The sequence below is a fragment of the Curcuma longa genome, chromosome 5 (genome assembly GCF_044706935.1).
Source record: "Curcuma longa cultivar G26 ecotype Majalengka, Jawa Barat chromosome 5, ITB_CL_G26_1.1, whole genome shotgun sequence".
Lineage (NCBI taxonomy): Eukaryota > Viridiplantae > Streptophyta > Magnoliopsida > Zingiberales > Zingiberaceae > Curcuma > Curcuma longa.
In genome coordinates this window covers 8,380,799-8,446,521 of record NC_133865.1, presented here as the reverse complement: position 1 = coordinate 8,446,521, position 65,723 = coordinate 8,380,799, and the positions used below count along the sequence as shown (strand labels likewise).

At 37.2% G+C, this 65,723-nt stretch overlaps 8 protein-coding genes across 8 annotated transcripts in view; 4 read left to right on the top strand and 4 right to left on the bottom strand.

Annotated features, from left to right (window-relative positions):
• Positions 1-5,216: 5,216 nt before the first annotated feature.
• Positions 5,217-19,828, bottom strand: LOC141830128 (myosin-1-like). Its single transcript, XM_074717616.1, has 24 exons — positions 19,349-19,828; positions 19,016-19,117; positions 18,791-18,934; positions 18,543-18,693; positions 18,409-18,436; positions 18,121-18,286; positions 17,923-17,986; positions 17,807-17,820; positions 17,640-17,724; positions 17,417-17,520; positions 17,168-17,306; positions 14,997-15,115; positions 14,758-14,910; positions 14,586-14,675; positions 12,636-12,713; positions 10,519-10,677; positions 10,027-10,224; positions 8,933-9,138; positions 8,711-8,846; positions 7,806-7,935; positions 7,321-7,467; positions 7,122-7,240; positions 6,039-6,251; positions 5,217-5,675 (listed from the first exon to the last, which is right to left on the bottom strand). Exons 1-24 carry the CDS (start codon positions 19,826-19,828, stop codon positions 5,217-5,219), a joined length of 3,684 nt encoding a protein of 1,227 aa, XP_074573717.1.
• A 2,427-nt stretch (positions 19,829-22,255) lies between these two features.
• LOC141828985 (B3 domain-containing protein Os07g0563300-like) lies at positions 22,256-33,905 on the top strand. Its single transcript, XM_074716380.1, is given in 15 exon segments — positions 22,256-22,569; positions 23,040-23,121; positions 23,211-23,309; positions 23,891-24,209; positions 24,283-24,691; positions 24,786-24,882; positions 25,581-25,755; positions 26,179-26,255; positions 26,943-26,991; positions 27,065-27,300; positions 28,251-28,300; positions 30,935-31,048; positions 32,650-32,717; positions 32,895-33,442; positions 33,445-33,905. Coding segments are annotated over 15 exon segments (2,520 nt in total). The 5' UTR covers positions 22,256-22,414; the 3' UTR covers positions 33,487-33,905.
• Positions 33,906-36,105: 2,200 nt separating this feature from the next.
• On the bottom strand, positions 36,106-38,935 carry LOC141829983 (mediator of RNA polymerase II transcription subunit 10b-like). Its single transcript, XM_074717444.1, has 5 exons — positions 38,677-38,935; positions 38,506-38,586; positions 38,293-38,395; positions 37,111-37,206; positions 36,106-36,355 (listed from the first exon to the last, which is right to left on the bottom strand). The coding sequence occupies exons 1-5, from the start codon at positions 38,910-38,912 to the stop codon at positions 36,317-36,319; spliced, it is 555 nt and encodes a 184-aa protein (XP_074573545.1). The 5' UTR covers positions 38,913-38,935; the 3' UTR covers positions 36,106-36,316.
• Positions 38,936-39,231: 296 nt separating this feature from the next.
• LOC141828986 (heat shock 70 kDa protein, mitochondrial-like) lies at positions 39,232-43,307 on the top strand. The gene is given in 7 exon segments (XM_074716381.1): positions 39,232-39,370; positions 40,768-40,832; positions 40,965-41,043; positions 41,135-41,216; positions 41,219-41,688; positions 41,768-42,388; positions 42,496-43,307. Coding segments are annotated over 7 exon segments (2,016 nt in total). The 5' UTR covers positions 39,232-39,292; the 3' UTR covers positions 43,117-43,307.
• A 1,326-nt stretch (positions 43,308-44,633) lies between these two features.
• LOC141829168 (BAG family molecular chaperone regulator 2-like) lies at positions 44,634-46,511 on the top strand. The gene is made up of 4 exons (XM_074716587.1): positions 44,634-45,278; positions 45,377-45,633; positions 45,720-45,866; positions 45,938-46,511. The coding sequence occupies exons 1-4, from the start codon at positions 45,041-45,043 to the stop codon at positions 46,268-46,270; spliced, it is 975 nt and encodes a 324-aa protein (XP_074572688.1). The 5' UTR covers positions 44,634-45,040; the 3' UTR covers positions 46,271-46,511.
• Positions 46,512-50,191: 3,680 nt separating this feature from the next.
• LOC141830063 (uncharacterized) lies at positions 50,192-53,389 on the bottom strand. The gene is made up of 7 exons (XM_074717542.1): positions 53,271-53,389; positions 53,091-53,165; positions 51,897-51,954; positions 51,679-51,734; positions 51,345-51,407; positions 50,660-50,728; positions 50,192-50,576 (listed from the first exon to the last, which is right to left on the bottom strand). The coding sequence occupies exons 1-7, from the start codon at positions 53,328-53,330 to the stop codon at positions 50,346-50,348; spliced, it is 612 nt and encodes a 203-aa protein (XP_074573643.1). The 5' UTR covers positions 53,331-53,389; the 3' UTR covers positions 50,192-50,345.
• A 517-nt stretch (positions 53,390-53,906) lies between these two features.
• LOC141828911 (LRR receptor-like serine/threonine-protein kinase SIK1) lies at positions 53,907-60,093 on the bottom strand. Its single transcript, XM_074716299.1, has 26 exons — positions 60,003-60,093; positions 59,840-59,911; positions 59,659-59,730; positions 59,497-59,568; positions 59,363-59,434; positions 59,200-59,271; positions 59,044-59,115; positions 58,881-58,952; positions 58,738-58,806; positions 58,145-58,216; positions 57,811-57,882; positions 57,654-57,725; positions 57,163-57,234; positions 57,000-57,071; positions 56,855-56,926; positions 56,467-56,538; positions 56,310-56,381; positions 56,143-56,214; positions 55,994-56,065; positions 55,846-55,917; positions 55,697-55,768; positions 55,553-55,623; positions 55,338-55,469; positions 54,906-55,244; positions 54,457-54,827; positions 53,907-54,369 (listed from the first exon to the last, which is right to left on the bottom strand). Exons 5-26 carry the CDS (start codon positions 59,371-59,373, stop codon positions 54,022-54,024), a joined length of 2,421 nt encoding a protein of 806 aa, XP_074572400.1. The 5' UTR covers positions 59,374-59,434; positions 59,497-59,568; positions 59,659-59,730; positions 59,840-59,911; positions 60,003-60,093; the 3' UTR covers positions 53,907-54,021.
• A 2,027-nt stretch (positions 60,094-62,120) lies between these two features.
• The window catches only part of LOC141829230 (DEAD-box ATP-dependent RNA helicase 7-like), a 3,914-nt gene continuing 311 nt past the window's right edge, over positions 62,121-65,723 (top strand). The window contains exons 1-11 of the mRNA XM_074716650.1: positions 62,121-62,505; positions 63,486-63,620; positions 63,716-63,856; positions 63,939-64,050; positions 64,200-64,270; positions 64,536-64,690; positions 64,791-64,902; positions 65,001-65,102; positions 65,255-65,315; positions 65,396-65,564; positions 65,630-65,723. The exon at positions 65,630-65,723 is cut by the window's right edge and continues 311 nt beyond it. Coding sequence (XP_074572751.1) covers positions 62,191-62,505; positions 63,486-63,620; positions 63,716-63,856; positions 63,939-64,050; positions 64,200-64,270; positions 64,536-64,690; positions 64,791-64,902; positions 65,001-65,102; positions 65,255-65,315; positions 65,396-65,564; positions 65,630-65,723 — 1,467 coding nt within the window. The 5' untranslated portion in view covers positions 62,121-62,190. The remainder of the gene's footprint in view (positions 62,506-63,485; positions 63,621-63,715; positions 63,857-63,938; positions 64,051-64,199; positions 64,271-64,535; positions 64,691-64,790; positions 64,903-65,000; positions 65,103-65,254; positions 65,316-65,395; positions 65,565-65,629) is intronic.

The window sequence follows — 65,723 nt, the reverse complement described above, 5'->3', positions numbered from 1 at the left end:
TACCCAATTAATCCTCAAGGTGAGCAGCATTCCTCCCTAATTCGATAAATCTGAAAGTGCAAGAGGCTCCTTACCCCAACAATCAATGTCTTAAATTTTTCATCCCACTAAAAGAAAATATCCTACGTAATTGAGATTCAAATAGTACGTACCCCACCCCCTCCCCATATACGTTATTAGGTGTTACTAGGCACATAAAAGCAACCATCTTCTAGGTAAAGCATTCTCGATGGAAACAAGTTAATGCATGGGGTGATGAATCAAATGAACACAATACATAAGGTCTGTCATATTGCACGACACATAACATGCTTACCTAATACAAAAAAAAAACACAATGTTAGAAGGTTGCATATACATAATGAACTAAAGATTAGAAGTAGCAAGGAAACTAAGATGGCTGTCATGGATTATGATGATTCAAAGAAGTTGATAATTCTCTTCCTAATTGGAGCATCTATTAATCAGCAACACTACAAACCAAAATGTATTCAAGTGTACACAGCAATTTTAAGATGAGGTCCATGATGTGATTATAAAATGTATTCCAAGTGTACATACCAAAATGAAATCTGATATTGATGGAAGGTCACAAGATGAAGCAACACTACATGGCCAAAGGTTCAATGAACTGGTCAAGTGGTAGGGATGAATGTCTACTTCACATCTCACTGCCAACTCTTTTCTTCTCATCCACCTCTCTAAACAACTCTCCATCAAACTTTTTTTTGTCCAATTATGGTCTAATGGCCCCCTTGCTACAAAGGCAGTAGTAACTTTTGCTCACAGTCCCCTACCAACTTTTTAATTATTGGGTAAGCTACAAATTGGAATCACTTTTTGCGGTACCTGAAAGGGATGCGGCACATCTTTCGTTTTCCATCATCGCCCCCTATAGAAAGTGAAGTACGGACCAACATGCAAATTGTGGGATGATTTTTTTTCTTCTTTTAAGTCTGCCCTATATTGCTTCTCATGCGGATTAAATTTGAAGCAAAGTAATAAAATATATATGACAATTAATAAAACATATATTATAAATTAAATTTCATATAGAGTGAATGCAACATCGTAAAAAGGATAAGACAAGGGTTAAAAATTTTATTTCATCTCCAACCTGCATGATAAGCGTGTAACATACAAATTTATTGTCCATCCTGTGGCTGAACAATCTTTAGCTCAATACTCAGCAGGAGGAGATGGAATTGATGACAAAGCTACCTTTCAGAAAAAGAAACACCTTTGTTTTATAGCATTTGAGTATTTTGCAAATGAACAAAAGATACGATATCAAAACAATAACAAAAAAAAAAAAAACTTGCATGGTCCAACAATAATTTCTTGGCCTAAAACTGCTTGAACGAAAATCGTAACTGCTAATATACCTGAAAGTTGCAACTCTTAATGGCTGATCAAAGAAATACAGTTGAGTAGTAGTCGATGCCCCTTTTTTATGAAGATGCATCACGCACACATTAAGAGAATGAAAGGACACCACTTATCAGAAAAGAGACAAACGAACTCCCTTTTCCACATTGAAGCCAGACATAGTGCTGCTTTATGGAGTAAGAATGCAAGAAATAGTGATGTGAACAGTTCATAAATATTCATAGAAAATACTCAAAAATAGACATTGCTGAGAAAATATTGACAATTCTGACATGAAATAGAAAGTAATATAATCTTAAAAAATTATTCTATGTTAGAAAATGATATTGTTGATATTTAGAATTTACAGGATAATCATCTGGTCTCAATTTACCAAAATCTTAGCCCCTTAACATTCGGATAAAAGCCACCAATAATCTTCCTTTCCATTTACAAAGACAGTCTAAATGGAGGCAAGAGAATGATCAATAGTCAGAAGTGAAAAAGGACCTTCTAGGTCGATAAATAAATTTTATTCAACTTGAATTCTTGCTTAAAAGTTCATTTCACAAAATGAAAAGGTAATATACCAAGTGGATAAAAACATATTTCCAACATTTAGCAGCTTAGAAGGCATCTAACAAAGACAAATATAGCACACTTCATGATCATTTTAAAGAAAAATTGGCATCCACTAGGAAACAAATAAACATTGAATATACAAATAGTCAACATGAAATCCACCAGAATATAGGAACACATGTGACCAGACAATAGTTACATGCCCTGTATTCACTATGATGTTCAGTTACTACACTTGTGGAATCAGTCATCAGATTTCATCTTCTGGTTGAAGATACACTTATTAGGGTGAGTTGCTTCTCTAATAGTGCCATTTCATAAAACGGCAAGTGTCCTAATATGTCATTGAAATATAGATGGAAACAATTGATTCCATCAGGAACAACAAAATCACACTTAAATAAAGGATGAGCTTCAGATTCAATTTCAGAAGCACAAATGCCAAAAAGGTCGATCATAACAATTTGACGCTTAGAACTCCTTATGTATGTGTTGAATATTGATCCAACCTTGGAGTTCACCTTCTAATTGGGCATAAACTTCTCATAGCAAGAAAGACCTGATGATGAATTGAAACACCAGAAAGGATGTAACCGCAAGACATCTCCTAGCTTCTCATAGCTTCTATTTTCCATCAGGGGCAGGCAGCACATCTGAAGCTGTTATATCCTCCATTATCCTTTCAATGTTTCTAGCAACCACTATTCTGGGTATAGGATATGAAAAGAATTGAACCAGCATTCTGATGATGGTACTTCAAAGTGCAATGATTTAAAAGAAAATTAAAATTAAGCAGACTGACTACCTGGCTAGTTACACAACAGATGTAGTACAGTGCTGTCTTTCTTCTATGGCAGTGAAATCATTCCTTGCAAAGATAGTCATTATTAGACAATCATTTAGAGAAACTGAGTCATCTGGATCAATGATTTTAAGAGCGTCCAGATGAGACAAATAGGTGATGTAGAATAGAATGCCTCTAGTGTCCTGCACCTCTGGCCAATATCATGTAGTAATTCTAAGCTTACAAGAGCTACTGTTGCATAAATAAGATCCTGCACATGAAAGTTTACCAAGGTTAGATTAAGTGGCAGAAAATGCAACAATAATCTAAAAACATTGAGAAGGCAAACCAAGTGCTAACAGAATGCCAAACAAACCAAATGAATCTCTTGTCCAAAACGAACCTACCACTTGAGATTGTCGACAAAATGCTAATTCAACATATATCCAAGCACAATAGTTTTCTTTGATAAAACATCTAGCATGTCGTTGTTCATATTACTGAGCTGCTATAAATGACAGTTGATAGAAATATCAGACCAATGAAACAACATTTGATACAAAATGCAGATGATACCATTTTAAATATATACAGGTGATACAAACTATCCCAAGAAAATTAGTTCTGTGGCTCTTTCATACCAACAACAGCCACTGAATCAAAGTCAATTTCTTGGCCTTTGGGCAACCTATCAAAAACTGCAGTTTGCCCTTGTTTTGACATCAAGTATGCTATCTTCCAGTACCCAAATGCTTGCCAACTTCCAAGCTTTCCTTCTCTGTAATAGTTGCACGAAACCTTCTTGTTCCAACATAATACACTGGTAACTAATACAATTTTTTAAGTTATTGGTTATTGTGATGGTCTAAGCACTTCAAATAGCTGGTGTCATTGCCATCACCATTTACATCAACCATTACATTATGGATATCTTAAGTTTCAATTTGTTTTTGTCATGTTGTTCTTTTCCTTGTTGCTTTGGCTCCTTCACTTACTGTTGGATGCCCTACCTTGAACTAATCTAACATACTTGTGTATTGAGGTGTTCTTGAAGTTCTTGATGCTTTTGTCTTTCCCTAATAGTATTGACAATGTTAAGACAATGACAAACAAATGGATGGAGCATTCATCAATTAAAAGTGATGCACTTATACAACTAACCTGAACACTCTCTAGACTTCTTTTGCTTCAAATATCTTGGCCACCGAATTCCACTGAACTCAACTTGCATTTTTAAAAAGATGACAGCAAGAAGTTGATCTTCAAAGATTTGATTCTATTCTTCATGTGATTTTTTCAATGTCACCCAACTTGCCATACCTTGTGATAGTATAGAATTTAAGTTCCCAGGCAAAATTCATAGAAATTGTATGTGATGCTCTCATTCAGTCTCATGTGATTATGTGAGAAGTTTTGGGCTAATTAAACGGTTGACAAATTTAGATGAACAAACTAACAAGAACATTGACTTAGTCATTTTGGATTAATAATCAGACCTGATAACTTACTGAATAGATCTCTCATTTGAGCAAGTTGTGACATGTTAGTATCAGACTCAACTTAATCCTACACATGATGAGAGTTTGAAAATAACTACTTGTTGATAGAAAAACTAACATCAGCCTGACATGTTGTCGCCTATGTTAGTCAAACTTGGATGTATCCGACACAAGTGTAACTCCTGACACAGGCTATTATGAAAATTGCTGACATGTGATCAATAGAAATATTGTGCCCACTCAAAGTGTCAATATCCGAGTGTTGATAACTGAAATGAACATGACAGGCAATCAAAGAGTCAAAGTAACAGGTTGTCAGCTATGTTTCAGTTAGGTTGTCAGCTATGTTTCAGTTAGAGTCAATATCCACGTTAGTATGGATGCAAGAAAAGATCCGTCCAGTTATTCTCACCCATCAAAGATCAGTTCAAATCATATAGCTCAGCTATATGAAAACTCTACTACTAGAAGTTTCTACATCTAAAGCCCATACCTAGTACACTAGTAACTAGGAACTGCACTTTTAGATGAACATACTAAATCCAAACCATATAATATTAGTAACTAACCAAATTGTAAGTGTCTGGTCAAAAGAACTAAAAACTTCAAATATATATATATATATATATATATATATATATATATATATATATATATATTGAAGTTTTTAGTGAGAGAGAGAAAAAGAGAGCAATGTAAAATTCCTATGATGTTCATAATACTTGATTCATAAAGATTTACATATAGGTCTTCTATTTCATCCGTAAACAACACTGCTAAAGGTGAAATTAGGCAAGTCCCCCCTAATCAGGAAAATAAAAAGGCTACTTAACAGCACAAGGCCTGACTATAACATTGCAACAGCATTAACTTCTTCAGATATTATCAAAACGTGAAATTTGATCGAAAACAGGATTCATGGTCATATAAAGCAAGCTTGGGATAGATATAGCAGAAATAAGCATTGCTGGGAGTAATCAACCTTATCTTGTGCTTATTACGCTCCACCATTTTTTGGATGCCTTCTCTTCTGGATGACCATACTTTTGAAGCAATGCCTTTGTCTCTCGCAGGCGCAATTTGTAAGCCTTTTTCCAGCTAGAAAACCGTGCCTTTAACTTTTGCAGTTCTTCAACAGGATTCACTTTAGAACTTGCTTGCCCTACCTTCAGTTTGGCAATGGACCCAGCATCATCCTCAAATGTCTGATGATGTTTCTCAAACTCCTTTACAAGGTGAATAACTGCTATACTTTTGTAATCAATTTTCCTTGCTATTTCGCCAGCTATAATGTGTTTAGTAGGAGTATCTTCAGGTGTTTGATCACTGAAAGATGTATCTTCTGACTCATAACTGTGGCTAATTGGGTACATATCCAATCGATCAGATTGGCTTGTCATATCATCAGGAACGAGGCTCCTTCGTGCAGTGGCTAAACTTAACTGTAGTGTAAAAAATTCATTAGGTATTTAAAGCAGTATAATTCCTTCAGTTACTAATGTAAGGATTAACTTAATGATGCCACGAATTATTCACATTGCAAAATTGATCACAAAAACTTTGAACAAATTCAAGGGTTCTTTATGTTAATTTTTATATCTATTGGAAAGAAAGAATAAACTAAATGGAAATTCATCCCAAGCTTCAAGCATTCACACACTGGAACATGAAATTACAAATCAGAATTTACCAATAGTAAATTATGCTCTAATATTAACTAAATGCTAAACGAATTCGAGAATGATCTACCAAGCACATCAAAGAAGTGGAACAAAAACCATGTCTGCTCTATCTTATAAATTCACCTGCAAATTACTTAGCTGTTTCTGCCATGTCTGCTCCATTGATTTCATTTTTAGTTCATATTCTGACCATCTTGACTCATATTGTTTAAGTCTTTGCTGCAATATAGCATTTTCCTCTTCCTTTTTACTCAATGCTGCCTCTGCCATCAGGGCCCTCTTGTGAAGTTCATTGGTATTTGTAAGGCGAACCTGATGAAGCTGAATGGTTACATCCTGCTATTTTGGAGCAACGATATCTTTAGCTATTAGTCAGAAAAGTGAAAATAAATTTCTACACAATAAAATATGCTTTGAACAAAGCACATGAAATATTCTTGCTTCTATCAAGCTCAATACTTCAGTGTAGCCATATAATTTCATTTTTAGTTACAGCATTTTTCTAATATTAATTGCAAATGTGATTCATGCAATGCTTTCAGTTCTGAGACAGTTTTTGTACTAAGAATAAAAAAAACAAAGTCGTTGCAAAAAATAAAATGCATGAGGATCTAAAGATGCTAAAATAATACAAGCGCATGAACAGTTGCCAGTAGGCATTCAAAACACTAAAATCTCCTCCATTTTTTATCTATGCCAGTAGCTGTAGCCTGTAACTCCGTGTCACACAGTATTAGGAATTCAGACATACAAGCCTGCAATTTTTATTTGGAAGATGATAATATTATATGATGTAGCAATTGAATCCCAAGAGATATCCATTCTATAAGATACTAGCTAATGCTCAGTTCACAGTTTCAGTATCTATGGTATAAAGCATTAAGCAATACACTCATTTGTACTATCCAGTAATACTGAATAAATATATAAACAAAAATGAAAGTTATACTGAGTTTTTCGAGTAGGCAAACCTATGTCCTGAAACTGACATTTGATCTGAACATAATGACTCCAATCAATTTCTAAAGAACCATACCACAAAGAAGATTATTGTTAAGAAATTTCCAAAATACTGCCTGGCAAGAAGCTCAAAGTAGATGAATTATGTTGAACTACAATAAAAAAACCTTCTAAGGACTGCACATATACTGATGTTTAAAATACAAAGAGGGCTTATCTTCTTAGGCACCAATATTAAGTACATACCTCAATAGGTTGAGGAAGATTCATTTCTGGAGTATCCTTTACTAGCACATGATTTTGTTTTGGCATTTCCTGAATATGCCAGCTAGCAAAATTCTTTCTTGCCAACCAACCACGAATAACTGCAGAGACAATTCAAAAGAGTTAAAGTCCAAAAGGAACTGGAAAATGACTAAATCGATGCAAGATGTAGCTAGGTTACCAGATTGCAAAAGAACAATACTCCTCTGCTGGTAGCCAAATTTCCTCTTAGCAATTCGTCGCCTCACATGCTTTTGGATAAGAATAGCCACACTCCATCTCCTTGCCAAAACATCAAAATTGTGTCTTGCTTTTTGACCACGAATAACTATTTAAGTTAAAATTAGTCAAAATAGTAAGGTATAGGAAGGATCCAAAAAACTGATACTGGTTTCTTAACCGAAGACGACATGTACAAAAAAAATAAAAGAATAATTGTCCAGCTAAATGAAGCATTTCTCCTTTATAAACAGGTCAAAACAATAGAGCTAGTTAAAATCAATGACATTTGATGAAAGATGCCTAGCTTAAGCATGCTAGTAGAAGCATTCTTCCTAGTTCAGACTAGATTTTGCCTCCATTAAATATATATATAGAAAAGGCTAGTAAAGATTAAAAGATGCATGGCATGTGATGGCTAGCCCAAGATGCATATAGAAGCATTACATGATTGTATTGTAGTTGCTCCCCTCGTCATTTCTCCATAACACCTACGAGCTTGAAAACAACGGAAGTTCTTTTGAACCTTAACAACCCCTAGTAAAACTTGATTTCGAGCTTCTTCCAGTATAGCAATCTGAATACAAAGCAAAAAAGTGTTGAAAAACATAAATAACATCTCAAAGTCATATTATATAGGTGTAGGATACATATGATTATTTATATTGCATTATTCCTTTTCATAGTAACTGACAAATGATTTTAACCAAACTTCCATAAAACCAGAACATGATTGCTTGATACCCCATGCACTTTATTGTTTATAACATAATCTTTCTCGCATCTATTACAAGGTTAATGACACTTGCAGAACTAGCAGGCTAAGAAAGAGATTAGTAACTGCAGCAGCATTTATGTATAAGGAATAGCAGTGTTTTAGAAATTTTGACAATTCTAAATATATTGATTATATACCATGCATTACAAGGTCTTCAAGTTTTATTTTTTTTTCTGGGCTCAATCATACTGATTGTAACCTACTCATTGGTAGCCAGATATGGTAGGTGCTGAATTTTTTGGCTAGTTGCTGACCTGATTTACAATCAATTTCTCAAACAATTTAGCACTAGATCAATTTAATTATATATTTAATCTCGTTCTATGCCACATGATTGTACATATCTCACCAACTAATGAATGTAATTGGTGGGCCTTTGAACTTCCCTTTCCTCAGAAGTAGAAATTCAAAATGAATAAATTAAGCTCCAAAAGTGGACCTTCAGGACAAATAAAAGCAGAGAAAAACTTTAATGAAAGAGCACTCATGTGAATGACAAATGTACAAAATAACCAAAGCAGAAACTCCATTGCATTGAAGGAGAAATGTGAAAGAATAAAGAAAAACAAACTACCTGTCCTGTTCGGAAAAATAACTTCGTGTAGCCCACTCTATACATCTCAGGTGCCACATTGAATTGTTGTAGTATGGCAACTGCTAAACTGAGTGAATCATGAGGCTTTGAATTCCCTACGAGAAGAAACCCATACCTACAGAGCAAATATGTATACATCATAAGAAGTTATCATCCAGCCAAACTATTGCTGCTTTACCCCGATTAAATAAAAAATCATACCTTTCAGCAAATAGTTGATGCTTTATACGGGTTGGATAACCTGATCTGGATATCCGGACAACTTCAAGAACACCACACCATCTTAACTGTTGTAAGACAAGATCATGCTGGTACAAGCCTGAAAGTTGCTTGCTATTTGGCTTGATACATCGTATAAAATGTGGGGTAGTACTTTCTAACCTTTGCATCAACTTGAAAAGTTGTCCCTACAAACATGTTGCAACATATGACAGTATCAGTTTGCTATCAAATTTATATCAAAATTTTAAAGTTTAACAATTAGATTTGGCTATGATGAACATATACAATATGAAGATAGAGACTCACTTGTTTTGCAAATCTGTGAAACTGCAATTTTTATTTATTCTTGAAAATGCCAGTGTTGATAAACATAATTTTAATGTTAGGCACTGAAATCACAATGCAACAGTTGTAACTTACAAGTCCTAACAACATTAGAACATTTATTTCTCTTGATGGTTATGATTGAAATTATTAATGAACCATAAACATCGCAGCAATTCAGAGGTTTGCCAATTATTCTTGTTTCTTGCCAATTAATGAACCACCTGGGCACTTGACGTGTGGGCCCCTCCCCCTCAGGAGTGCACGGCAGGCACACACAGCTGCCGTGCAACGTAACAGCAGTGTATGTGTGTGTGTGTATTAAATATTTAAATAAACTTATATATATATATATATATATATAAGTTTATTTAAATATTTAATTTACATTCTTTTTTTATTTTTGAAACACATACTAAACTTTTATATAAAATGTAATAATTGGGAACAAAATAACCTACATAATCTTTTTTTATCAAGTTAATTATGACCAGTGTAGTTTTAAGGCATAATGTAACTGCTTGGAATCCAAATCATTTTATTTTCTTTTAAGATGTATCCAGGCATAATGAAACAAAGATTCACTTGTTGATTTGAGTTTGAGCATGATTCTGAAATGAGATTCTCTCTAGCTAAGCTCAGTAAAAGTTTGCTCGAGCTCCTTAAGAGTTCAGTAAGCTGTCTAGTAAAAAAGTTTGATAGAAAAGTATCAAGCATAAATGTTGATTACTTAATATGGTTGTCGCTACCTTAAATTTTGCCACAACACTTAGCTTCCGTAGATCAACACTACCTAGTTGTCGAAACGGGCTTTGCTCCTCAGACTGCAGTGTGTTGTAGGAAAATGACTTGGGAAGCAGGTGAGCACAGGAAACAAGAAGCTGGACTAAATCTGTGTGCAATGTATCTCTGTTCTTCTCCAAGAAACCATTTGAATCATATGAAACCTGTTACCATTTCAAATGTCAGATGGAGGAATATGGAGAGTAAATGAATAATTTACTGTTTAAGTGAAAGAATGGTGCTATCTAAATAATCAGCAAGAAGTGTGTTAAGGAAATGTGATATCCATAATCAAACTGTGTGCTGATCAAGCAACAATAATAAAATCAAGCTGAAAAGTTCTTTTAATCCACCCATACAATTAAGAGGTCCACAACAAAGAAAAATCGCCTTGTTAGAATCCAGCAACAAACAGAAATTAGATACCAGCAAAGCAATAAAATAGTGAAGTTTCTGACCTCTCCAGCATAATGGGAAATTCTAAAAACACCTCCTCTTTCCCCCTTAAAGCAGTTGTTACCAGTCAAGTGCTGCATGAGCTTGTTAGCAAAAGTTAGATCTGATGCTTTAGGAAAAGTAGACTCTTCATCCAAAAGGGATATTAGCCCTAAAGGTTTCTGCAATGATCAGGAAAACAACAGTAATGTTCTGGCCTGTTATTATGCTGATCATGAAGAGAAAAATTCATATGATAAATTTGAGAAAATAAGAAACCAAAAAAAGAAAAAATCAAATAAGCATGAAATTAGCTTAGAAAGGATGGTAAGTTGCAGAATCTACAGGGAAAAGACATTCTGTTACTCAGAGTACCATCAATAAATCAAGGAAATAGAAACTTTAACATTGTCAATTCTGATAAATGCCAAGTCATGAATGAGCCAACAGTTACTCACTCTAATGGTAAGCAAGCTAGATTCATACTCAAAGGACAATGGTTCAAATTCGTATAATGAAATTGTTGTAAGGGATTTAACCTTGTCACTCTTGCCCCAAAAGGAGTAGTTTCACATCTAATGTAGTGTGGGTACACACCAAGGTTCAAAATCTTGAGTAATGCCAAAGTTTCAGCTTTGACTGGAAATGTATTGTTCCAGTGTCGTGTCGATGTTTTGATGAATGATGCCGGTAATGGATTGGAGTTGAAAAAGGAAAGAGATGAAACATAGAAAGAAGTATGTGCCAAGCATGATTTTAAATCTTATATCATGCTGAGCAAAACGATTGAAACATATCATTCCGATAAATCACTAAAACTTGATACCACTTAGTATAGACAATGTCTCTTTCCTTTCCTTCATCTCCTTCCTCTTTCAACCTCCACTGTCACTGACACCATGCATCAAAACGTCAGAACAGTATCTTTCCAGTCAAAGACCAAAACTGCAGTACAACTCGAATTTTGGTGATTTACTAAAACAATATGTTTCAACCGTTTTGACTGGCACGATATGAGATTTCAAATCATGGTACACACCTCATGGTCAAGACCAAAAAAACTTGTTATTGATAGGAATACTACCATGAGGTTGCTTAGTAAGCATAATATTTCTCTTACTTTTGCTTTGAGCCAAAAAGTATGAAGCTTGAGGATACCATCACTAAGCCATGATATACACACACCCAACCCAATGCCCATTCAAGATCTTGGCATTGCCTATTACAGCAAAGTAACACATATTAAAGCCATGAGTAGTCAGCAACAAAGCAAACTTGCACCAGTTTTCCACCATTTTTTTTTGTGACTTAAACAAACATGCACCAATTAAGTGATATGAACCAATCTACTTGTGGCACATTTAAGATTTAGTCTAAATTCTTTATCAGAAAAAAAAAGAATTTAAGCTAAACAGAGTTCTATTTTGCTATCTTTATGTTCAACTTAGTGTGAAAGAATGCTAAAAGATAGGAGAGCAAATTGTAGTAACCATACCAGGAGATGTCCAGCACTCCAATTCAGAACTCCTAAGCTAACTAATCTAAGAAACTGTGTACTGCACTTCTGGTAAATAGATGGGAGGATGAGCTCCTGTTTTCATTAAGGGATACCAAAGGAAGCCTATGCCGAAAGAATTAGCCAAAATGGCAAATACCCCAAACAAGACGATGAATCCACATTCCACAAACGTAATATCAGGTGAATTTGCTAACACAGAACCTCCCTAAATATGGAAATATACATGGGCTGACTATCCAAGTCACAGAAACAAGATTTTGTAAACATCTTGTGGCTTATAACCAAATCTATTCCTTTCCCTTCAAGACCATCCAAAAAAGGTATGGAACTCATTCACCAAACCAAAAATAGTTTGGAAGCACTAACAAATGTGTAATGTCAATACTTGAACATTAGATACTGGTGCACCCAGGATACTAACATGTGAGTTTTAATTGCTTTATTAAGATTAAATGATAATAATACTCCACCATAAATCCAATTTTCAACACTAATATCCAAAAATTAATATAGAATATTATTTAGGAATGAGAAAGTTTAGATTATATTTATATATTTCAGCACCCAATTAAGTTAACATGATGTTGTTCTAATAAGACTTCTAAAGGTATCAACAGTTACCTTTTCAAAGAGGTTGACACAATCAGTATTGTCCACAAATTCAACTTTGTCCCAGTCAATTCCATCTTGGACATATTCCTATAAAATTAGGTATGCATAATAATAAGATAAACGAGATATAACAGAAATAAAAAAGAAAACAAATAATGTGCACTGCAATAAAGCTCAATAAGAAAAAAAAACCCATAAAACACAAGTCCCTTCACAAGTCGAATTCAACTTTGATTAATGTGAGATGTAAGGATTCAAGAGAGATGAATTCCTTCACATGTTTCCAAGGGTGCAGGGAGCATCACACCTACTAATGGGATGGAACTAGATTGATTTGGACTATATACCTATTGAATGGGTCTGTAAGTTTTAGGATTTTATGTAAGTAAATGTCAACCTGGTCAGGTTTTCTGCCTGCACTATCAGGTATTCTATCAACTCGATTTGATGCTCTTCCAATTTGATTTAGTGTTCGACCAGCATCGTCCTGGTGATATCTTACCCCTTCCACATCCACCCCCCCCCCCCCCCCAACCCCCGTTTGAATGTAATTTGGCATATATGTAATCAATTTTGCATCCACATACTTGAGCAAATTTTTATGCATGTAGTACATTCCTTGGTTTATAAAAGAAAACCTATCAGTGTCTGAGATGTATGTTGTCATCAGTCACATAATATTATCTCTTTGTGCTACTATGGTGTAGGATATCTTATCGAACAACTTATAATTTATTTCTCTTGTTGATTTTACTTGTATCATTCTTCTACTTTCTCTTCAAATTTTTGTGTATCACTTATTGTAGCATTGTAGGTGTCTGATTCCTAACTAACAACAAATTCATAATATCTGGATATAAAAGTAAAATGTTATATACATATACAAAAAATGTCCCATGTCAGAGCATCTCCCACAACTTTTTAAATTCTTTAACATTGGTGATAATTTCAGAATTATCATCATTCTTATCGTTTAAACATATTTATCTCAGCTACTTGAGATTGGATAATATGATGCCCTTCATATTGTATACATGCTCTAATTTAAATGTAACAGATCATATCATTGTAACAAAGCCATCTATGTCAATATTTCATAATGCATCCATGATCTAATCCAAGGTTGTGTTTCCTACTAAGGAAGAAAATGTGAAAAAAAAAAAAGTGGCAGAAAGATTTCCCAAACAATCCTCATCCTCAATTTCCTTCGGAAGGAATGGAGTGAGGGAGGAACGGACTATGGAGATCTTTCCCCAATTGGGGATTTTAACCAAAATTGTTTTGCCAAATTTGTGCAGAAGTATTGTTCACATGCAATGTCCATTAAAAAAAAATATTTTTCAACTTTGTATTTATGTTTTTATGCTTTCAATAAACAATTTCTAAAATTTAAGTTCCACTCCCTCTTTCCTTCCCTCCAAGGAAATGGTCGAAAAAGAAATTTACTTCTTTCTTTCCTCCAAGGAAATGTAAACAAGGAAAATATTTCCCTTCTTTCCTATGATTTTTTTCCCTCCCTACTTTCCTTCCAACACTGTTTTCGCTTCATTGCGATTCCTGCATCATGTCTCTTTTTCCTTCAAACTCCTCAGCTCAGGAGACATAATTTTCAAAATTGGATATTGAGTTTTTGCACAAGAAGTGTGATGTCAAAAAGAATGGAAAACCATCATATATTTTAGACAAAATTATAATTGATTCAAAGAATTGAAACCAACCTTAGAAATCATATCTAGTCAATCCCTTCAAAGAAAAAAGAAGATGCGAATGAAGTCATTGCCACTACTTTATGGCAAACAACTTCTATTGACATAGCAAAACAATTAACAAAAAAAAAACTCAGTGGTAATATTAATGACATTCGAGCAATCAAGGATAATCATGATGATGATGCCTTTTGCATGATGCCTTTATACATCTAAGAGAGAGAGAAAAAAAAAAAAGAAGTTAGGGTCTTGCCTCCTGTTCAAGTTTAAATAGGTGGCGGTTGAAGTGTTGTTGTAGCTTCTCATTACAATAATTTATGCAGAACTGTTCAAAACCATTTTTCTACAAGAGTAAAATGTCAGTCCAGCAAACAAGAAACATTCCATAAAGCAATATTTAATTGCATGCATCAGTAGATCCATACATGAAAAGATTCAAATCCAAAAATATCCAAAATGCTAATGGATTGTCCAGCATAGCATTTTCCTACTTCAAGTGATTTGTTAATTTGTTCGACAAGCCAGTCAAATAAGCTAGAATACATTGATTTTGCCAATGCTTCCCGAGTGTCAATTGCCTGCAACAGGAGAGACATAATTTTGCCAAAAGGGCTGTACAATATCATCTTAGTGGAAGAGCATAGAGCAAATAATTCCAATGTACCTGCTGTAATGTAAGTTTTTGGATAATATTATCATTGCCGGCTTGGATTTTACGAGTTGATAAAGCTAGCATCAAATCAGGTATTTCACAATCCATCAACTTTGCTGCATTAGCTACTCCTGCAAGGAGACAGGAGAGAATGAGCATCTTTTCTTTGCAGCATGGAGAAGAGACAATCTCATCAAAGGAAGAACAGCAGAGCCGGATAGGCTCTAATACTAAGTCAAGAAACTTGATATCATATTCTATACAAATAGGATTACAAATTATTTATTTTTAGATCTAAAGATGACTATTCCCATATAAAATTAGGCATATGATCAGACATGGCTTGAAGTCATTTATATCCGATAATTTTATCTAACACTGCGAATAATGATTCTATGATCCCCAATTGATCCTAAATACTAATGTTGATCTAGGAGAATGCCAAGAAATTGTTCTAAATTTGCACAGAACTACAATCTTGGACCTTCCCTCACTGAGGAAGAAATCCTAGAGCTTATCAAGATAGCACTAGTCATTAGATCAGCAATCAATATCAATTCATTACCAATACAAGTCCCTAATACGACCAGCACACGGACGATTGGAGCCAGATGATGCACTTTAAGTGTGATGCAAACAAATGCATAGTTGAGCTCCCAGGCAACGACCATTAGTTCTCTAGGGTTGCATGGGATTGCAAAGTCATTTCTATATATCAAAGTCATGCATAAAGTTCCAAAAGATAGATAAACAACAAATTGTTGTGTTATTGTGCAACTAAAGTTCTAATAGTTAAGTCCTGCTATGTAGCCCAATGTCTAACTTGCATCCGGCTAGGAATGGCAATTTCCTCCAAACCCGATGGAGGATCCATTACCCGACCCGAATGGAGGAGGGTATGGAGGAATTTTTGGACCCGATTAAATAATCAGGTATGGGGATATTCAAGTTTGGGTATGGAGATGGGCCAGGTAAAATCCTACCCATATCCAACCCAAATACCCGATTAATGGTGCTAGAACCACTTTGATGTTGATTTTCAAAAATCAACACCACTAAATTAGCACCATAGTGGTGCTAGTTGGCACTCAAAATTGGTTATCGAATGAGAAACAAATTGGTAATTAGATAGAATAAAGAAAATTATTAGTATAGAGGATTTCCGATCCTCTAATGGGAATGGGGATGGATACCCGATCCTTCGATAGGTTTGAGGATGGGGATGAAAGTTGAATACACGATGGGGACGGGGATAGATATAATAAATGAGGATGGGGGTGGGGATGGGAACGGAAGATATGGAATCCGACCCAAACCCGACCCATTATCATCCCTACATCTGGCTAAGTTACTAATACTTAGGTTGAATTGTAACTTCTCAAACATAGGTGCAGTACTAGAGTTGTTATCAACATCATCATTAATTCATTTCATCCCAACTATTTAAGGTGGGCTATATAAATATCATTGATCCATTGAGCTCCATTCAGAACTACATCACTAATACTTTCAAATTAATTTAATCACTATTTTATTACCCAACTAAAGTTTCTCTTAGTCTAAAATCTCTTATACCTTCCGCTCTAATGGATAAAATCTTGTAACTAAAGGATCTACTAGTTGCCTTTGAACATGTTCACACCATCTACTTTCCCTAATTTTATCATTTCTCAGAACTATTCAGGTTTTAAGTTAAGTTATGGGCAGGGATTCCAATTCCCAATTAGAACAAAAGTACAAAACTATTAGGTGCCATGCTGGCTTGCAAATAATGGTGATCGTCAGCAACAAAGAAGACAAAGAACCCTCTACACTACTGAACCCTAACAGCATCAAAAAGGAAAGCGGGTGGATGAAGAGAAACCTATTTGAAAGTTCACAGTTGAAATCACCATTGAAAAACAGGTGGAAGCCTCCACCAAAGATCTCAGCCTCCTGGCCTGATGTCTCAGCTGGGTCATCGTCTTGGTGTGAAAGTGGAAATAGATGACACATCGATATGGATTAGATGGTATGAGATTTAAAACCATGCTTTCTGTAGTAGTATGTTTTGTTGTAACTATTCTAGTAACCATGCATATGCATCTTACATTCTATGAGCAAGCATGCATGAGGAAGCACCAAGGAGTTTATAACAAGAAAAAGGGATGGTAAGTTGGAATGGCCATGTATAAATAATGTACCTTCACCAAGGACCACTTCAACATGGTTTTCATTATCTACCACTGAGAAGCAAATATTGCCCAACCATAATACTGCAGCAAGTATAGAGAAGAGATGCTTTTGATTTTCCTTAGATATCTGAATGCCATCTAAGGCTTCCTGGAGAAAATTAATCAGAAACATGATTATCATGCTGAAAATAATTAAAGAATTTCATCAAAAATAATCCAAGGAGCATAACATGCTTTGAATGATCAGTTAAAATTTACCATTAACTTGTGAAATCTCTGAGCATCATCAACATAGTCTATGGTCAAACAGTTACTTTGCTTTAAATATTCATATTCATCAGCAGTTCTTAGATTCAACTCCTCTGCACATTACAATTGAGTTTCAAGAGATGTGTGGCATAGTATAATATTATTTAAAACTAGAAAGCTATCATGTGTCTGGAAAGTAAGGTCATAATATGACAATTGACTAAATGAATACCTTTGAGACTTGGAGCAGCTCCAGCACAAAGTTGATAGAAAACATGATATGATCTTTCACCTGTTGCTCTCTGAACTACCCTTGACTAGAGGAAAAAAGTTATAAGCCATTAAATACTTATTTGCTACAACATATTAGAGAATTTCCTTATATTGCAAAATAAATACCTTTTCAAGTAAAACTTTGATGTGCAAATTGTTTGAGAATAAGAGATGTGAAAATGTCAGTTGCAAGGAAAATGTACTATGAGAAGCAGTAAAAAGGTACTAATAACATTTCTTACAAGTTTGAATTTTAGCACCACAAATTTTTCCAGAAGTACTGAAATTTATTTCAATAAGTTTTCCCTGCAACATAAAACAGTGTATATACAAACAATTGTTAAGATGATAGATACACATTGGCAAGGCTAGAAGTATAGGAGAGAAAACATATTGATCATGCAAATACAATAAACTGCTCTAGCCACTGGCTAACTCACAAATCTGCTCGAGTTATCATTTCTTGAAGTTTTTGCATTTCCAAATGCTTCCAATATCAAGTTACTCTGCAAAACCTCATTCTCTATGCCACAACCACCCCCGAGATCTGCGAGATACCGCATTGCGAATTTCGCAGTCTCAGTTTTACCGGCGCCACTTTCACCACTGCAATTCAAGATGCAGCATAACCACTCAAGAAAAGCTTATAATGAATGGCACAAATTATCAAGCTGGAAATTTGTAGATGGATCAAAGCTTCACATAATTCCAATGGAGAATGAAATCACCTTATTATAATAGATTGATTTACACCATCTGCAGAATTCACAATTAGGATTTATCAAATATTCCAGAAATTCAATATAACACAAACATATTTACCTAATGAAAGATCAAAATTGTCGATAAGATGCAGGCCTACCTCTCCTCATTTCATTAAAAGCAGAATCTGCTATTGCAAAGACATGTGGGCTCTCTGTGAGCTTCTGCTTGTATGCTGTAATATAATCTTTTCCATAAAAGGGTACCTCTTTAAATGGATTAATTGCAACCAAAACAGGTCCTGCTTTAGTCTGAATAGAGGAAAAGTTTTTAGAATAACTAGAGAAGGTGAAAAAAGGTGGGGAAAAAAGTTAAGACTGAGTTTCATATATTGAAAAGCATGCTTACATAAACACTATCACAAGAGTAGCGGGATCTAAGATTGTGGAGAACTGACGGTTCATTCAAATAGCTAAGCTGTATAAGATCATCAACACCATCAAGGATATGAGGGTTGGCTGGTAAGAGATCTTCACCAGTAACCATAAGAACCTGATTATGGACCAGTAGTTAATTAATTACCAGATGTTGCCTGTAATTATATAGAAGAGAACTACTGTTTTAGGTTTTTACATTTCCATCAGATAACAAGATTTTCACATTGTCCCCTAAAACTGTTTGAATATGGCCTAGCTCCCACTTTGCTTCTGGAGTCCAGCACCAAACCTTCATATTCTGAAAGGAGGAAAGGGAAAATCTTATGTAATATGTTTGAAGAGTATTTTAAAAAGAATAAATAATACTGATATTGAACGGAATAGAATAAGAATTAAGAACCATCAAACATTTATCACCTAAAATGAACCAGAAGTGTTATCACTACCATGTTTCTACAACCAACAAGTACTCTTAGAAACAAGTAAACCAGAGTGTCTGGTGAAGATATTTTGAGAAACTTTAAATTACCTTCTTCATGGCACATTCAATGTTGTCACTCTTTCCCAACTTCTTGTTCCGTGGGATGGATGATGGCAGTGTAACAGAACCAGGCCTTGAATCATTCACCTCCACCTTTTTCCCGTTGTTCTCTAGATTCGTCATCTTGACATGGGGAGACTCTTCTGGACGCTCAAGCTTCCGCACTTTCTTACTATCAAATATACCACTCCGAAACACCACCTCTTTATCACCCGCTCGCATTTTCTCTTCATTCTCATGATCCCGTTTGACGTGACCCCTTAAAAATTCCTCGGATGCACTTTGTCCAACTTTAAGATTGACAGCCACGGACCTTTTTGAAGTAGGAAGGCGCCCTCTCGAGGTGGGACGGACAGGCAAAGCAGGTGGAAGATCTTTTGGCTGCTCCTCCTTCATCCTGATGGAATCCAGCATCACCTCAAGGGAACTTCGAACTAACGAACGAGATGTAGCGGCCGCTGACAACATGATTTGAAACGCCTCAAAATGAACAGCTACTACCTAAAATACAGCTTTCTCCGGTTACTTCAGTCTTTCCATGACTTCCTGCAGTACGAACCTGACATCGATCCCGGCCAAAACTCCTGACGCCGGAAACTAGTTTCGACCATACAATGTCCCAGAAAAAAACTGCAACGTTGAAGGATGTTCAAAAGAAAACCCTTGATGCCGAAGCAGGGAAGCGGAGGTCGTTGTCTGATTCCAAATTCCAAAGCGCCTCAGAGGAAGAGACGACGGGGACGAGCAGCGCTCGCTTCGAAAGAGAAGCAACTAGGGTTTGCTTCGCCGGGAACTCGATTCAAATTTTCGCACACGAAATCCGGATCCGTTCGTTTCTCGTCGCCTTTCGCTAATAAAATAGTAGTAGTAAACAACGAGGGCCAACTCGAGTGACAAATAAGTCCTCCAACATTGAAAGAATTACGACTGCGCGTCGTTCGGAGAGAAGTGAAGATGGTGGATGGACCATGGGGCATATTTGTCAGTTCGCATTGAACGGAACGGAATTGTCTTCCGGTTCGGTATGTTACGGTTATACGCGAAGGGTTGAGGATGGAGCTACGGGCTACAGCGACATCAAAACGGACAAACATAACGGACATTTGACCAAATTCAAACAATAAAAATTAATTAATGTCAAAAAGATTCCCATTATATTAAATTCATTTAAATACTCATTTTAAATAATCAATAAATACTCATTTAAAATACTCATTTAATCTGATTAGTAGATAATTGGATCTTAATTCTGATATATTTTGAACGGTCAAACGGATCAATTTATAGTGAGACGGATCAAAAATTTATCATATGGTAGGACAAGATGAACCAACCCACTAATTTATGGTTCTAACTCGAGACGGATTGCAGGTTTGATGACAAACTCATAGATCTGTCAAAAAAATTTAAAAATTTTAAATTTAGATTACAATTTAAATTGATCAAGTTGAAATTAAAATTTTTAATCGTAAGTTATAAGTTTTAACTTTAAATTATGATTTAGACGGATCAAGTTTACTAATTCATTAACATTTTTATTTTAATTTTAAAATTTAAAATAAATAGATAATTTTCTTAACCCACACGCCAATCCAAGTCCGTCGCGCCCAACCCATACGGGTCACAAGCCTAAGTGGATCAATCCATTTTAAAATAAGTTGATAAAATATTAATTTAATCCATCTAAATTATTTGATGGGGTGAATTAATCTAGCGAATCCAATTCAAATTAACGGCAACACTTATATGAATGGTGCTTAACGTCCTTCTATTCCTTTGATTTAGTAATATATTAACAGGATTTAGAGCCTTGAATTATGAATATTATATACCTAAGCTATAAAAAAAACTATTTTATTACAGCTACTTACTACTCCATAATTCTTACCTAATTGAAATAGTTTCAATTAAAAATTAAGTAATTTAGCAAATGTTAAAGTTAAAAATGATAGGTTTCTAAATTATTTATCTGTAGTAGAATTTAAATTTTGATGCTCTTAATTATCTATATTGTTTTAATATTACATCATACTTATAAATTTTTAGTTATTATTATGATTGTTATTATTTAAATAATATTAAATATAATTTTTTAGTAATTTTTAAGTATATTATAATAGCTTTGGTTAATATTAGATTTTTATATAATTAATGAGTAATTTTAAGGATGTTAGAGTCCCCGATATCAATATATTTTTTAGAGCATTTTAATTAAAAAAACATCATAATAAAGTCGAAACAGATATGTTTTTAGAATACCTGGTACTTTTGATATTTGTTAAAAAGAATGAGCTTTAATGATAATGAACAGGTTCAAATTGAAAGTTTTAGATTAGATTAAATTTAAATCAGGTTTGAATCGGATTCGAGTTTACTCTTTAGAGTTTATAATATTTTTTTTAATTAAATTAAATTTTATAAATTATAATATTTTATATAATATTAATATCATAACAATAAAATATTATGATAAAAATATCAACAGAATTTTCTTGCCATTCAAATATGGAAAGCATTGTTTTTTTATCGTCAAATACGAAGTAAATATTCACGTATTCATATTTTTTTTATACGAATACAAATGTAAAAGAAACGACACAATAAAATAAAAATATTTCTCATGCAACGCGTGCCGTTTTACCAAATGTAAATAGATTTTTGCATGAACGATGCCACGTGACAAGCACACTCGTCCTTATGCCGCGGCCTCTAGGGTATCTTTTCGGGTAGCTTTGCGTGCGCCGGACACAGTGAATCACTCTAGCCAACTAGCTTTTCTTAACGGCCTGCGATCGCCGGTTTCCGTAATATTCTACGTAACACCGTTACATTCTTCTACTCTCTCGCTCGCACTCCAATTCATTGGCTTCCTCCCTCGCAGCTCGCGCGACTCTCGTTCGATCGAGATCGCCCAATCCCCTCGCAGCTCTCCTCCCCGCTCCCCGGTAACCGCCCTCATGGCCTCCGACTCAAGCAACTGCTGCTCCGGATTGCGAGCTCAAGCGTAGGGTTTGGGCTTTTAATCCACCCGCTTCCTCCATTTTTCTTGTTTACATGTCTTCGCCTTCTTCGGCGTCTGTAGCGGCTCCAGCAGTCAAGATCTGCTTCAACACACACTGTAAGGAGTCCGTATCGGACCATCAGCCACCTCGCAGGAGGGGCTGGCGCCTTCGTGGTGGAGAGATCGCCGAGCTTTGCGACCGCTGCTCGTACAGCCTCTATATCTCGCCCACTCTATTGCTTCATCTTACCATCCCTTTATTCATAAACCGTTTATTCTGTTTATATTGTTTAAAAATGTGTCGGGTCATTCAGGATTCGAGTTTTTCGGTGCTCAGATTTGGTTTTCCAGTGAGCCACCGCGGCGGTGGCGGTTGTTTCTTTCCCTCTACTTTTCGTATATTTGTTCATTTATTATTTTACGATGACGTGCTTTCTAAATTGGTGTTCTATTTCTCACCCCAAAAATGGAGTTCTATTATTGCGACATGTTTGAGTTTATTTTTCTTAAACAGATTTTTATGTTTAATAATTACGGTAGAAATGTTAACAGATGTCATCTTATGCTTCTGATACGCGAAATGCATATAAATTTTTTTATTATTTTTTCCTGTTCGAATTTTCTCTCCAATCAATTGTGCCATTCATATATTTAAATCCCGATTCTTTTCCACTGTAGATCCGCGTTTGAGCAAGGGACTTTCTGCGAGACGTTTCATGCTGATGATTCTGGTTGGAGGAACTGTGAGACGTGCGCCAAGGTTAGAGATCTCTGTTAACTATTTAGAAGGCAAAATCTTCGTTTGCGGCTATCTGTGTCGTATACCTTATTATGTTGTCCTATTTACAGCGACTGCATTGTGGGTGTATCGTGTCAGCTCAGACTTATGTTTTGCTTGATGCTGGAGGAGTTGAATGCATTGCATGCGCTAGGAAATCTCTTACAATGGTGAGCTGCAAAAGCCTCTTTTATCACTGTCATGCAGTACTTATCTTTGATTCTTCCTTTCTTCTATTGACTCCAGCAAAATTTATTGTTTGAGATGCAACATCACTCAAACATTTTGTCTTTATCTAGAATTTGTCTTTTGGATTCTCTGTGGGTCCAAAATTTTCTATCATTATATGATATAGAAGCACGAAATAAAATGAGAGATAATCTGATTAGCTGGAAACACACTGTACTGGTATAATTGCTGCTGTCTGTTTATTTCAAAACTGAATGCTATCAGGATAAGTTCCTTAATTTACGTAAGATTTTTATCTTTGTATATTACTCCTATACTTTCTAACCAAACATCTATACTTGGAGAAATGGTCTAATTGACTATCGAGTTAGGGGTCTAATTGCTAGCTGTATTCTACTGAATTGATTTTAATCTGTTAACACAGTTATTTGTTGCATTTAAGCTCATGTTAAGCTCATTCCATGCCATGAGTACAAATATAGATATCCAAGATTAACTTTTCAGATATATTAGACTTTTAATACTTTGCTTCTTGACCTCATTCCTATTCATAAATTTCTAGGCACCAAATCAAATATCATCTTCTCTTATGCAACAGCATGTACCTGAAAGGAGAGATTCACCTTCTAAAACCTGGAGATCAATTGCCACTCCATTGTCTGGTCAGTGGCGTCAAGCTCCACATATGTGGAATATGACAATGCAGTCTGATTTGCAACAAAGACTATCATATGAATTTGACAGACCTAGTAGCATTGAGAAGTTGACACCTGGAGGACGCCATTCTATTTCAGCACATGAAAAGAAATTTGAGCCTGAGAGAAAAATTTCTACCAACCTTAACAACATCTCACGAGATAAATACACTCACGGGAATACAGGTTTGGAGTCCTTTCTTTGTTATGGAAAATATTATATGTGGGTAATGCTGGCATTTTGGCAAACTTCTTGTAGGAGAAAATGATCCTATGTCTATAAGGAAATCAGTAAGTGCAGACCCTTGTTCTACCAGTTCCTTAGTTAACTTTGAAGCAAAGCCAAATTCATCTATCAAGTTGCGACAATTACCTATTTCAAAAGAAAACTCGTCTCTACTTATTGGTCTTCCAGCATCCTTTTCATCATCAAATGGAGTTAAAGATCCAATGAATCTTTCGCCAAACCAGCCACCAGCACAAGTAACTACTCCATTATCAAAGCAGTTTTACCCTCAGCGTATCAATGAAGCTGAATTGCAAGTTCAAATGCGCAACGGAAGAACTCGAGTCGATGCCTATCCACGGACACAATTGCTTCCTCGATATTGGCCTAGGATAACAAATCAAGAGCTGCAACAAATATCCGGCGAGTATCCTTCTATTTTGTATGTTTTGGCATTATCACACATACCTTAATGTACTATGATGTTATTCCATATCCCTTCAATGTTACTGAAGTCTTTACTTAACTGTTACAAGTCCACAATCCTCCATCACTCCCTTGTTTGAAAAGATGTTAAGCGCTAGTGATGCCGGGCGGATTGGACGACTTGTGCTTCCAAAGAAATGTGCAGAGGTAACTCCTTTTTTTAGTATTAATATTAGAAAGTTCAGCAACCTTAAGTTCATGAAATAATAATTCTCTTTTTTATACTTCTAAAATTTAATGTCGCTACAAAATGGCTGATTCTTCCAGCAAAGTTTAATGTTCAATGATGCCTGACTACAATAAAATAATATGTTCTGCACCAAGGGAATTAGATCTCCATAGAGTCCACATATTTCCTAATTTATTGTTGTGGGATTGCTAAGCTGAATTCTTGAATTATTTATCCAACATATTTTTTGTTTTATACACTGTACTTCACAGGTCTTAAGGATTTGTGGCTTTATGTACTTTTGAATGCCATTAAACTCATTAACTCATTGTTGGTTTGATTTTGCATGGAATACATTACATAGCTACTGGGAATGAGTTTTATTAGCTTTATACATTAAAAAATCAAATTAATTTACTCCCAACTATTGGAGAAGGTGACATGGATTCTATCTTATCATGGACTCTATGCAAGGTTTTGCTAATAATATCTCTCTACCCTTCACACCATCTTAACCTATATTATCTCATATTTATCAAATTTGCTTCATACATATAGCAATAGGCCTTTAGACAAACATGTTCTTGTTTGTTAACTTTTTGAGCCACTAGAAGTTTTCATCTAGAAAACTACTTTAGTTTCTTGGTTGGTCTTCTTGTTTATATTTTCAACACAGGCATACTTCCCTGCAATTTATCAGCCAGAAGGACTTCCTTTAAAAGTTCAGGATGCAAGTGGAAAGGATTGGGTATTCCAATTTCGATTTTGGCCTAACAACAACAGTAGGATGTATGTGTTGGAGGGGGTTACACCTTGCATTCAGGCAATGCAACTGCAAGCAGGTGACACAGGTATTATTCTAATATATTTAGATGATGATCTCTTAGGCAAAGATATTGCTATTGGATGCCTCCATGGTTTCTCCAGATAATCCTTATTAATCCTCCTCAAGATCAATGGATGCATTGACACGTATTTCTTTAAGTTGGCCATATTTGATCTCAACTCTTTTATATACCATTTCTGCCAATTTTAGTTTAATTATCCTCTTGCATCCTCTTGTCATCATGACATGAGATATCAAAGTTACCGTATATGTTATCTTATGGAAGATGTTTCTCATGATGGTTTTAGTTTTTAGTTTTATATTATTGTTTCATGCTTGATATATTAAAGTTATGAAGGTAATATATATACAATATACAAGTGTAGTTGCACATAGTTGTATGATGTTTATTTTTATTTTTCTGTTGAAACTGAATGTATTTCCGCAGTTACATTTAGTAGGATAGATCCAGAAGGAAAGTTGGTCATGGGATTTAGAAAGGCTTCTAACAGCTCTACTGAACAGGTTGGTTGATCAAGTGTTAGTCATTTCAAAAATGTATATGCTTGGTTAGAATTTTGTTGTTCTGGAGATGGATTAATCCTGTTTTGTCATGTAGCATGTTATTGTGCTGATAGAGAAACTTGTCACCACTTGCTTCTATGGTCCTGTAAACCTTCCAATTGAATGCACTGTCAATGCATCAATTTAAATTTGTTTTTTGTTGGTCAGTGGTCATTTATGTATTAACAAAATTGAAGTTTGACTGCCCTACACTGAGAGTATAGCCCTGCATCTTATATTGCTGAAATAGATTCATGTAGCTAACCCTACGGGATCATAAACATTGTTGATGGCCTTTTTTTGGCAAGCACCAAGTTTCTTTTATTAAAGCCTTTGCATGGTTTCTTTTCCTAATTTGATTGATTCACATTTGCTTCATCAAATATAAAGCATCCAAATAGTCTATGCTAATACAATCATGTTAAGATAAGTTACCTTTTGATAAAGGTGTTGTATTCTTCATATTGTTGTATTAACTAGTAAGTATGAACTACTAATATGTTAAACATCTGTTATATAATTTCTTATAGTGTTACAATTTCATAGCCATTCCCTAATTTTGCATTGCATCATCATGAATTCTAAGCTAAAATTTGTAACTGGGATTGACTTGCACCATGATTCAAAGTTGGATTTTGTAACCTGCAGGATCCTGAAACACATAAATCTAGCGGCGAAATCTCACCACCGCCAGAAGGTAATAAGAGAACAATATGGAACCTTGAATGTTTCTTTTGAAACCTCTAAAGTTATCATAATGGTTGATGCAGCTGATCAGATCACCTCACTTATACAAAAGGATGGATCTACTACCAAGTTATTGCAGGTTCCTAGCAAAAGAAAAGCCAAAACTCTTGGCTCAAAGAGTAACCGCCTACGTATTGAAAATGAGGAATCCATGGAATTGAAACTGACATGGGAAGAGGCTCAAAAGTTGCTCCGCCCGCCTCTAAATTCTTCTCCTAGTATTGTTGTTATTGAAGGCCATGAATTTGAGGAATATGAGGTGAATAAATAGCTTCAATTTTATGTCATACTTGACTATTATAGCAAAAATCTTTAAATCATGTCATTAGGTTTTGTGGGGATTTAATGATAGAGATTCAATTTAAGGATTCTTGTTTTATCTCGTGGTTGAATATCATGTTCATTATTCATCTTCTTCCTGACTATCAATTCACTTTTTACATTTTTTCCCCCATATCTCCACTGTCCATAAAATGATCGTGAGTGAATCTCTCTTTGCTTAAACCAGTCATTTTCTTATCTGTGAAATTTCAATTCTGTAGCACTGCTTTAATTCCTGCAGTGAAGATTTTCAGTTAGAACATGACTACTTTTCCTAATTAAGATTATTCTATTCAGTGAAATTAAGCTAACAAATTATTAAAGATCTGAACTTGTTAGTCTGTTAGATCCTCAACAAGCAAGAATTTATGAAGATACATAAATGATCGAAAAACATAGTTAAGAAATCACTCACATACAATTAAATTAATCTAGTCTTCCTTCTGACAATTCAATGATTCACTCCATGTCAATTATGAGATTGATTTGAATTCTAAATTGCTAGTTCAAAAAAGCTTGATCTTTGCAGCAATTGCTGCAAGTCAGTAAGTTATTGTGCATGGTGGAGTCTCTTCATGCAACAGTAGTGAGTCATGTTAGGGTTGTAGTAGAGTTGGACTTGTAGTGCATTTACTTGTAATAAACTCAATCCAAGCAACTGCACCCAATTTTCCTAATATTATGCCTTCACTAAATTATCAACCCAGGCATTCCATATATGAATTCCCAAGTATAATTATGACAAATGGAGAGTCACTGGATGCCGTGTGAAGCCTTGGTGAACTCAGACATTTCTTTTACCATTGCAGCCTTGATTACTATTGTGCATAAATAGGACAAACGAAGAATCTGTCTTTAACAACTAATTCTTTCTCCTCAACACTACAGGAAGCACCTGTACTAGGGAAGAAGACATACCTTACCTCAGATCAAGCTGGGTATTCTTTCTGGACTATCTTCCTGATATTTCATCATGTTTTTACATATCTTTTGATGCATTTGGTGTGGTTTTTTTCTCCAGTCTAATTGTAAAAAAAAAGATCCAAGTAAAAAATTCTTAGGAATATACATGATATTTTAATCTATATGTAAATAAATCATTGACATTTTTATGTAAAGGTCATGAATGCGGGTTAATCTGTACTGAGCAAATATATCTAAAAAATTCTGAGATTGTTAAAAAAAATTCAATCATCTACTCAAAGCATCAGCAAATAGTTCTTCATATGATTATCACTACTTACGTGGACACCACCAATTTATGTCGAGTGATCTTTAACTCTGCCTTTTATTTTTTGTGATGATTATATCACAACTTAGAAAGACAGTTTTGACTATTGGAAAATAGTAAGTATTAAAATGATGACTAATTTAATATAATTGTGAATCGGTGTCATAAATTTGTAATAATAATAATTTTAATTGCTAGATGAAGACTAAGTATTTATTCAATATATGCCATAAAATAATTTAAATTTAGTTATTCAATTTTTAATGATGCATAACTTTAATTATAAAATTGTGAATCAGTGTCATAAATTTGTAATAATAATAATTTTAATTGCTAGATGAAGACCAAGTATTTGTCAATATATGCCATAAAATAATTTAAATTTAGTTATTCAAATTTTTATGATGCATAACTTTAATTATAAAATATGTATTGGAACATGTAAAATATTAATTATCAATAATTAGGTATTCATGACTTAACAATTTGACATGGCACTTATGCCTTGTGACTGATTATTTCTTTGACTTGATAGTAAGGATTAAAATCTCATTCATGGCATTTCCCATTGTTTGCTAGAATGAGATAGTATCAATGTCAATTGATGTGTCATTTTTGGGTAAGAAGTTGGGCCATCCAACATCAAATAAAGGTGAGAGGGTGGAGGAGCAGCAGAAGAGTCGGATGAAGAAGAGGAGAAGAAGCATAGGAGGAACAAAAGGAAGAAGAGGTGGTGTACCAAGGGTTATGATGTTTATTGGTGAGAATATCAATGGCTTTCTATCTTTGCTTCCTCGATGCTCCTCGTTAATGATCTCCATGGTAGGTCCCCTCTGATGTGGTGCCACTGCATCTGACTAAGGTCACAGTTTTGAGCCAGTTTCAGTCTCAATAACAACAATATGTCTCACCTGTTTCAAGTGATATGGGATTTCAATACTTATATGAGGGAGTTAGATATGGGTGTCAAATTGGAACATAATTGGAAACTTTGGGAGGGTAAAGTGCCATCTTCTAAAGGTTGGAAATTGCACAAGGTTGTGACAGCCAAAACCTTTAAGCATGGATCATATTGCCAACCCCAAATACCTGGGGACATTTGCTGTTGTGGTTCTAAAGTGACATTTGAAGTCGGGATTACTTTATGCAAAAATAGATGAAGGATAGTGGGAAAAAGTTGCACTAAAAACAAAAATTAATAAGTAATAAAAGGCTCCATTAAGCAATCTAGAGTGACAAATATACTGTATTGGCATTTTAAGTTGGATACTTGACTGTTCCACTTAGCTGATGGAGAAAGTGGAGTATTGCCTTATTTTCATCCATAATTTACTGAACTTATACTTTAGATGCACTACTTCGTTGGAGATAAAGCGTGTAATTTGGATTTTGGAATGTCAATGTGAGACTGATCAAGCCATCTCCTAGCTGTTTGTATTATGTGCTACAGCTGTACATGGTACGTAATAACATGGACTGGTGTGACAGGATCAAGATTGTAAACTTTGCTTGTGCGAATCAGATTCCTATTAGTTGCATAATTAGACAAAATTTGTGGTTCTCCTTAGCACTCAGTTTGTACTCATGCATAAATAGATGAAAATTATAGTTCTCCTTAGAAAAAAAGTGAATCCGCCACGTCAGCAGCCCCCTAGAGTTGACTCCAAGGATATGGAGGGAGATAAATTCCGATACATAAGCAGGAGGCGCATGGCGGGTTGAATGGCAGGTCGTGAGTTCCCGTGAGATTCAATCCGTGGTTGTTACATCAGAAATGTCATGCGTCCATCGTTTGCGCTACGCCCTGGGGGCAATTATGGTTCTCCTTAGGTTTTTGTGCTTGGCGCATAAATTGGGATATGCAATAGTGTTAGCTGTGCCTTTAACTTAGCAGAATCACTTTAGCCATCATAAAAGCATACATCCAGATTGTTTGTAAGTGCGATACATAATTTCAAATATTATCTGTTTTTTTTACATAGTTTCAAAATATTATCTGTTTTTTTTACATAGTTTCAAATGTTATCTGTGTTTTTTGTCATTTAGCCGTACGTAAACTGTTAGGCTCTTGCAATAGGAAATATTGGACTCTTGGATGAAATATTGGCCTCAATATTTAACTGAGAATTTAGAGCTACCAAGTGTCTGATATCGTCATGTTCCTGTTTTGAGTTTTGATGCACTTCATTTCCATTGTACCCTGCCATATATAGATTGATCAATTCTGTAGGTAAATTCATGGTGTTTGCTAGTATTATCAAATATGCACCAATATGTATATTGTTACTAGTAATGTCAACTAATAAGTTGCTTTGTATTCATTCTTTGAAACATTGTCCAGTGAAAGTCACCAATGGGTTCGATGCGAAGAATGTTTGAAGTGGCGCAAAGTGCCAGTGGATGCACTACTTCCATTCAAGTGGACCTGCTTGGAAAATGTTTGGGATTCTGAAAGGTGACTTGGAGCTTTATATTTTGGAACTGTTGAAGTCATTTCATTTTTAATTAAATTTTGGCATCCTCAAATGGATCATGAATATTTAAAGTATATGGTTGTCGATGCTCTGTTAGATTCAGAGAATCAGAAAATCTAGAATGAGGATTTTCATACAGGAAATCAGCCAGGACTTGCAAACTTGGACCACTCAGATACTTAACAAGATCTGAAACAGAATAATGCAAGTTCATGTTTTTGTGTGATATAATAAACATGTGTAGGATCATACTGTCTAATATTGGATCAATTGCAATTTTTTTCCAACCTTTACCATTTTTTACATGTCTATCTTTACCTTTTAGTTAAAAAAAATCTATATTTAACGATTTAAATCCTTAACAATTAGATTATGTTGTTAATATCATCAATTTACAATTAAGTGATGAGATGACACTTAAGGATGGTTGGTGCAGTCAATTAATTGAGTTCCTCAAATAGCTAAGTGATATAAACAAGATGGGTCAATTATTTGTAATTCAGTATCGCGTGGCAATATAATAAATTGGATAAAAAATTATCATCTCAGGTGCATGCCAGCTCTTAATGACAAATGTATTACAAAGTGAATAACAGATTGCGATTCATGATTGAAGATTTAATTTTAAGTTGTATTTTTTCAACGGAAAGTTAGGGTTGAAAATATGTAAATGTATAGTTGGGGTTGAGAAAAGGTTGAGAAAATGTAAATGTAAATAGAGTGTTTGGTGAATATGAGGTTGAGTTATATTTTGGATGTCCATTTATTTATTTACCCTTACTAAAAACTTGAAAAAATTCATATATATTTTTCACAAGGGTAGATGTGTAATTTGAACTTTCAGGTTGGCAAAAATGACCTCCATAGATCCTTTTTGCCAACTCTCAATTTCCAGTTACCCCAACCGCATATGTACATTCACCATCTAAACCCAAACACCCATCATCTGTCCATTGCACAAATTTCGAGAACTCAATGGAACATTTACATCTGGGGAACCTTAAACCAAACACCCCCTTAATTGGTTATGATTAACTTTTTAAACTAAAAGGTGAACAGTAATTTGCTAAATAAGGGGTTAACATTGAGATATATTTTGCAATTAACCTATAACATTTTGATGTAAATAGCCATCTTAATGATACAAGCTATAACTTTGACTGATGTTGATGATCTGACCAGATGAATTAAGTTATTAGGTCCAACCAACCAACAACCCAAAATAGTTGCTGTCTTGATCTCTGAAAACTAATTGAAACGCCCTGGATTTGTGCCTTTGAATTGTACATCTTAAGAACACATGAATAGTCCCTGGCAGGATTTTTTTCATGCAACCATCTAGCATAATTCATTCCACCTTTTGTTTATTATTGTAGGAAAGTTGCATTCTTAGGTTCAACATTACACATAAAACCATTGTTTCTAAACTTGTCATCAGAAAAAGAAGTTTGTAACTCTTTCCATCTGAACTCCTGTTAGTTAGTTATGTATATACACGGATTCACCAAAAGTGTGATATGCTTGTCAACAATTTACTCAATCCTATTTAACTGTTTGTTACTGGTTCTTTCAATATGTTCAGGTCATCTTGTTCTTCTGCTCAAGAATTGAGTTTGGAGCAGATAGCAGACATGGTCTCCTGTAAATCAGGTATATGATCTTCAAAGACTGTCAGTATTCAATATTTTCTGCTAATTAGGTATGTTTATTTGTTATCATTTTCAATTACAAAAAATTGTGGCTTAGCTGTTGGATTTTCCAGTTTCTTTACTGAAGTCAAGTACTTCAAATGCAATTATTGATTCCAATTGTTTCTGCGAACAACAGGTGTTTTGAAAAAGGGGAAGGGGAAGGCGAAAGCAGAAAGAGACAGCGTTCAAGTGTCAGACGGACTCGATACACTAGCAAACCTTGCTATTCTTGGTTACAGCAAAAGCCTCCAAAAATCTTCCCATCCGACAACAAGGCATCCCCGGCATAAGCCCGGCTGCACATGCATTGTCTGTATCCAACCTCCGAGTGGTAAGGGCCCCAAGCACAAGCCACACTGCACATGCAACGTCTGCCTCACTGTGAAACGCAGGTTCAGAACGCTCGAATTAAGGCGCGAAAAGCGTCAGTCGGAGAAGGGATCCGAGACACCAGGAAAGCTGAAGTCACCCATCCTGCCATCAGAAGTGTCACCACAACCAGGGAATATGGATGTTCCATCAACTGGTCCGAGCGATGAGGTTGCCACTCAGAAGGTAGATACGTCGAACGTTGATATGGTAGCAGTCAATGAAGCATCTGATCGCAGAACCACATCTGCGTCCCCTCTCAAAACACGCCAGATTGATTTGAACATCCAACCAGAGAGGGAGGAAGAACCATTGGCACAACATCAAAGTGTGACACTGGTACCCTACTGAACCTGTAACTTTCGGAGAATCTGGAAGTTCATCAGAGACCAGCGATCATAGTGAGAGGGAAGCCAAAGATGACAAACATAACTTAGATGAAAAGGGTCTGCATGCCATGGAGAACGTGGGCCGCTGATCAATTGGCAGTTGGGATCGAATCAAGCTCGACCCTCCTGTCCTGACTGTACACTCCAAAAGGGGGCCTTCCAAAAATACTCCGTGTGGAATCCCATAACCTAAGGTAGTAAGGTATATTCTGAAGTAACTACGCCAAAGTGAGACGTGATCGTTCAGAAGCCCATTTGGGCAACATCACCTTTTGTTTGATCACCAATTTTATAACTATCTGTACAGTCATTAATTATGCAAAGGACACTAATGTATCCATGAGGCCTTGTGAGGGTAGGTTTATTATGATCCTAATTAATCAAGTCATTTCTATTTGTTTTACCTGTTATTTTCTCTAAGTTTGATGGTTGTGTTTGGCTAAAAGAGTCAGCATATGTACCCAAGAGTTTCAAGTTCATGCATCTACATTCAATAAGATTGATATTATTATTTGATAGACTGGAATTTATCAATTTTATAATTAATCATAATTTAATATATTTTGAATGATTTGATTTTTTTTAATGCCAATTCGTTAAAAAAAGTATTATTTATGACATGTAATACTCTCGATATTTTATAATTGGAGCCTTCGAGTAAATTTTATTAAAACTGGTATTAGTCTAACTTAATCAATGTTTACAAACAAGTATATTAAACTGCTATTCTAAGTGGCAAACAATGATATGATCTTTCAAACGCATAATCTAGATACAACACAGCAGACGGAAAGCAAAATTAATATTGTCTCGTAGCACCGCTTTGGTTTCTCCAGGTCACCAAATGCGCTAATTAATGATTCTTAATATTAATTCCAACCATTTACGTATCCAAATGCTAATCTCCTCCTAAATCATCATAGCAATCACTTTCTAGTTGCATTTTATCATTTTGAAGATTTTCGATACAAAAAAATGGCGGAAAGCAAAATTTAAATTGACAAAAACGAGTTTCGAAGAGATTTTTGAACGATCGTTCTTCAAACATTTACTGCAGATATTCTTTTTACATCAAAAACAAGTTTAGCATCAAACGAATTTGAGATTTTCCGGACGATTACGATGAGAAAATGGGTGTTTTGGGGAGATTTTTGGATGATCGTTCTAGCATCAACAAATTTGAGATTTTTCGGTATCGTATAGAACAATCACAATGTAGAAAAGATGGCGGAAAAGCAAGATTTAAAATCGACGAAAACGCATTTTGATGAATTTTTGGCCGATCGTTCCAATATATTACATCGATCTTCAAATAACAAAAACAAGTTTAGCGTATATCGTACCGGAAGAAAAATGGCGGAAAAAATAAACAAAATTAAATCGCCAAAAACTTGTTTTGAAGAAATCTATGGGATAATCATTCCAAAATATTACATCGATCTTCAAACATTTATCGCAAATCTTCTTCCATTTTCACAACCGAAAAAAAAAAGAGGTAAAAGGATAGAAAATGCAACGCAGAAAAGTAGGGTTTCTTCGTTACTGACCACAACAGGCACCCTTCGAAGGGGTTAGATCTTTTGGTCCGGGGAAGCGAGTCTAGAAGCGATGGCGGAGTGGTACATCGCGTCGTGGAAGGTCTCCGTCGCCCTCGTCTCCCGACGCAGCACCTTCGCCTTCTCTGCCGTCAGCCTCGGCCTCCGTTCTGAGGCTTCCGTCGCTGCATCTTCAGTCTCCCCGGCAATCTTCGGTTCTTCGTCCGAGACCGGCGTGTCCCGAAAGATCGAGCGGAACAGTGGAGCCCACCAGCAGCGCTTAGCGTCACCGGAGGAGGGAACCGGAGAGGAGGCCCGTGCGGGGATGGATACCGGACGGCGGAGACGCGGATTTGTAGGCGGAAGGATCGTGGTAGAGAGGAGGTTGGTAGCCATCGGCGAAGGAAGAGGATCGCCAAGAGAAGAAGAGGGACGGAGGACTGCTTTTAATAATTGAGAATTTTCCATTTCGACCCTCCAAGTTTATCAACTTCTTACTTGAGGCTTGAGAAAGTATATCAAGTTTTCCAATTCCATGTCATATCATGTCACCTTTCCAATTCCATTCCATGGCATAATTATCTGCTATTAGAAAAATAAAAATATCATATATATATATATATATATATATATTAAAATTTTCAAATAAAATCTAGGTTTTTAATTTTCTCAACAATTTAGATTAATTTTTAATTAGTAGATAATTAATTTTTGAAGATTAAACAATTTTTTTTACACCAACTGTTTACCCACCACACCAGACATGTGCTTCATTATGGGTCCTACCTAAATCAGTCACACAAACAAGCCAGGCCCAATTCTCAACCCATTGTGGTCCACTACACAAGTAAGCCGATGATGTGCAAAAGAGTTTCTGGATCAATTTAGAAGCACATTTACGGCCCATTAATGAGCCCAGTAATGTCTCAAAGGAGATTAAAAAAATTGTATCTAGGCCCATTAGTAAGCCTATGAAGTATACATATGGGCCTTGTGACAATGGTTATAATTCAAGGGCTATAGTGTACCTGAGCAAGCCAATTTAAACTAGAAATTTGAATATTAATTCCATCCATCACACTGAATTTCATTCAAACATGTTTACAGCAAAATCAAGAACAAACCAATTAACTAAGTAGTAAAAAAGGAACATAATCTGGCAGGTGAATGTATGAAGAGTACATTCAACTCCGAAGAATTTATAGAATAGAATTGCGATTTCTGTAATATGAATCACTATAGTTGTCGAATAGAAGCAAGCAGTGTTAGGTGAAGCATTCTGGGCCTGCACCAGCCTCTGGTTCCTGAAAATTAGTAAAATTGTTGTTATAATGTGTTGGCATTTATCAGCTGTTTATGCAGAGAAAAGTGAGATAGACACAGTTAGCTGTGTTAGGGAATTAGTAAAATTGGATTGAAAATTTGAGATGCAATCATGCAGTCATAGCTCACATTATATGGTGTGTTTAGATCATAGAAATAGCTATCAGATGATACCTTATGAATTTCCAATTATTATTCTCTAGTCATAGCTTTATTTATTCCTTACATTTCAAGGAATACACGTTCTTATTCTAGTTCACCATCAGAAAAATGTTTATTTCTACCTATTCAATTCACCATAATACATATTTTGAATGGAAAGCTCGGGCCAAATAGAGCGAGCAGGGTGGTCAAGCAAACCAGGACAGCTGAGCAAATCATAAAAAAAGTCAGGGCAAGCAGGCCAAATAGGCATATGAAAGACAAACTTGACCATCATCGATAAAGGAATTTTTCATCATTGTGGATTGGCAAATTTGCTGTCTGTTAGTTATAACATTTTTAGGAACCAAATATAGCAATGAAAATGACCAGTCTATTCCATTCTATGAACTAAAACTAAAGAATAAAAATTCCTATTCCATTCCCTATCAATTATAGTCCTTGGGAATATGTATTCTTCCATTGCAAGAACCAAATATATGGATGCAACTATGACGGTAGAGGATTGAGTTTGAAATGTTTTAGAGTAGAAAAATAAGGAAGGACTTTGATGAGTTAAGCTCTTATGACTTACAGCAGCAGCAGCAGTACCAGCACGGATCTCCCTGTAAGCGACCACTTCATCTGGAAAAGCTTGATTAAGCTCCTCAAGAAGGTGCTTTCTAAGGCTCTATCACCATTAGGAAAAAAAAATAAAAATAAAAAACCAATACAATGATATGCAGCAATGTTGCAAATATGGGCTAATCAAAGCATCTATAAACTAATAGCATTAAAATTATAGTCCTTTACCTTCTCAGATCAGAAAGCATAATGCAATCAACAAAACTTATGGCCATTAGACAATGATGGGAAAAACACAATTTCATGTGATTGCTTAGTAGGATAACAAACAACTTATCGAATCATTACTTAACAGTAACCCTGGTAATGCTAGTGCAAAAATTTTCTGGCTGTTGTATTGTTTGATGACCAATTGCATTGCAAAAAAATTACATCAAAGCAGCAACAGTTTTGCACAGCTGAAGAATTGTAAATTTTTGCTGCTCTTGGTCAGCATTGCATTAGATGCATGGCTGAATATCACGCAAGGAGACTTTTATTTTTGGCTTTCCTGGTATGCTATGTTTTAACAACAAATAAGAAGAAGCACCATGAACTTTATCCCAATATTTGACTCCCCTATATATGCTATATATCTAGCAATACCAACACAAATTTGACCACTTATGTTAAGCAAAGTTTTCTTTAGTCTTCATTACTTGCCTACCTACAGATCCAATTATTCAACTTATCTATGATTGTATCAGTTGCTTTTAGATATGCCTATTCAGTCTTAACAAAGTCGCACTGATTTATGAACATAAATGTCAAAGTTCACAACAACAACGAGCCAACTATTGGATATACAAACTTTTATGGATGTATTCATTAATTTTTCTTACATTGTTTTAGCTGACTGAGTGGGTGTAAACACAACTCTTAACCTTGTCCATTTGGTCTCGAGACCAACACTATCAGTATCAAGTGCTAAAATTATCATCATGAATTAATAAAAGTGTATCAGTTGAATAAACACACATTGTGAGCATATACCTAACATCATCCGGTTCAAAATTCCATATAAAATCAGATAAGATAAGGTTCCGTAACTTTGCTACATAGCAAGCCTCAAGAAAAAGTGGAGAAATTTTTTAGTAATACATAGTTTCTATGTCAAATAAATCCTGGAGAAGAAAGGGATGGAGGAATTTACCTTCAAAGCATCAGTCTTTCCTTTGGTTATCTGGTTCTTGGAAATGAAGCTATTTATCACATCCCTAGTGAACTGATCTGGATTCTTCCCATCATCAATCAAACTACAAGGGGAAAAAAAAACAAAATCTTCTAAAGTTATTCAAACGTTGATGGAAAAGACAGATGAGGCAAACTAAATGGGGCCTAAAAAGACAGGAACCAAAGAACGCACTTGACGACCTCCAAAGGGACCTGGAAGTTGCAATTTTCCGCCATTTTCTGTATCCCATCGAGCTCCGCCACCAAAGTGTTACTGATGAAATAAAAAACCTAAAATCAGAGGCGGTGGCAGAGGCGAGTGAAAGGAGATACAAAGCAGGAAAGGCAGAGGGAGATGGGTTACAGTCTCTGGAGGAGCGGGAGCTGCGAAGCGACGCTGAAGGAAGATACCGTCAAGTAGAGCTTGTGGAGGAGGCCGAGGGTTCTGTCGACGGAGTCGATGATCTGGCTGAGGCTCTCCTTCTGATCATCAACGGTGCCTGAATTCGAGTTTGGCGCTGGTATGGGATTGGCGGAGGCGGGGGCGGAGAGGACGCTGTCGCCGGCAGCGGTGGAGGAGTTGTGCGGCGACGGATCCATCGGGCCGCTGACGAAACAGGATCGATGGGCTTGGAATTTTCCGTTGTTTCCAAAATTTAAGCCCTAAAGTTTTTGAAATCTCCATAATGACCCTCCAAATTTACCCACTCTTTTCATTTCACCCCTACCATTGACTAGCCTTTACATTTAATTGGGCCAAAACTGGGCCAGATGTTTCCTTTGTAGGCCCATTAACGAGCTATCCAGGATTGAGTAGGTTCCAGTTGGGCCGAATTAATTCTAGAAGCCTCGAGAGCTTGTCAACCACGTGGCTATTTAATCCCCTGTCGTTCTCGGGCCTGCGCAATCGAAGCCCTAAACCCTGGTCGCCATTCTCGTTCGCGTGGTTTCTTCGCCTCGGAGAAGAAGAAGATAGATCAATGGCAGCGTCCGTGATGCTTCGAGCTATGAGGCGACGCGATCTGTCAACGCCCCTCCTGTCCTCCCGCCTCGGATCCGTAAGCTCCCGTTTCTTTCTTCCATCCTTTCGTCCAAATTTCTCGTTTCGGTCATTCCGAGTCAGCTGGATTTCAGATCCTTTTCCAGCCCTTTTGTTATTACACGTTCATCTGCCTCTGGTGTTGTATAGTACCTCTATATACGAGAAAAATAGTAGATAAGACATGATAACTAGGAAATTCGAATCCTTTCTCACAAGTTCGATCACCTAATGAATCCAGTAATATATGCTGTTAAATTAAGCTCGCTGTAGTTTTTTTTTCGTCCGTTTTTTTTTTTTTGGAAAATTATGTTCGGGTCAGACATAGTCAGATGATTCCCTCTTCTGTCCTCTTATTATTTACAAGTTCTAGTGGGGCAGAGTACCAGATCTGTATCTTAGACTTGCCATAGGAAGGAGAAGGCAGAGATGGGATGAGTATGGTTTAGGACGAGGGATTGGGTGCAGAAAATGAGCAATGTATTGGTGGGTATATGGGAGACCAGCAGTCGGATTACTAGCGATAAGTGTTCAATAGTACATAGATGAAAATGATAGACAATCAATGATAGCCAAGAAATGCAAAGCCTTGCTCACAAGTGTGACCATCTAATAAAGCCAGTTATGTATGCTGCCAAATCTGACCTTCTGTAGTTCCTTAACGAAAGAGGTAAAGTTAACGAGTTAGCTGTCATGTAGGCTTGGTTTACTCGGGTTGAAAAGAAGGGGAGGGTAGATGGCTTATTATGTAAAATTTATGTTCCTTTTCCTTTCCTTCCATTTCTCCTACTAGCTGTCTCTCCAATTACCAAGCTGTGATTTAACAGTGCCCTATGTAGCTGTCGATGCTTCTATATAATTTTGATTAACTTTTGTTACTGATTGGATCCAATTTCATACATTAAAGACTGATCGTACTAATTTTTTTTTAAACACAATGTTGGGTTGGTTATGGTAGTTTTCTTCTTTTTTTCTCTCTCTCAATTTTTTAGAAGATGAGATAATTTGGTATAGACTTGTTTATGGGCTTACATGGAGGTAAATGATGCAATATATGAAGTGGGCCTCTACATGTCAAAGATATATAAATGCTATTTTGCTGATATCATATGATATCACTTAGGCGAAACATATGATCATTGATTGGAGTAGCAGTTATGCAAGATATCATTTGAAGAGTCATGAATATAAATATTGGATTAGTTGGCCACAGTTAGAGGATTTGCTAAATCTTCTATCCTGTTATTGTGTGTTTCCAACATAAATGCAATATAAATATTCAAAGGATTTAGAAGGTATAAGAGTTTTAAACATACTTTGAAGGTCACGATATATATGCGTCTAGGTTTGACCAGGCTACGGTCTCTAAGCTTGAGATGTGATGATGCACATTTTATTTCTTGTTTATTTCTGCAGTTATTATCAGGAAGCAATGGCGTGGCGCTAGGGCACAAATGGACTAGCTTGGCTAAAACTTTCAGGTATCAACAACATTTACATGATTTATCATCATGATTTCTGTTTGTCCTGCTACTTGCACAATCTATCACGTGATTTTATGCTATGTTTATTGGTCCTTTCACCAAGGTTATTTTTTTTTACATTTTATGCAGCTCAAAGCCTCTAGGCAATGATATAATTGGGATTGATTTGGGAACCACAAACTCTTGTGTTGCGGTCATGGAGGGAAAGGTTATACCTCGTGCATTCTCTTTGGTCTCTTTGCTACTTGACCATTTTTGGTTCATTTGAAAGCCAAATATTCTTTCACATGTTTGTGCAGAATGCTAAAGTTATAGAGAACTCTGAAGGAGCCCGTACTACACCATCAGTTGTAGCTTTTAACCAAAAGGGTGAATTGCTTGTTGACGTCAGGCAGTTACTAATCCAACAAACACACTTTTCGGGACCAAGCGACTGATAGGCCGTCGTTTTGACGATCCTCAAACACAGAAAGAGATGAAGATGGTTCCTTTTAAGATTGTCAAGGCACCTAATGGGGATGCATGGGTAGAAGCCAACGGTCAGCAGTATTCTCCCAGCCAGATCGGTGCATTTGTTTTGACAAAGATGAAAGAAACTGCTGAAGCTTACCTTGGGAAATCCATTTCGAAGGCAGTGATTACAGTTCCTGCATATTTTAATGATGCTCAACGACAGGCTACAAAGGATGCTGGGAGGATCGCTGGCCTAGATGTGCAAAGAATCATCAATGAACCAACAGCAGCTGCACTAGCTTATGGTTTGAACAACAAAGAAGGCCTGATCGCTGTGTTTGATCTTGGAGGCGGAACATTTGATGTTTCAATCTTAGAAATATCAAATGGCGTATTTGAGGTATAGATGTTTTTACCGTTTAGCATCAGTCTTTACTCGTTTTTTATCAATTTATTGAACATTCCATTATTTCCTCAAGGTCAAAGCTACAAATGGTGACACTTTCTTGGGTGGTGAAGATTTTGACAATGCCATCGTCGAATTCTTGGTTGATGAATTCAAGAGATCTGAAGCAATAGATCTTTCAAAAGACAGACTAGCTTTACAGAGGCTTCGTGAAGCAGCAGAGAAGGCTAAGATTGAACTATCGTCGACGTCTCAGACTGAAATCAACCTTCCATTCATAACCGCCGATGCTTCTGGAGCAAAACATTTGAATATCACTTTCACAAGATCAAAGTTCGAGACCCTGGTAAATCACTTAATTGAGAGGACCAGGAATCCCTGCAAAAATTGTCTGAAGGATGCCAACATAAGCAGTAAAGAAGTCGATGAGGTTCTTCTAGTCGGTGGAATGACTCGAGTTCCAAAGGTGCAGGAAATAGTTTCTGAGATCTTTGGAAAGAGCCCTAGCAAGGGAGTGAATCCAGACGAAGCTGTTGCGATGGGAGCTGCTATCCAGGGTGGTATTCTTCGTGGAGATGTTAAGGAACTGCTCTTGTTAGATGTGACACCCTTATCGCTAGGTATCGAAACTCTTGGCGGTATCTTTACAAGATTGATCAACAGAAATACTACCATCCCCACAAAGAAGAGCCAGGTGTCGATTAATACTAAATATTAGTTTCATTTATTAAAAAATGGTAAAAACAGAATGTGAGATTCAGACTAATCTTTGTGACATGTTTCATTTCTTCCTTCAATTAGGTGTTCTCCACGGCGGCCGACAACCAAACCCAGGTTGGAGTCCGTGTGTTACAAGGCGAGCGCGAAATGGCAGCTGACAACAAGCTTTTGGGCGAGTTTGAGCTCGTCGGTATTCCACCAGCACCTCGAGGCATGCCACAAATCGAGGTCACATTTGACATTGATGCCAATGGGATCGTGACCGTCTTTGCGAAAGACAAATCCACTGGAAAGGAGCAGCAGATCACTATCCGCTCGTCCGGTGGGCTCTCCGAGGATGAGATCGAGAAGATGGTCAAGGAGGCCGAGCTGCACGCCCAAAAGGATCAAGAGAGGAAAGCCTTGATCGACATCAAGAACAGCGCGGACACCACAATCTACAGCATCGAAAAGAGCTTGAATGAATACAGGGACAAAATCCCTGCTGAGGTGGCCACTGAGATCGAGTCGGCCGTTGCCGATCTACGCAAAGAGATTGCGGGGGACAACGTCGACAGCATCAAGGCCAAGCTTGATGCAGCCAACAAGGCGGTTTCGAAGATCGGGCAGCACATGGGAGGAAGCTCGGGCGGGTCATCGACTTCCGGAGGGTCTCAAGGTGATCAAGCTCCAGAGGCAGAATACGAAGAGGTGAAGAAGTAAGGTAAGGATCTTATTATACTTGTAGCAAAACTCAGCGTCTGTCTGTAATCAGACTCTGATGTTGGACTGGTATATGAGGATGATCTTTCCGTAGTTGATTTCTGAAATAGGACACTTTGTATCGCGACTTGTTATTGTCGCGTTTATTCCTGGTTAGTGAGTGGATAGAACATAAAGATCTGAGTTCGTCTCCGTTCCTGGACTCCCGTTCAGTAGTTCACAAGCACTCATTCCTGGACATCTCACTGTAATTCTAAGTGTCTGCCATATTGTAATCAAACAGGCACAAGGGAAAAAACTTCACTGAATATTAAAGAAACTAGACAAATTAATTGAGGTAACCATTGGACATGTTATTAACACCTTGCAAAGCTTCCAATGCAATCACAACTTGCGGAAACATCTGCTTCGATTGTGGCAACGATGTCGACCTTCATGAAGATATCATAATGAAATCTTTACGAGTAAGCTCTTATAGAATTCCTGTGGAACTGATTAGAAAATACTGTTTCTTATTACCCTAAATTGATTTTTTTTTATTCAGCAAAAGTTGTTTCAGCTCTAAAACTTTAATAGTCAATCCTAATCTTAGCATTTCTACTATAACGCCTTAGTATATCTTTCTAGTGATATAGTCTTCCAGCATGTTTTCTCGAAGGGATAAGTCAAAAGATTAGAGATAGATCAAAGGATGAATCTTCTATATCTTGTTTCCTTTGACAGACAAATAAAGAAGAAGACAAGCATGTGAAGGGATTAATTTAACTAGTCCAGGTCTGCACAAAAAACGTACACTAATTAGCATAGAACCGAATGGAATAGTTGAGGAGTAGAACAAAACTCTGAATTTCGTCACATGATTAATGGAATAAAATAAATCGCTTGACAGATCGGATTAAAGTTTACTAATGTTAGATTTTGACGTCGCTCGTGAAATTTCACTGTTGGATACCTACACATATTGTACTTAGTAGATACTTTATTTCGTGGGTCTTTTTTAATTATTTAATAAGCCTGAGGCGTGCTTCATCAAATTCGTTAATCATATGAGTATTAACTTTTAATTCGCCATAAACCACGTGTCGTTATACCCGTCTTCGCCTGCTAATTATATCTTAATCATCTACGTCGTCGTACGGTGCGGCGTCGCTTTCGTGGACCACGTGGTGGAAGATCGGACGGCGATTAATCACTGTCGGTGGTCGGGTGGTCCCCTGCTCGTCTTGCCGACAAAACTGACCGAGGAAAATCCACCCGAATCCATAGCCCTTGCTGTTCCACAATCACGACGCAGGTGTTCTTTTGGGTAAACTTAAATTTTAACTGCGTGAAATGTTAGTTAGGATGTATAAAACGGGCGGGTCCCGCTATATTATGCTGGGGTCGCGGTGTCGTGCTGCTGTCTGAGCCGGTTTATTAATAACATATCGGCAAATTGCCGAAAGCAATTAAGCCAACAGAGTATAACGTGCAGCAGCGACATAAAAGCGTTTCAGTTTGGGTGTGATGGATGATCATAACAGTTGTTACGTAGCTGTAAATAGCTATGAGTTTATAGCAGAGTTCTTGTATTTCTCAACTCTCCCACTATTCTTCTTCGAGGTCAGTTTTGAATCAGGAAGAGCGAAGGAAAAGATTTTTGTTGCTGTTTTTTTTTTTTGCTGTAAATTTTGTTCGCATTGCTTGTTGTGTTGTTTGTTCTTGATTTCGTGTACTACTTGTTGCTTTGATTTCTCCGCTTTACAATCCAATTTGTTCTTCTTTCCTGGAAGGGGAAGCAATCGGCCGGAGTTCGGGGAAGCAAAAGAGAAATCTTTCTTCTCCTGTTCTTCGAATTTTTTCGTAGTTTTTTTTTTTTGAATTAGAGGCGATATCTTGTCGGTTGGATTTTTCCATTTGGGAATTTCGGAGGAGAGATCTGAGAATGCGGTCAAGGAGAGCGGAGGGTGGGGAGGCGGCGGGGGCAGCAGCGTTTGCTTCCGTAAAGGAGTCTCCAGATAAGAAGTCTGCGGAGTGGGAGGTCAGGCCGTGTGGGATGCTGGTCCAGAAGCGCGATCCCGACGCCGATGCCACCGGTGCGGCTCCGGTGCCCACCGTCCGCCTCAAAGTCAAATACGGCGTCGCGTCTCACGAGATCTACATCAGTTCCCAGGCGACCTTCGGTAAGAATTCCATATTCGTTATTCTTGTTCGATTGGTCGGCAAGGTGTTCGATGAATTGAATGAGAGAATTTTTCCGGTGATGTGGTTCGCTGCGCAGGAGAGTTGAAGAAGGTTCTCTCGTCGAAGACTGGTCTCCACCCGCTCGACATGAAGCTGGTGTACAAGGACAAGGAGCGGGACTCGTCGGCATTCCTGGACATCGCCGGCGTGAAGGACAAGTCGAAGGTGCTGCTGCTTGAAGACCCCACCGCGCAGGCCAAGCGCTTGCTCGAGATGCGCAAGGCGAAAAAAATGGAGAAAGCCGCCAAGTCCATCTCCGACATCAGCCTCGAGGTCGACCGCCTCGCCTCCAAGGTAGTAATCTCCCACAGCCGGGCGCCGCCACCGTCATCTACCTCTTTCCCTCCAAGATTCGATCTTTTTCTCAATAATTTGATCAGGTATCGGCGTTGGACACGATTTTGAGCAAAGGTGGGAGGGTAGGGGAGAACGACGTGGCCAATCTCATCGAATTGCTGATGAATGAGCTGATCAAATTGGACTCCATTGTCGCTGAAGATGATGTCAATGTGCAGAGAAGATTGCAGGTAAGCTCAATGCTGCCCTTAAACACTCGACGATTGTATCAAACTTTGACTTCATTCTCTGCTTGGATCAGATCAAGAGAGTGCAGAAGTACGTGGAGACACTGGACATGATCAAGATCAAGAATTCAAAGGCACAACAACAGAACCATCAGCCACAGCATCAGATTCAACCTCAAAACCAACAACAAATGCATCAAAATGGGAACTTGCAGCAGCAGCAGAAGCAACATCCAATTCAGACTCAGCATCAGCAGCAACTCCAGCAAAAGAAGGTGGTGGTAACAACCAACTGGGAGACATTTGATTCTCTATTCATGCCATCCACCTCTGCCGCCGCCGCCACTGCAGTCAGCTCCGTCGCCACCCCTGCTCCTCATCCGAGATTCGACTGGGAGCTGTTCTGAGCATCTGGTGAATTGCCACAGAAGAAGAAGAAAAGGCAAAAATTCCTGGCTTGGAAGCAACATTGTGTGTGATTATGCTTTTTGTAGCTGTTTCAATTTCTGGTGAGATCCTCTAAAACAACATTTCCTTCTGCTCTATTACTCTTATTCTTTGTGTGTATATGTTATCTCGATAGAGGGTTTCACTCAGATCCATGAAAAATAATGAACGAATGAATGATTGTTATTGTTATTGTCATGTCTACCATTTGAGGCGAAAGAAAGAGGCTACATTTCATAATTAGGATGATCGATAGCCCATTCAACTGACAATAATATGATTGGATCCCCTTAATTGGGATGAATTCAATCATTCCTGTTTTTATGATAGTAAATATCATCGTAAAAGGCAAAATACTCGTGTTGAAATCGTGGTTGGTTGTGCTGAGATGCCTTTCTTCACGCATCAAATATACACAAACAGGGAGATGCTTGGACAATAAAGATCAATCATTTCAAGAGCATGTGCTGGTTAGTGGATCCTTCCACAAAAGCAGATTCTTCATTCTTCTTCCCCAAAAGCAAAATAGTAATGATAATAATCATAATAGTCGTCGGATCAAATAGGTGATGTTACGATCCAAGTGCTAAATATATCTTATTCTATGCTTGATGACGTAGAGTATGTATGGTGATGTCAAACCTATGAATTTCTAACAGATTGAGGGAGTGTTATTACCAAGTTGTAAATTTTGATTTGTCCAATACTTGGATTTCTAACTAACAAGATCAGTCAAATGCTACTTTCATTTCATGTGGTTCGACGCAGTGGTCCAATCGAAGGAGGACAGACGAGTCGATGATGCATAATCATCATCATTTGCCATAAACACTTACAGTGACACTTTCGGCCACACTCGTTTGGGACATTAAATGGCCATGATTTCTGTCAAGCCACAGGCCCCTTGTGGTGGAGCCTGCTATGTGCTGGTCTCCAACTCTCCACTGGGGGACTTGACTTCACTTGGCATAGGCATGGCCTGGCTGTTCTCAGTCATACTCGTGTTTGCGCCTCAGCATCACATCAACACTGCTGGACTAATTGATGGAATGCAGCTGCTCTAATTGAGTCTCTGAGTTGTTCTCTTGTACGTATATGCCCGACGTAAGACAATACAGCTGAGTGAGACATGAAAATATTTTATTCGAGTGAAAAAAAACAGAGTATACATTTCTTCATCATCATCAACAACAACAACAGAAGATGATACATTTATAGGAACATGTTGAATGGAAGTACTGTTCAATATGCTCCCCACAAACTTCGCCTTCATAGAAGATGCTTAATTCTTTTCAAGTAGAAGCAGTGTTTTCCTAACTATCTATCTGGGTTTTCTTAAGAGAACCAAACTGCCAAAGCTTAATCAATCAATCTAGAAATTAAGCGCAGCCATGCACTTTCTTAATTATATTACTCGTGAACAATTGGCACGGGCTTTGCGAGGAAGGTAGGCTTCTCTTCTCCAGCAATGATGACCACAAACCTCGGTTCCAAATTGACTGGAACTCGAACACAAGCTTCCTGATCAGGTGCGAAGGCCGTGCTTTGGTGGTTGCTGGTGGTAGAGGATTTTCGGTGAGAGCACGCGAGCACCATTAGAGCCATCACTATGAGGATCATCATCGCCCCTAAACCTCCAAAAAGATATGGAATTGGAGTGTGCCAAACGTTGAATCCATTTGCATATGAACTCATTAAACCTCTTGATCCCATTGATTAATTGATCTTGCTCAATGGCTTTACTCAGAGTGAAGAAGGATGAGGGGAAGGGATGCCAATTTATAGGTAAGAAGAGACATCGATCATTCATTTGATTTGTAAGTTTCCACTTAATTAGTTTTCTTTCCTTCTCTAATTTGCTCTATATGCAACTAATGATGATGCCATAAGTCACAAAAAAATGTGAACTTCAAGATGAAAAAGGAAATGACAATGACTCTAGCCTAACTCTCAAAGAATCCTAGAAAATTATATTGTTCTATGACTCTTAAAAAATCATAATCTTATAAAAAAGATTAGCAGTTATTTGATCTAGTGGTAATTGAGCTATCAAAATAATCTTAATTTAAGAGTCAAGCACCATGATATTTAAAAAAGAAGATATTCTTTGAAGGGATAAAGTAAAAAATTATATAGTTTAAAAGTAAAACTTCCTTGATGAATAGTGACATAGAGTTGATGCAAAATAATAATAATAGTCATTTAGAATTGATGGATGCAAAACGTGAAGAAGGGGATTTAATTTGGAGTGGGAACTTTATTCCTTTTCTACTTGAAGATCATGCGTGGATCTTGATGTATTTAACTCAAATCATGCAATGCATTCTTTTGAAAAACAGATCAAGGAATAACTTGTGAGGTAAAAATTGGACGTTAGGTCTAATATATTCTTTGATTCGTCTTTGTTCGATGAAGGTATATTAGCTTACTAAGTCGGTAACACTTTGAAAGTTATAAAAGTCTCAAGTATCCATTCTTCATATATACATAATAATAATAATAATAATATTAATAATAATAAAGTTATGCGGAGGTAAGTAAGGGTCCATGAGAGGTGTTAAAAATGAATCCGACCTACTAACCTGACTCAAGTCAACTTGAAAATTGTCGGGTTAGGGTTGGAGGTTTTAATTTTTTTCCGAGTTATTCGGGTTGGTCGGGTTATACATGTTTAGGTTGAGTTTGGATTCAAGTTTGGGTTGAGATTTTTTATAATAGTTTTACTTTGATCCGACCGGACCCACAAAAATTGACACCCCTGTCTTAATTCGATCAGCATAGGAGCCGTGTATCATAACCCGAGACTTGGTTAACATAGACTCCTTGTGGCGTGTCAACTATCGAGTCTTTAATCTCCCCGAGGAGTTTTTCCAACAAAAGTCGGCCTCCCATCTTCCAGAGCAATTTGGTCTACCGACCTCTTTAGCTCAATCACCTCAATTTGGTTATGCCGACCTCTTCATCTCAACCATCTCAACATGGCCCTGCCGACTTCTTCAATTTAGTAGCACTTGATATTTAACTCTCAGATTTCAAATCGGAGCCGCTCGAATATCTCCAGTAACAAGAACGTGAGACAACATGGTCAACTAGACATGAGATAACATGACCCATAGAGCATAGTGATGTGACACCCCCCACATGAACACATGAACGTAAGACAACATGGTCAATTAGACATGGGATAACGTGACCGAAGATATAATTTGAGTGTCGAAGTGGTTGAATCAAGGTCTGTCTTGACTTCCATTCTAAGTTTCGTTGGAGATCCCAAGAGTCCCTCCTTCACCAAATCATTAGCAGTCCGTCAACCTCGAAGATAACTCATTGGTAGTTCACCACTCCTCGTTCTAAGAAGGAACAATAATAATAAAAGAAATAAATGTATTTCATTAAAATGGTCCACTTAGCTAGTCGACCGATGTGTCACCCGCACGACATGATAATCACTAAAATGGCATAGCAATTTTAACACTTGATTACTATTGTAAACAATAGATGCTAACTTGAAAAGTAGTATAAACCATTTTAGAAAGATGTGTTAAGAAACAAGCAATGAAATGTAATCCACTTTAGAAGGCTATGAAACACATTTCTGGTTTGAAAAAGAAGAATGAAGTGGGAACCCTTGTGAATTTAGACACCGTATAGCCCAATTCATTGAATGGGAATATATCCATTAAAAAGAAAAGAAAAGAAAATATTAGTAAAATAAAATTGGAGTAATAATTGCTTAAATCAAAAACTTATTCATGCAAAGATTGAAATCATGTGATGGGGCAATAAATGACCTCTATTGCTTCTTCAGCGCAACTGTTCGACTCTTTCTCTTTCGGTGGCAGCTGATTTTACGACTCGAATGCTTTCACAGACATAATCGAATTGATACTCGAATGATAGATTATCACATGAAAATAGAAATCGAATACGTCCTATTAACATACATAAATTGGATGAGTTTACATGAACCACGAAGGAGATGAGATAACCTTGTAACAATACCAAAAAAGGGAAAACAAGAGAAGGAAAAGACAATCAATTGTCTTCTTCACTTTCGTCGCTATAAGAGACTAAACCCATGAGTGCATTCGGAGCAGCATCAGGTGATACCTTTACATCAACAACATCATTGGAAGGTTTTGTACTCTCTGAAGATCCAACAGTAGGTGTTGGTTCCGTCTTGGCTTTCTTCGCTTGCGGTTTCACTGTGATAATTATGTTCCCCATTCGGGCTTGTTGATTCCTTTTACGACCTGGGTTAGGTACCTGCGGTTGGAGGAATTTGTTGATGGAGGAAGGTAACAATTCATAATCTCATTCATGATATTTCACATCTGTTGGAGGCTGACCTCAGTTATAGTAACAGGTGTGCTGTCTTTGAGCTCATGAACAAAAGAGGATTGAGCTGCTACTGCATCCTACAAGCAAAGAATAGGTTTTGAAACAAGTGGATGACGAAAACTCACGAGTTATTTGACAAAATCCATGATGTCGACAAAAGTTTAAACGTGATGTACCAGTCAAAAATTGATGCCACAGAACTAGTTTGCAATGAAACGTAACTAGGATTATTTCCCAAATGGTGCAATGTTATGTGGATTGTCAATAGAAATGGAATGCCTCTGAACAATGATATAACTTAATTATAATGACATAACTATTTGCATGAGTAATATGTTTTATTTATTGGAATAATGATATAACTTAGCTCGGTAAAGGCTTTAGCCCAACTCAAGCTTGATAAGCTTTTTCATAAACTAAGCTTAAACAAGCTCAACCAGATAACAAAAAAGCTTGAAAACCATCAAGTTCAGCTCAGCTAAACTTGTTGGCAGCCCTAGAAGTGTGCGCATAAGGGAAGATGATTTCCTTCAACAACATGAAAGGAATAAAAAAAATGATAGAAAGAAAAGAGAAAAAAATTGCATATTACACATATCACCAGGTGAAGTATTTGAGTATTAAATAAAAAACCTCATAAGCAGCAATTATGAGAAAGGAAGAAAAAAGACAGTTGGTGGAGGTGATATTTACATGAAAACTGCGAAGCTCTTCAGCTTCTTCAAGTGCGACTTGTTTTTCGTATTCTCTCCTGGACTGAAGTGAGAAAAAGAGATTAGTGGCAACCTTAAAGAAAGAAGGATAGCTATTAACTATTTGATCCATAATAATCAACTAACATTTAGATATTAGAATACAAAACTTGAAAGAGAGGGCATGTAATGATCCATGAAGCAACAAAGGAATCATATAAACTCAATGTAAAAGGGGACAAAATTTCATAATAAAATATTGTTACTAAGAGTTCCATTCTGTAAAAGAGAAACACACCACCATACATAGAAGGGAACATTTTGGTCATGCTCACCGTGGCCAAATTATCTAAAAACTCTGTCTCATCCTCGTCAAGAGCTTTTGGTGGTCCTAAATATACAAAGAACACAAATGCATTACACATGAAAAAAGTGAGGCCTTTCAAAACATAGTTTAAGGAAGAAAAACACTCAATATTGACCCACTTATTTCTGAACCAGCATAATGACTAAAATCTATTCACATGATATAGTTAATGAAAAGAACACTCACTGTGCTTAAATCTTTCATTAAACTCAGCATCCTTTTTTTCTTTGTTTTCCTTCAAGATCTGTAAAGGAAAAGAATCACAATCACAGGAACATAACAAACTATGAAGCACAGCTGAGTATTGTTTCTCTACTTCAGAAACTACTTTTTTTTAAAGAAAAAAAATTAACATCATTTATTGAGCCACATAAATACATGCCAATAGAAGAAAATCAACAGCAGCACACCATTTAAGAATATGGGAAAATACCAAGAAACACAAGGTAGATTTGGCATAAAAGGAATTTATAATTGAACTGACACTTGCAAGCAGATTGTTTGTGTCATATTTCGAACTCAATCATATAAATCTGAATAAGGTTTCTTTCCATACTATAGATACACATAAGAAAAACCAAATCTAGAATACATAGGTGGAGAAGTAATACATGGTAGAAATTCTGATAGTATGTCATGAAAATGCACCCATCATGTGCTTGGAAAATAGAGAAACCACATAGAAAGCACAAGATGATAGTTCATAGTTCTCCTAAATGGCAAGAACCCAAATGTTGCAATAACAAAGTGTACAATGAAGCAATATTCTGTACGAATACATAATTAGAACAGTTTAGATAGTATAGTCATGATCTGTTTTCACCAAACTTACATTTTTATCGATCGCAGTTTGAAACAACCATGTAAAATAAATTTGGAAACCATAGAAACTAATAAGTCTAATCTTGCATATATTACTATCAAAATGAATCACAACAACATGCTATTGCATCATGTCATTTGGATACAGACAGTAGAGCCAATTGTATACCTAAAATGCAATTAAAACATAATGACAACAGAAATTGCAATCCATGCTGAAAAGCAGAAAACTTGTGCAAAGTAAAAGATGATTAGCACAGAATAAAAGTATTATATATCCTAATAACACTTCCACTTAATAAAAATTAGATATTAAATTTTCAAACTTTATCAACAGTAGAATTTTAATTATGACCACTACAAGCTGATGTAAACATACAAAGGAATCATTTGGAAACAGGAAAAAAAAAAGAAGCAAAAAAAGGGTAGATATCAATTAGACAGATGAAACATCGGGTCTGATTTGTTCATCAACAATTTCAGATCAAGAGCCAGAGGCTCATTCCTAACTCAGCAGGTGAACAACAAACTAGCATAGAGGAAAAGGAATACACTAACCTCGTACAATGGCCTATCCCTAGAGGCGGTTCCGTCTTCGACACGTTCGCCTCTCGTCCTCTTCGATTGAACCAACTGCAGCGGATCAAAGCACCGAACGTAGGGTTAGCTTTACGAAGATTAGCGGGGAAGATAGGCTAAAGAGAAGGGCTTCGATTAAGGGGTTGAGCGAAGAATAACCTGCTCTTCCGAGACGAAGTTAACCAGGCGAAGCGGCGCTGCCGCCGACTCGTCCGCCATCGCTGCCCGCTGGTGATTCAACTCACACCGCTTCCTTATGCGGACGGAGGTAACCGGAAAAAGCCGCGTCCTGTGGGGTTCGAGTCTTTTTCGCAGTTTACTGGAAACCGAGCCGGTCTGCCTGCGGGTGGGTCCCACTATGTTATATTTATGATGCATCCGTTTAATTTAAATTTACAAATTAGATAAAAAAATTAATTGTTAAAACAAAAATATCGCATAGTTTAGTAGCGGTAGGTTCCCGATATACATGTGGGAAAATTCTATTTTGCCCCCAGTTTTTGTTACTTTTACAAAATGCCTCTTATCACCACTTTTAAAGCATTAAGACCGTTAACTACACAATTCTTCTTCATGCAACTTTTTTCATATTTTGGAAGAAAAGAAAATATGACGGAGCTAATAAATTCACCTGAAACACATGAACAATTCAAATACCACTCACAAGGAGCACCATTTTGCTCTGAATGTAGCATTCAACTTCATTCACGGGGTTCTTGTTCCAAAACAGTACTCTGCAATCACAAACAAACATACAAAACTCCAAAACACATTAAAGAAAGATAGATCCTCTTCTGTGTTACACTAATTAATACCATTCCATCTTAATTCTTAACAATTCATAAAAACCTAAAGTTTCTAGTTTGTATCTGTTCTAAGTAGTCAGACTTGCTAATGATCCTTTAGAACATCAAAGAGTGGACTTGGAAATCACTTCCCCGAATTTGACAAACCACTGGGCATCAGACAAGCTACTGCTGTCATGTTTGGCACTAGACTTGACTTCCGGGTGGCCACTGGGGAGGAAATGGGTGTAGGACTTTGCATTTGCCATGCCAGGCTTCATGCTCGGGGCCGGCAGCAAGGTCATCAGCACGCGGGCAACCTCGTGCATTGTGGGCCGGTCGGACGGATGCCTTTTGGTGCACAGCAATGCGAGTTGTAATGCCTTCTTGACTTGGTTCATGTTCGTGCATGTTACTGACACTTCAGTGTCCACTGCCTCCATTACTGTATTGTCGTCTGCCTTTGAGAGGATCTAGAGTTCAAAACAGTTTGTTAGTTTGGAGCTAAAAGAAAGATTTGGTTTTAGTGATAGAAGATTGATTAGTTTGATGGTGCTAACCAGTTGATGTAAGTTGGACTCATTGTCGACAGGCTTCTTCCCTGTAAGTAGCTCCAGAAGCACAATTCCAAAACTGTAAACATCTGATTTTTCAGTTAGTCTGGATGTTCGAGCATACTCCGGGTCTATGTAGCCAATTGTGCCAAGCACATAGGTTGATGCATGAGTCTTCGCCGAGGAGATAGACTTGGCTAGCCCGAAATCGGAGAGATGAGCTTCGAAGTTCTCATCGAGCAGAATGTTGGATGACTTAACATCTCTGTGGATGATTCGGGGGTTGCAGTCATGATGAAGATAGGATAGCCCCTGTGCTGCACCAACTGCGATTTTCAGTCGTGTGTCCCAATCAAGCCTCACTTTCTTCGATGGGCCTGAAAGATGTATAATTTGATCAAAGTAGTGCATCTAAGGAGAACAAAATAAAAGAGAGGATGTTTTGTTGTGTGAACCATGAAGAAGATCCCACAAGGAGCCATTTTCCATGTACTCATAGAAGAGTAGATTTCCATTTGGGGAAAGCGAATAGCCGTGTAAGCTGACCAAGTTTCGATGCCTAATGCTACCAACGGTCTCTAGTTCAGTCTCGAACTCACGGTAGCTGTGTGGATGTTGACTATAGAGTCTCTTTATTGCAATAGTCTTGGAACTCTTGAGCACACACTTGTATACTGTGCTAGAAGAACCATAGCCAATTATATACTTATCACTCAAGTTATCAGTGAGTCTCATTATATCGTCGTATGTATGAATCGCCATATCCATTTGCAGATATATCAACTTTGGCGGACCTGTTTACGAACAATGTTCAAGAAAAACGAAAGTTTACCATAATGTACATTAACTAAACATGAAACACATGTAGTATGGAAACTGAGACATACATTGGATATTGCACTTTGATCCCTTGATGATGTGTTTTGGTTGATTTGACCGGTATATCGCTACTATTGCCATTGTTAGCAGCAAAATGCAACCCAAACTAATGCAAACAACAACAGCTCGAGAAATGGTAACTAGAGAAGAAGTAGAATGTATTATTCGTTAGCACACTACTCGGAATAATTCAGCAAGAAAAGAGTTGCAAAGGAAGCATTACCTTTTGGGCGAAGAACTGGTTGACAAATGGATCCTAACCAATTTCCACACAACATTGCATTGCCAAAGAAACTGAAAAAGGAATTTGAATAAGTACTTCTTGATTAGATATTGAAATCATCGAACTAGTTTCTAGGATGATCACCTTTCGGGAGGAAATCTTGAAAAGTTTTTGTACAGAGGAATATTCCCAGAAAAATTGTTAAACGAAAGGTTCCTGAATCAGTTCACCATGGATGAGCAGTTTGTGATATAAAAGGAAAATTTTTAGAGTCAGAAGTGAGAAAAGCTCACAAGTTTGTTAAACTGAAGCAGTTTGCCAACTGCACTGGAATCTCTCCATAGAGATTGTTGCTGTTCAGAATCCTAAATTCAAACAACACACAATTAGAAAGGATTAAAGAATTCCACGAACCAGATGGATTCTACTGGTTCAACTTACAAAGTATCTAGATACTGCAGCTGACCCAATTCTTGAGGAATTCTTCCAATGAGCTTGTTGTACGAGATATTACTAAAGAAACTCGACGCATCATTCAAGAACAAAAACACGACAATATCAAAGATATTGTACAATGCTGAATGACTTACATGACTTGAACACTTCGTAGGTTTCCGAATTCAGCAGGGAGACCTCCACTGAAACTGTTGTTGCTCAAGTCCCTATGGTAATACGAAAAAAAAAACAAATTTCAAATTGGAGAAAAGCAACTCAATCTATTCAATCTCATTATATCTAGGATGTACGATTCACTCACAGTACGAGAAGATGCTCAAGATCACCAACAGAATCAGGTATTCGACCAGAGAAATCATTTGCTGAGAGGTCTCTGAAGTCGCAAAATACATATAATTATCAAATATAACTCATAATCCTACTTGAGTTGAATCATAATAGAAAAGTGAATTACTCACAGAGTGTCAAGATTGACAATTCTACCCAACTCGGCGGGAATTTCTCCATTAAAGTTGTTTGAAGACAAGTTCCTGTAGGATAGTAGAGAGATTACTTGAATGCAACGTATTACACAATTTTATTGTTGGACTCTAACTTTTTATACAAAAACATGTTCTTTGTCAAGAGTTATGGGCACAATAAGAAAAGTTCACATGAACACACTCTTCACTATGTGCTCAATGGATTTGAAATTGAATGCAAATCCTATTTAAAATCCTTTATCATTCATCCGGTAAGGCCAAGATTCAATCCTGACCATTGATGGCCACTCTTTATTAACTAGTCTAAGCCAAGTCAAACAGCTAAAAAAAGTTGAAGATGAAGAGAAGAGAGTTTGGTACTCACAGATAGGTCAGACTCTCTAGCTTTTGAAGCTCCAAAGGTATAGAACCATTTAAATGGTTACCATGAACATTGCTGCGAATGAAATGCAATATAATTAGATAAGAAAAAGAAAAATGCTCCAAAGCAAAAGAGAAAGGAAACTCACAATTTATTCAGAGCAGTGCAAGAGCTGATGTTTAACGGAATAGGACCAGCAAGATAGTTATTGGCAAGATTCCTATCAAAAGAGAAACAGAAACATGCATATTTAACTTAGCGCAAGAAATTTCAAGTATGGTATAAGAGAATTCATGATAAAGGGTTCTCACAATTCAAACAGCTCTTCAAGTTTTCCAAGCTCCTCTGGAATATTGCCCACTAGTTGGTTATCATTAAGCTGCCTGTTTATTAGAATTAGGGCTGTTAATGAACATTATTTGATGAAAAAGATTCACACTTTGCTCAGTGAGAGCTTGTTTACAAAACAAACGAGCTTAGATTATAGTGAGTATAGCACATTATGAATAAGACTTGTGGGCTATTCATAAACAAAGTTATTTACAAATTTATAATTGTTCATAAACTTGTTCATGATTTGATTATGATCTTTCATCTTTAGTTTTTAATTCAAAAATATAAATACTATAATATTATGTAAAATTTGAAACTATCAAATGATAAGGACAAGCATGTCACTAGTTGAGATAAAAAAAACAAGTGTGGATCAAGCTTGATAAGTTGTTTAATAAACATCTTAGCACAACTCAACACGGTCTAATTATGCAAGAGTTTCAGAACTAAAATATAGAGTGATTTTTACAGATAACTAAGCCTTGTCATGTTCCCCAACTCAGGAGGTATTGGCCCAGTCAGTTTGTTCCCGTGCAGGTACCTAAAAGGAACCAAGAAACAAATCATAAAGATGAGGTCACATTTTGTTTTTTTATGTAAAACAAATAACAGATTCAGAAACTCACAATTTTCCAGTGTAGGACAAGTTGCCAAGAATAGGAGGAATGGTCCCAACAAGTTCATTTTCACTTAAGTCCCTGAAAAGTGTTTGTTCATGTGTGAGTTAAAATTAGCCTTGTCCTTCCCAAATGGCTTATGGAGATAATTAGATCGCCCCATTTGAACTTTATCAGAGATCTAAAGAACTATATGAGCTAGCTCTTTACTTCTGCTGACGTCGCCATGACAACTGTTTACTTGTTAGAGTGTTCGTTAAGAGAGCAAGTCACAGAAAGGTCCCACGATAACAGAAAGGTACAAACAGCAGACTGAATTCCATTGCAAACAACAAAAACTTACAGCACAGCAAGAGCCTGCATAAGACCAATCACATCTGGTATCTTTCCAGTGAGTCTGTTTCCCTGAAGTGACCTATGAAAGGAAACAAGACCAATTACAGTTATAATCCAAAAGAAAACTTGATAGAATACAAAGATGAAACTTTGATGCAAATTTAGTGGAGTGAAGAGATCATAAAGTTACAAAAGACTTTTAGAACTGATTTGAAGTAAACATATCAGGGGTCCTGATTAATGATTAATGCAATTGAAGAAAGATTCACACAAGAGAATGGCTGAAATTATATCAAGGATCACCATATAAGACTTATGCTATCAGAGAAAGATTCACACAGAGCACTGCATTTTTCTCTATTTTTAAATAGATGCAAGAACATAAGTGAATAATATATATGGTAGTGACTTGTATATGGTAGTGACTTGTAGAAAGCCAACTTTGTAAGAAGTAGATCAAGTAAGAACACTACAAACTACAAGCATGAGTTCTGAAAATCACATCAGAGGTAACCAATAATGTTGTCGAGCAAAGATCTATGCAAAGCACTCAGTTTTCACTACTTTTTAAAAGGCAAAAAATGAAAGTGGATAACCTACAATGTAGCAACTTGTAGAAAGCCAATGTTGTAAGGAATCTCTCCTCTTATTTGATTGTATGATATGTCCCTAAAAGACACAAGATACAATGTTATAAACTTTGGATTTTGCTTGTAGAAGCTTTAATACAGGGAGCACTGTACAATATCTCAAAGCTGGTGCAGTTGCCTATGATATCAGGAATAGTTCCCGTGAGATTATTTCCTCTCACATCACTGCATGGCAAAATCACAGAAGTCAGCAAAAACCACATATTTTCACCTATGCTGACAAGGAGCAAACATGAACAGGACCCAGATGACTCACAAGTACCAAAGGCCAGTTAATTGGCACATATCAGGAGATAAATCTCCAGTGAGAAAGTTACCACGCAAGCCTCTAGTAGCCATGTAGAAAACAATAGAGCATCACGAGCTGTCCTCGTAGAAAATTTTATCAACTGAAATGGGAATGAAAAATTACAGATACTGTAGCACTTCGTTCCAATAAATGAGTCGAGGAATTTCTCCAGTGAGTTGATTCTGAGCCAAATCTCTGTCACACGACACAAACCATCACAACATCTATGAGAACTGCTACAAACGAGAAAAATTAGGAGAAGTAGTCAAAATCTGAAAGAAGTTACAAGGTTTTCATGTTTGGAATTTGGGATAGTGTTGTGGGGATGGGTCCTGTCAGCTTGTTGTTCTTCAGGTTCCTGCTTTGCACCATGAATTAGACACAAGATTTAGCGAGAAATTAGTGCAGAGATTAGCTTACAGCTCCTCCAGTTGCTTGAGCTTGGAGAGTGAAAATGGAATGTCGCCATACAGCGCATTTACAGACAAATCCCTGCAATATTTTGTTTGCATGGTGAAAGTTGAAGAGACGAAGAATAAGAAGGTAATGAACAGTGAGAAGAAAGAATGCACGAGAGATTACAAATATTTTAGAGCAACACAGTCTCCAATCTCATCTGGGATCTGTCCAGTTAGCTTGTTCCCCTTCAAATCACTGCACCCACCATAAAGTATTCGTTAAACTGCATTAAAATACTCATCAACAATTTTTTAAAATCCCAATAAGGAAGCTTTTTTTAAATAATTGTGGCCGAGTTGATTACATGGATTGCAAGTTCTGGAGCTCCCCAATCTCAGGCGAGATCTCTCCGCCAAGATTCAGATTCGAAAGGTTTCTTGAATTCGACAGCGGAAAAAGTGTATATTTGTCAGATCAAAGCCTAGAGAAATGTAAATCAACGTAAAAGGGATTCTTAATTTTTTTACAAAGCGACGACGGAAGAGGTGAGGTTGTCGCAGAGCACGCCTCTCCAGGCGCAATGGTCGTCGTCGCCATCTCCGGTGGCGTTGGCAGCGTTCCAGTCGAGGAGCAAGTTGGCAACGTTGCTGAAAGAGGCCTTGAGCGAAAGCAGAGCCTTTCCTGAGTTCCAAAGGTTGATTTAGCTGGAAATTGAACATGAGAACTGGGGGAAGAAGTAGAAGAGATCGACCTTCGTCGGAGAGAGGAGAACCGAGCGGGAGGAAGAGGAGGAGCAGCAGCATCAACAGCAATATCCTTCGCCCTTTGTTCTTTTCCATGACTAGGGAAACTCGGAAGCTATCCGAGAACGGAATCCAGAGCTCCATGCATTCTTCAACTGCGAAGGCGAGCCAGAGTTAGAATGCGAGCGCAGAGTGTGTGCTTGCGCTTTTGTTTGTGTGAGAGAAAGAGGGCGAAGTGCACATTACCAACCCAAATGGTGGTGGCGACAACGACATGACTGTTGCTTCTAGGCCCGTCCTCGCCCTGGTCCATCTCTTCTCCCTCCGTGCCCATGGACCACCACCTCTCTCTTGCTCTCTCTCTCTCCCCCTCTGGTTTCTGGGCGGCGCATCGAACAATAAAACCGCAGAACAGAAGCAGAAGCGGCCGCAGCGCTGCAAAGCTACAGCGCCTACGCTCTGCAACCCACCTCCATGACAAAGCAGGCACCTTTACTGCAGAGCAGGCACCTTTACTGCTCCTCGCGAGCGCTACACCAACATCAACTCTATATCGCCATCGGGAAGCGCGGTGTGCCGAAGGGACAAAAATGCAAACAGCCCTTGGGCGCGAGGGCATTGATTGATTCACTGCGGAGGAGGAGAGAGAGTGGTCAAAGCGGAGCAGAGCATTGCCATGTCTGTGCTTCGCTGCTGCTGGTGTTTACTGGGAGGGATCAGCGATGGCAGAAGAAGAAAGGGACCGTTCTGGTGTAAATGAAAAAAGGCGGAGGAACTAAGAAGACGGACGAGGTGCCCGATACGGACACAGGACTCATGCTCGCTTTTATCCGCCATGGTTGGTCGATGCTTCCTTGCTCGGCACGTACCACGTACCACGTACCTTCATGCAAACGAGGAAGGCGAACGTACGTCCTCAAGTGGAAGAAATCGAGAACACAAAATACTGAACGCCATTTAATTATTAATTATTATATATGCCAAGAATCATAAAACAAAACGAAATTCTTCCTTTCATTTCAATTCTTGGAATAGAATAATTTTTTAAATGTATTCTAAAATTTTATTAATATCAGCATTAATAAATTGCAACCAATAAAAAAAGAGGATCGAGCCAAAGTCATGGAAGAGGCAATAAAGTAATTAAGAAGGCAAAGGCAAAAGGCAAAGAGGCAAAGGCAGAGGCATGAAATGAAGAATCCAAGAGAGAGAGGGGATTGATGGGAAATGATGGGTCCTACGGCGGAGGCATTAAATTGAATGGTGCGATGAAGATGGATTGATTGAACACATCATGGAATCCGTGACACACTCCACTTTTTATTACCTTCTTCCCAATCTCTCATCTCATTCACCCAACGGATCATCATGATGCGTGCCCCTCGTGCTGTTCCTGCAAGCTGGGGCACTCAACCGCCTCACCTCCATCCCACCCAGCTGCCGCTTGACATCCATGCAACCATCATTTTGCTTCTTGAAACTACACGTACCAATCATTTAATGTTTGATTCGATCGATTTTTCAACAGACAACAATTTCTTAGTCTACTCATTTTCTATGTTAATTATGATCAATAAAAATTATAAATTAATTTTATCTTTTTTTTAATGTAAAAATCAATTGTGTGTGTGTGTGTGTGAGATTAAAAAAGATATTGGAAATAAGATGAATTATAGGGGCAAAATGAAAATGCCGCTTTTGTATTGGGCCGGATTTTGGGCCGACCCATGGCTGAGGGAGTCGGTGGGTCACCCCGTTCCATAATGGGCCTGTAGAAAGGTCCATCAACATTGGTCGTGACTTAAATAGCGAGTTACGTCGTGTCCTAGGTCTTTATGCTTCGGTGATTCAGGACTATAAAGATTCCAAACCCTGAAACGGAACCGTGCTCTCTGTCTCTGCTGCTTGCGTTGCCGCGCCTCCACGCCGCGATCTTCTTCCGACCGCAAGCGAGAGCCCCTCTGCCGACGCGATGCCTTCCCTCCTCTTGTCCGAGCCTACTCTCGCCGAGGAGATGAAGAGTAAAAATTTTAAGAGGCGGAAGGTCGATGAGGACGAGGCGGAGAGGGATACCACCTCCGATTCCACCGTAGTGAAGAGGCGGAAGCTGATGGAGGAGGGCGAGGAAGGGGATGATCCGAATGCCTTATCCAACTTTAGGATCTCGAACGTCCTGAGAGAGGCTCTGGAATCGAAGGGGATAAAGGCATTGTTCCCCATCCAGGCCATGACTTTCGATCAAATACTCGATGGGTTTGACCTAGTGGGCCGAGCACGGACCGGTCAGGTGTGTGATGTCTTACCTCTGCTTGTTTCTTATTACCGGTAGGTTTATTGTTTCTGTTTACTCTACGTCTCTACTACATTAAATTGCGTTGCTCGTCATCAGCGCTGATCACCATGCTTTCCAATTTGATTTTCGATGCCAATAGTCAGTGGGCATTTGGAAGTTTACACAAACCTAGAAATTATCTGAAAAGGCAGAGTAATGAATACGTTGAATTATCATTTTATTATCCAAATGAAACTGATTTTGTTTGCTGGTGATTTGTTTTTATATCATATCTTTATATATTTTGTTTCATGATCAAAAGGAAAACCAAAAGGGCTACCTAAATCTCTTGAATAAAAGTTAAAATTGTACAATGTGCTGGAATTATAGGCAGATGAAAGACGACATTCAATTATGGATCCTTAATTTTTTTTTTGCTCCATCTAAATTTCCCAAGCTCGAACACTAGTGTTTCATAATTCTTATAAAGTTACCTCATTGCAATTCTATCCAGTGTAGTATTATAAATTTCCAAAATAGTTTATTAAAATACTGCAAATAGAGCCGTAGCAATCCTCCTTTAATAATGTACGTAGCCCCTTAGCCTATTGCTACTTTACCACATTCCAGATTCAAAATTTCAACGAATCCCCTATGGTAGTTTGTTTTGGCACAAATCTAAAACTATCATCAATGAATTGAGATTTGTTTCACTTTGTGTACCATTTTGCTGTACTTAGGTTTCTTGACTAAGACTCAATATTTTGACACTGATTATTTTCTGTTTATCGAAAGCATAATAGTTTCTACTCGATCTTAGTTGACATTGTGCAAGCTTAATTCTCAACTATTATAGCTTTTCTGATTTTAAGCTTGTAAACAATATTTCCACTAACCTGATTCTTTTCTGGGAAATCAAAATAATGTCAACAATTTTTCCTGATATGGATTGTACTGATCATGATTGTTTGTTATATGTATGGTCATATTCATAGGGTAAGACTCTGGCATTTGTGTTGCCTATATTGGAATCTTTGACAAATGGAATTCTCAAGGGATCAAGAAAGACTGGTTATGGAAGATCTCCTAGTGTTTTAGTACTTCTTCCGACTCGAGAGCTTGCCAAACAGGTATTCCAAATTAGAACTTATTTTTTGTATTTTTGTGTGCAATTGTACTATGATTCACTGTCTCATCTCTTGATGGTCATAACAATGAATCTCAGGTTCACTCAGACTTTGAGGTCTATGGTCAAGCAGTGGGGTTATTTTCATGCTGTTTGTATGGTGGGTCTCCTTTCCGTGCTCAAGTAATGTCAATAAAAGCAGGGGTTGATATTGTTGTTGGAACTCCAGGGCGTATAAAGGTATTTTTTTTTTCTCTCTATAGTTTCATAAGACTTTTTTTGCCCAGCTGTTTTCCCCTAAAAATATGTCATAATCTTGCAGGATCACATACAGAGAAATACTCTTGACCTAAAAACTCTAAATTTCCGTGTCCTTGATGAAGCAGATGAAATGTTGAAAATGGGTTTCGTGAATGATGTGGAACTGATTCTCCGTATGAGTCTTCACTGTCTTTCATCAGTTTCTTTTCGACTTACATCCTTGCAAAGGAGTTTTTTGATGTTAGCATAAATTCATATTGCATTCTTTCACTTGTTTTATGGCTAATGTTAATTTTTTTTCCCTGTCCTTTTTTATTTGCAGGTAAAGTTGAGGATGCTAGGAAAGTTCAAACTCTCCTATTCAGTGCTACATTACCTGACTGGGTAAAGAAGGTATATATCAATTTTGTTTCCTAGAATTTCATTCTTGTTCATGTAATTTTTGTCCAAGGATGTAACCTAGTTTGTACTTACTCTGCCGCTAGATTCCATTTCCATATTGGCCTAACATCTTATAGGAACACCATCACCTTTGAAAACTATAGCACCTAAGTTTCAAGTTCAAAGAAACTGTATGAGATAACTAATTGATTATAAATTCAATTTTATGCTTATGTCCTTTTTCACATATAAATACCTTTTCCCCAAATGTTCCCAGATATCCGCAAGGTTCCTCAAGAAAGATAAGAAAACAGCAGACCTCATTGGCAATCAAAAACTGAAGGCTAGTGCTAATGTTAGGCATCTTGTTCTTCCTTGTTCTCTTTCCGTGAGACAAAAACTCATTCCATATATTATCAATTGCTATAGCAGGTTTGTATTTTTATGGTTACCCACGTACACTTTCACTTCTCTGTTTATTTGTTTCGTTGTGGATTGGTTCCTAATAGTGTGCCTGTGGAAATATTCTTAGTGGAGGTCGAACTATTATTTTCACCGAGACAAAAAGATCTGCTGACGAGCTTGGTAGTATCTTACCTGGTGCACAGGCTTTGCATGGAGACATAATGCAAGAACAGCGAGAAGTATGTGCATGATGATGAGAGATCTTTTTCTTTAAAATCATATTGCCCAAGTGATCTTTAAATTCATCAATTCATATTTGTGTCTCTGTATTATGCAGGTCATACTAGCTGGATTTAGGTCTGGCAAGTTTTTGGTTTTGGTTGCGACAAATGTGGCAGCTCGGGGATTAGACATCAGTGATGTGCAATTGGTTATACAGGTGCTTCCTCGAACCAATTTCGTCAATTATTATTATTTATTATTATAGGAATTTAGATTTGAATATTATTAGTGATCTTAAATAGCTATGACTTGGAGATTTTACCTCTGCTGACAATATGTCTCACTGCATAACTAAATAACTTTTTTCAGTGTGAGCCCCCACGCGATGTGGAAGATTACATTCATCGCTCTGGGCGAACCGGAAGAGCTGGTATATATGTATATATTAATTCCCCATGTTTGTGTTCATTCATTTATTTGACGCCAAGTTATGACAAAAGTTTCTTGTAGGTAATACTGGCATTGCAATCCTACTATATGAACCCAAAAAGAAGTCCCGTCTCTCTCGAATCGAAAAAGACTCCGGTGTTAAATTTGAGCACATCACGGCACCCGAGTCTGCTGGTACTGATGAATCAGCTGAATCTTTAGCAGCTACAGCCATTACAAACGTTAACAGGTAAGCTACTACATTCTTGTTCGGAAATGCTTCATTTCAGTAACATTCACTGTCAAATGTGACAGATTCTCTCGTGGTAGAGATGGCAAAAGATTCTCCAATGGAGGTGGACGGGGAGGCCGCTGGGAAGGTGGTCGCGGAGGAGGTGGTCGGGGAGGA

Bases quoted from the DNA above. Each gene is read 5' to 3' on its own strand.
- LOC141830128 (XM_074717616.1), bottom strand. From the start codon at position 19,828: ATGTTGTCAGCGGCCGCTACATCTCGTTCGTTAGTTCGAAGTTCCCTT. The intron at 17,307-17,416 runs GTAAATTTTAAC...AATTTTCTCCAG, and splicing joins AGAGATTTCACAAGTTAATG to GAAGCCTTAGATGGCATTCA. The intron at 5,676-6,038 runs GTGAATTTATAA...TTTACACTACAG, and splicing joins AACAGCTAAGTAATTTGCAG to TTAAGTTTAGCCACTGCACG.
- LOC141829983 (XM_074717444.1), bottom strand. From the start codon at position 38,912: ATGGATCCGTCGCCGCACAACTCCTCCACCGCTGCCGGCGACAGCGTC. The intron at 38,587-38,676 runs GTAACCCATCTC...TTATTTCATCAG, and splicing joins CTCCCGCTCCTCCAGAGACT to TAACACTTTGGTGGCGGAGC. The intron at 38,396-38,505 runs GTGCGTTCTTTG...TTCCCCTTGTAG, and splicing joins GTCCCTTTGGAGGTCGTCAA to TTTGATTGATGATGGGAAGA.
- LOC141829168 (XM_074716587.1), top strand. From the start codon at position 45,041: ATGCGGTCAAGGAGAGCGGAGGGTGGGGAGGCGGCGGGGGCAGCAGCG. The intron at 45,279-45,376 runs GTAAGAATTCCA...TTCGCTGCGCAG, and splicing joins CAGTTCCCAGGCGACCTTCG to GAGAGTTGAAGAAGGTTCTC. The intron at 45,634-45,719 runs GTAGTAATCTCC...TAATTTGATCAG, and splicing joins TCGACCGCCTCGCCTCCAAG to GTATCGGCGTTGGACACGAT.
- LOC141830063 (XM_074717542.1), bottom strand. From the start codon at position 53,330: ATGGCGGACGAGTCGGCGGCAGCGCCGCTTCGCCTGGTTAACTTCGTC. The intron at 51,955-53,090 runs GTTAGTGTATTC...TTTCCTTTACAG, and splicing joins GGGATAGGCCATTGTACGAG to ATCTTGAAGGAAAACAAAGA. The intron at 50,577-50,659 runs GTCAGCCTCCAA...CTCCAACCGCAG, and splicing joins CACCTGTTACTATAACTGAG to GTACCTAACCCAGGTCGTAA.
- LOC141828911 (XM_074716299.1), bottom strand. The intron at 59,116-59,199 runs GTAATTTTTCAT...CATGGCTACTAG, and splicing joins AACGAAGTGCTACAGTATCT to AGGCTTGCGTGGTAACTTTC. The intron at 55,470-55,552 runs GTAATGCTTCCT...CTTCTTCTCTAG, and splicing joins ACCAGTTCTTCGCCCAAAAG to TTACCATTTCTCGAGCTGTT.